Below are 72,089 nucleotides of genomic sequence, written 5' to 3'. Positions count from 1 at the left end.
ACTACTACTACTGTTCAAACAACGTTAAATGCATTAAACCCTTGTCCGATGAAAATAATAGAAAATGAACTGCTGTTGCATCGCCTCCTTTTCCTGTGGAAGAGTGAGTGTGAGAAAAAAATAAAGGTCATTACTTTTTTCTTTACGTAAGAGAAGAAAATGCATAGTTATATATGATTTCTCTTATGTGAATTATTGTGAATATCTTTGCGTGAAACCAACGTGTGAAACCAACGTTTAGGACGGTGTTGATATCATTTAGCTGCATAATAAACAAACACTTTCAAAGTCTGCACAATCAACTAAATCGAGATAAAAATAATGTTGCTAATATTTATACTTTGAATTATTATCGAAATAATAATAATAATAATAATAATAATAATAATAATAATAATAATAATAGTAAAAATGTCGTGATGCAATACCAGGCAGTGGTTCTTATGTTTCTCACCTTAACTGATTTGAAGTGTTATCATGTACATTGTTTTGTCTTGGTATAAAAAAATGGGCTACAGCAGATATTCTGCTTAATACCACAAATTTCCTTGTCAGTTGCTTGACCTTAACCAGTTGAGCATCTCCCTTAGTGGCTGACGATATGTCCATCTCTGATCATGAGCAGAAGTTGTGAGGGAGCATCATAGCCATGTGTTGAGAGGTTTCCTTTGGAGTTTAGATAATTCACCTCTGGAAACATGGGTGTTTCGTTCAACATCCTTAAACGACCCTTATTCAGGGACCTTTTGAGCGGTATGGGCTACTGGACCTGAAGAAAATTCTAACTGGGCCTCACCTGCAAGGTCATGCGTTGTTTATCTTGATATGAGATCACCATGTCGCGCACATATGATTGTAATGCATGTGTCTGGTGTACTCTTATCAGACAGGCAGTGATGATGGGTATACTGGGCTTTGTATATTTTACCCCAGTGTCACTTTGATGGCATGCACTGCTCTCTCACTCAAATATAATAATAATAATAATAATAATAATAATAATAATAATAATAATAATAATAATAATAATAATCTGAATAACAACATGGATGTGCTACACCGGGCTCCCTATACAAAAACATATCTAATCCAATAACATCGATGGAATTAGGCAACAGAACCGGTGGAAGATTTGAAGGAAGCGGTATTTTAACGAAGATAATTTTTTTAAAAATATTTTTTATTCTTAAAAAATGAAATTTCACTGCAATACAAAGCACAGGTCTTCCTATGCACGATGTCTCAATGAAACACGTGCGATCACACACGCAAAACCAACACCGGAAAGTTTACAAACTATATAAAAAAGAAATGGAACAAAATAGTAAGTACATATATTGAATAATTACGCATACACTCGAACGTGTACACAATGATATATACGTTTTGATACCCATAGAACTACACATGCATCTTAATGTTTACACAACTACGTGAAAATCACAGGACACACTCACGCATACGAAAACACATATCACAAACGAAGCAAAACCAAAACTTTTTTTTTTCTTCTTTATTTATTTTCATTTTGTGAACAAACACAGACAGTGAACCATTCATAAGTTTAAAACGCCACACACACACACACACACACACACACACACACACACACACAAATACACTATGCCCGGAGATAAATCTATCAACAAAAAAAATACAGACGAATACCGATCTGCTAGCCTTAAAAAACTACGCTACGAGCAATGTTTACATGCTGAGAACTCGGTGACGGTGTTGTCTCAAAAAACTGACCCTAAACAGACAAATCCGTCCCCTAATGTCAACGCTAAAGCTCGTCATGCCTCAATGATAACAAGGCAGATCATAAACCAGATTGGTCATCGACCGAATCACGAAGGGCCACTTACTCGAAATAGATCTGCTAGCCTTAAGAAGCTACGTCACGAGAGCTCGGAGACGGTGTTGTCTCAAAAAATGTACCCTAAACAGACAGACCCGTCCCCTAGCGTCAACGTCGAAGATTGTTATGCCTCACTGTTAATAAAACAAAATATAAACCGGAATGGTCATAGGCCGTATTATAAAGGACCACTTACTCGGATAATGAACCAGATCCGAGACGAGAAATCTGCTACTGGTTCAGATCTTCCCGACACACAGGAGCTGCAAGTACCCCACAACGGGAATATTCCAACAGATGGTCATCCATGCTCGTCATCAAATAACCAAAAGAAAAAGAATGAAAAATGGTCTAGGGAAGATAATAAAGAAGTTCTTACAGCCTTCTACCATGCCATATATTTCCCTACAGATAAATCTAATACTGTACAAACCTACTTAAACTGGAGACAGAAACACCTTGAAGTAAGACCCTACATAGACAGTAACAAACTTGCCAACGTCAGAAGAAACATTATGAAAAAAAAATTACTAACTGAAGTAGAGATTGACCAAATTAAGCAAGCAGTAAAGGATAAAAAGAATGAAACTGCAGCTAAAGAAGATAGTACAGAGGAAATAATTATAAACCAGCCCAAGGCTGATGAAAATACAGTAATGATTGAAAGAGTTAAGGTAACTGATAGGCAAAGTGAAATACTCTCTGAACCAACCATAAACACTAATGCAGGTGAAAATCAAATAGATGAAGGAAGTCATACAGAAATCGACGCAACAGAACTACATGATCTAAAAAATCAAATCATGATCGAATGGCTGAAAATTAAAGAAACTAGTATGAATGAACGCGACACTCTCCCCAAAATTCGCAATTCTAACCAAAACCTGAAAATAATTGGTAAAATCCGCCTTGCACTTAAGGATATAATTTCAGCTAATGATGTTGATATTACAGATCTCAACCACCTGTACTATGCATCCACAAAAATCTCAACGATTCTATGTGGTGAAAAGATTAGAAAAAGACAACACTCCCACAAAAAGCCTTCTTGGCAAGAACGCATTCAACACCAAATTAAGCTGCTTAGATCTGACATAGAATGTTTGAAAAACCTTAAATTTGACAAGAGTATCAAATCTACAAAGACCCAAAAACTAAAGAAAAAATATAATATGAAAACCATAGTTGACATTGATGCCACCATCAAGCAAAAGGTATGTGCTAAAGCTGCCCGCATAGCAAGGTATGAAAAGCGTGTTAGATTCTTCCGAGATAATAACATGTTCAAAAATAACCCCAAAAATTTCTACAGGAAGATAGGGAAAACACCAGTAACAATAAAGTCTGTCCCATCAAAAGAAGAAGTGCAAGAATTTTGGAATAAAATCTGGGCAGAAGAAAAAACACACAATGAAAAGGCCCCTTTGATTGATAGAATATCTACAGACCTAGACTCCTTAGAGGAGCAAAAGTGGGAGGGGGTCAAGGTAGAAGATATAAGATCTGCTCTCAAGAGGTCAAGCAAATGGAAGTCTCCAGGAAAGGATAAAATTCCTAACTTCTGGTTGAATGCCTTCCCAGAAAGCCATGAACTGCTAACAAAACTTTACAACGATGTTTTGCAAAATCCTAGTTTGATGCCCTCTTGGCTAGTTAATGGTTTAACATTCCTGCTTCCAAAAAATGAGGAAACAAACGAACCAAAAAATTATCGCCCCATAACCTGCTTAACAACAATGTATAAGACGCTAACATCTGTCCTAACCGAGTACACCTATAGTTTTTTAATAGAAAGTAGCATATTCCCTAATGAGCAAAAGGGATGTAAACGTGGATCTTATGGTTGTAAAGATCAGCTACTCATCAATAAGATGATCTTAGAAGATTGTCACAAGCGACACAAAAACTGGATAGCCTGGATAGACTATAAAAAGCCTTTGATAGCCTACCACATAGCTGGATTAGGAAATGTCTGGAAATGTATAAAATAGTTCCTACTCTGCGAAACTTTTTATCTGTAAGTATGAGATCATGGAGAACCACACTGATGTTGAACAATGACAATGAATCTCTAAATGCTAGAGATGTAAGAATTTCATGTGGCATTTTCCAGGGTGACTCACTATCACCACTCCTCTTCTGTCTAGCCCTAATACCGCTCTCAAAATTGCTCAATGATGCACAGTATGGTTATAAAATATTTGATAAAAATATAAATCATCTCATTTACATGGATGATTTAAAGCTCTTTGCAAAAAATGACCAACAACTCAAAGGCCTACTAGCGATTGTTAAACAATTCAGTGATGACATCAGGATGCAATTTGGCCTTGATAAATGTGCAAAAGCTACCTTTATCAAAGGAAAAATGACAAATACATCTAATGTGAACCTTGACCAGCAAGATGTCATAAAAGAGTTAGAACCAGCGGAGAGCTACAAATACCTAGGGGTAATTGAAGGGGACAATATCAAGCACTCAGTGATGAGGGAAAGGATCAGAAGAGAATGTTATCGCAGAGTGAGAGCAATACTGAAGACAGAGCTGAACGCGAGAAACAGGATCGAAGCGATCAATGCTCTAGCCATACCAGTCGTGACTAACAGTTTCAACATCGTTAACTGGTCAATTACTGAAATATGTAATGTTGACAGAAAAATACGAAAACTGTTGACAATGCATAGAATGCACCACCCTAAGGCAGATATAGAACGTCTTTATCTGCCAAGAAAAGAAGGAGGCCGAGGACTTCTACAGCTGGCATTATCAATGAAGGTAGCCACAATTGGCCTAGCCACCTATCTGAAAAACTCTGAGGACTGGATGCTAAAACTTGTCTTAAAATATGAAAGTAAGAAAGCATCTTACTCAGTAACAAAACAGGCAAAGGAATATCTAAGTGAATTCCAATTGCAACAAATTCAAGAATTAGACGAACTAGAAACACCTGCAGAAAAAGCTAAGCGCTTGAAAACCCGTGCTAAAATTGCTGCCTTAGCTATTATGACTGAAAAATAGCATGGAAAAGCCCTCAATGGCAAATACCCAAAGAGAGCGAATAATGCAGATATTGACAAAGCCCTTACCCACCAATGGTTAATGGCCTCTGGCTTGAAATCAGAAACAGAGGGGTTTATCATAGCAGCCCAAGATCAATGCCTACCTACAAAGAACTACCAGGCCAACATATTAAAGAACGGCAGCTCCCCATTATGTCGTATATGCCAACAACAAAATGAGACCATCGATCATGTTGTCTCCATGTGCAGTCTGCTTGCGCCTACAGAGTATCTCAACAGGCATGATAGAGCTGCACAATATATTCACTGGGTAATATGCAAAAACCTGGACTTGCCCCATGATAAAAACTGGTGGGAACACAAACCACCCCCAGTACTTGAAAATGATCACATTGCACTCCTCTGGAACTTCACCATTCAAACTGACAGAAAGATAGACGCAAATAGGCCAGACATCATACTGAAAGACTTCAGACAAAAATCATGCCTCCTCATTGATATGACTGTCCCAATCGATATAAACGTATCTGTCAAGACCTACCAAAAACTGAGCAAATATAAAGATCTTGAAATAGAAATTAGCAAAATGTGGAATCTGAAGACGAAAACAATACCTATTGTCATAGGTGCCCTGGGAATGACAGCGAAACGGGCTGATTACTACCTAGATCAGATTCCAGGAAACCCCAAAATGGCTGAAGTTCAAAAGATAGTGCTCATGGGGACTGCCCATATCCTACGTAAAATACTGTCTATGTGATCTCAAATTTTAAAGCAAACACATAATTTTCTTATGGTTTCTTAAACATTCACTTGAACAAAACTGTACAAATCCAAATATATGGTACCCTAGGCATAACACCTACATGAACTTCTAACTTGTTGTCTCTTGAGGTCTCTGGGTGAGACTTGGATCCAACTTGTATAAATGCAAAACAAAAGTCAAACATAAAATAATAATAATAATAATAATAGTAATAATAGTAATAATAATAATAATAATAATAATAATAATAATAATAATAATAATAATAATAATAATAATAACAATAATAATAATACCAAAAGGCTTTCGACAGTGTTCCCCACACGTGGATTCTGGAAACACTAGCCATAAACAAGGTGGCACCAATTATCATAAAATACATAGAGCACTCAATGAACAAATGGCAGACAGTGCTACAGCTCCAAACAAAAGAGGGACTTGTGAAAACGAAAGCCATCCCCATTAGAAGAGGAATATTCCAGGGAGACACGCTCTCTCCACTCCTGTTCTGCCTGGCACTCACACCTTTAACAGAATTGCTAAATAGAACTGGATGCGGTTACAAATGCTATGGAAAAACAGTCAGCCACCTTCTATATATGGATGACCTAAAATTATATGCAAAAAACGACAAAGAGCTAGAAACACTACTACAGACAGTACACGGCTTTACCAAGGAAATAGAAATGAAGTTCGGATTAGAAAAATGTGCCAAAGCAACCCTGAAAAGATGAAAATTAGTTAAAAGTAGCAATATAACACTAGATAAAGCCAATGAAATAAGAGAACTTGACGAAAGCCAACCATATAAGTATTTAGGAGTCAATGAACTAGATAGGATACAACATACACAAATGAAAGAAAAAAAGAAAGAAAGAGTACTATAGACGAGTTAGATCAATACTAAAAACAGAGCTCAATGCTAAAAACAAGATAGTGGGTATCAACACTTTAGCTGTCCCAGTTATAAGCTACAGCTACAACATCCTTAACTGGACACTAAACGAACTATGTAAAATAGACAGGAAAACAAGAAAAATAATGACAGGATATAGGATGCACCACCCAAAATATGACATAGAAAGGCTATATATACAACGCACAGAAGGTGGCAGGGGTCTTATACAGCTAGAAAACTATTATAAAATAACCACCATAGGACTGCAAAAATACCTACTCCAGAAGCAAGGTAAACTAATACAAATAGCGACAAAACACGAGCAAAACAAAAAACTGTTTTCAGTATTTAAGGAAGCTGACAAATACAAACAAGAAATCAATCTACCTAACAAATACGAAGAAGAAGAAGAAGAAGAAGAAGAAGAAGAAGAAGAAGAAGAAGAAGAAGAAGAAGAAGAAGAAGAAGAAGAAGAAGAAGAAGAAGAAGAAGAAGAAGAAGAAACAACAAAAGCTATAAAACAAATGAAATCCAAACTAAAACTAGAACAGCAACGGACCATGATAAAACGATGGCAAGAAAAGCCCCTACATGGTAAATACTGGGCTAAACTAAATGCGAAAGAAATAGACAGAGAAAAATCCCAGCAATGGCTGAGAAGCTCAGGACTCAAAGCAGAGACTGAAGGATTTTAATTGCTGCACAAGACCAGAGCCTCCCCACCAGAAATGACCAAAAACACATAATGAAAAGAAACATAACAAGTAACTGTAGAATATGTGGAGATCGACAAGAAACAATAAATCATATTATCTCTGGCTGCCCAGTCCTGGCTAAGAAGGAATATATTCACAGACACGACAGAGCTGGGACCTATATACACTGGAAGCTATGCCAACACTATGGAATAACAACAGAAAAAAGATGGTATAAACACACGCCAGAAAAGGTCACAGAAAACGAGAAAGTAACCATACTCTGGGATATGCCAATACACACAGATAGAGAAATTAAGGCAAATAGACCAGATATAGTTGTCAAAGATCATGAAGAAAAAAAATGCCTTCTAATTGATGTATCAATACCAGCATATGACAACGTTTCTCTAAAAGAAATGGAAAAACTTTCAAAATACAAAGACCTGGAAATAGAGATAACTCGAATGTGGAATCTAAAAACAGAAACAATTCCTATCATAGTAGGTGCCTTAGGTATAATGAAAAAAATATTCAGACAAATACATAACAAAAACACCAGGACTTACAAATATATATAACATACAGAAAATTGCACTACTGGGTACTGCACACATTCTACGCAAAACACTTTCAATACAGTAAACATAAGAGCACCACAGCAAACCATGAGCAACTGGAAAGCCCCGGGACAAGATGGAGTTCAAGGCTACTGGATCAAAAGATTTGGTGAATTTTGTCTAATGCCTCTCTCAAAATTGCTCGATGATGTATAATACGGCCATAAAATGTTTGATAAAAATATAAATCATCTTATTTACATGGATGACTTAAAGCTATTTGCAAAAAATCACCAACAACTACAGAGTTTACTAGTGATTGTTAAACAATTCAGTGATTACATCAGGAAGCATTTTGGCCTCGATAAATGTGCAAAAACTACCTTTATCAAAGGAAAAATGACAGAAACATCCAACGTTAATCCAGACCAGCAGAATGTCATAAAGGAGTTAAAACCAGCGGAGAGCTACAAATACCTAGGGGTATTTGAAGGGGACGGAATCAAACATTCAGTGATGAAGGAAAGGGTCAGAAGAGAATGTTATCGCAGGATAAGGGCAATACTCAAGACAGAGCTGAATGCAAGAAACAGGATCGAAGCGATCAATACTTTAGCCATACCAGTCGTGACTTACAGTTTCAATATCATTAACTGGTCAATTACTGAAATATGTAATCTTGACTGAAAAATACGAAGAGTTTTGACAATACATAGAATGCACCACCCTAAGGCAGATATAGAACGACTTTACCTGCCAAGAAAAGAGGGTGGCCGTGGACTTTTACAACTGGAATTAACAATGAAGATTGCCACAATTGGCCTAGACCTGAAAAACTCTGATGTCTCAAAGCATGAAAACAAGAAAGCATCATACTCAGTTACAAAACAGGCAAAGAAATTTCTAAGTGAATTCCAAATACAATAAATTCCAGAATTTGACGGACTAGAAACAAGCACAGAAAAAGTTAAGCGTATGAAAACCGAGTGCTAAAACTGCTGCCTTAGATATTCTTACTGATAAATGGCACGAAGAACTTCTCGATAGCAAATACCCAAAAGAGAGCTAATTGTCCCGATGCTGAAAAAGCCCTTGCCCATCAATGGCTAGTGTCTTCTGGCTTAAAATCAGAAACAGAAGGGTTTATCACAGCAGCCTACCTACAAGGAACTATCAGGCCAAAATGTTAAAGAACGACAGTAGCCCAACATGTGTATACTCCTTTACTCTTTTACTTGTTTCAGTCATTTGACTGTGGCCATGCTGGAGCACCGTCTTTAGTCGAAGAAATTGACCCCAGGACTTATTCATTGTAAGCCTAGTACTTATTCTATCGGTCTATTTTGCCAAACCGCTAAGTTACGGGAACGTAAACACACCAGCATCGATTGTCAAGCGATGTTGGGGGAGAAACACAGACACACAAACATATACACACACATACATATATATATATATATACATATATATATACGACGGAATTCTTTCAGTTTCCGTCTACCAAATCCACTCACAAGGCTTTAGTAGAAGACACTTGCCCAAGGTGCCACGCAGTGGGACTGAACCCAGAACCATGTAGTTGGTAAGCAAGCTACTTACCACACAGCCATTCCTGTGCCTACGAAACCATTGATCATGTTGTCTCCATGTGCAGTCTTGCACCTACAGATTATCTAAACAGGCATGATAGAGCAGCACAATATATTCACTGCGTAATTCGGAAAAACCTGGACCTGTCCCATAATAAAAATTGGTGGGAATACAAACCACCTCCACTGCTTGAAAATGATCACATCTCACTCCTCTGGAACTTCACCATTCAAACTGACAGAAAGATAGATGCGAACAGGCCAGACAGTATATTAAAAGAGTCAGACAAAAATCATACCTCCTTATTGATGTGACAGTCCCTATCGACATAAATATATCTGTTAAGACCTACCAAAAACTGATCAAGTATAAAGATCTTGAATAGAAATTGGCAAAATGTGGAACCTCAAGACTAAAACAATACCTGTTTTCATAGGTGCCCTAGGAATGATAGCAAAAGGGGCTGATTCCTACCAAACTCAGATACCAGTAAAGACCAAAACGGTAGAAATTCAAAAGATGGTTCTCATGGGAACTGCCCATATCCTACGTAAAATACTGTCTCAAAATTTAAATGTAATCTCAAATTTTAAAACAAACTCATAATTTTCTAATGTTTTCTTAAACATTGTCTAGAACAATACTATATGCAAAACCAAATATATGACACTCTAGGCACAACACCAACATGAACTTCTAGCTTGTTGTCTCTTGAGGTCTCTGGGTGAGACTTGGAGTCAACTTATACAAATACAATGCAATGATAATAGCAATTATTATTTATTATTAAGGCACCGAGCTAGCAGAATCGTTAGCACACTGGACGAAATGCCGAGCGGTATTTCGCCTGTCGCTAAGTTCTGAGTTCAAATTTCAGGCCTTGTGTTTATAATAGAAAGTATTATTATTATTATTATTATTATTATTTGAAAAACGCACAGTTTATTTTACTGAGTATGATGGAAAGTATCAGCTGTCCACAGCCACTACACTTTTTACTGGTCATGCTTCAAGAACCCTGCGAAGAATTCTTGCAGTTCCAAGCAAAGCTGATTTTTGTAGGTGTTCTACCTTCTCACTTGCACCAATCTTTTTTAGTAATGTTGGTAGATGATGAGTGCTGATACTTCGAAGTGCACCAGTTACTATCGGTATCACGCCTTCTTTCTTCGTTGACCACAACCTTCGTATTTCCTACTTCAAATCGTCATAGTTGTTCATTTTACCTTGTTCTTTCACATTGATCCTGTTGTCACCGGAACATGCTATGCCGATTATCATACACGTTCTTTCTTTTTTATTCACCACAACAATGTTCGGTTACTAATGTCTGGTCGGGTGATCGCACTGTTAGGGGAAGTATTTGAGACTTTGCTTTCGATGGGAGTCTCCCACCGTCTGGTCATACCTGCCAGTTTTTTTGTTGATGTCGGTATTACTTTGCCTTTCTTTTGTTTGAACTATGAACCTTTTGTCAGTTAGGGTCTTCTTGCTTCCCCATCACTGCAGGACATATCTGTTTGCTCCGAACACGGGAGGGGCAAATCTTGCGGAGTTTTTGTTGTTTTTCTGCTGATGAAGTAACTTTTGGGGCATTTTGACGCTGTTGTTTTTGCTGCTGCAGATGTTGGTGAGTTTTCCTTTGCGGTTGTTGTTGTTGCTCCTGTTGTTCCTGTTGTTACTGCTAATGCTGTCGGTGCTGATGTGATTGCAGTAGCTGCTACTACTATTGCTGTTGTTTTTGCAGCTGCAGTGGTCACCTGCATTTGTTGGTGCTGTTGCTGTTCTTGTTATAGTAGTGGTGTCAGAAAAATAGGGTGTCTTAATTTTTCTCGTTTGTTGTAAGCAGAACTCTTTGAGATGGTATGTGTCCTCGCACAGGTGATATCTTGGCTTTCTGCCCTCAAAACCCACGGTAAGTTTGTACCATCTAGTAGGCTCGATACTTTTTTGGTCTGCCTGAATTAATAGCTACACTCTCTTGTTCTAACCAGTTCTACTTCTACTTTCTCTGTATTCGCAGGATTGTAGTTGTCTCTTCTATGTTGAGGAGAATAGCAATTACCGACCAGCAGATGTTTATTTTTGATGGATTGTTGAATATTCTAACTTAGGATGCTCTTCGACCAAGGTAGATGAGGATGTGTTCGTTACTTGTTAGGGTGGCTGTTGAGTGATTTTTGACCTACTCTTCCTAGGCGAATCTCACTTCGAAAGCCTGATATTTCTTCCCCCTGGATACATTGTTTTGCTCTATCAAACTGGTCTTAAGCATTTTTCAATTTTCTGATGTGTTGCCTGCTCTACTTTTCAAGCTTGCCTCGAACCGGCAGAACTTCCCGTTAGTAGTGCTAAGCCAGAGATTTCTGGAAATTCTTCATTGACCCCGGCCAGGAAATTCTTCGGAAAAGACCAGCTAATTGATCCCTCCCAACGTTCAGAGTTCACAAAGGGTGTCGTCACTCTTGCCTGTGTCTAATCATCAATTGAACTCAAGTGTGGAACTTCACTAACTGCATTGCAGTAGAGCGCTGTGAGCACTTGCCGACACTCAGGGTGTCAGTCGGCCTTTCTCGGTCTACGCTTGATCAAGGACTGTAGCTCAATCAATGACACGAGTGGCGGAAAATCCTGTCTGACAAATGGCGACCACACCTGCTCACCGTCAAGGAATCCCTGGAGATGTTTCAGCCTCAGTGCATGTCTGCGCATCATTAACTACGGCATGTCCAATCCTTCGCTCAGCAGCTGCTGACAGCAGATGGCCCGTCTAACGAGCGGAACACCTCCCTTCCACAGAAAGTGGAAGAGAAAGTACGCCAGCTTGATCAGTCACGAAGCTAAACAAAGGACGATGGCCATGCGGTGGTTGATGACGGAAGCCCTGTATGCATTCATCATCTTCGCTCGACCCTTCAGGGACAGATTTCTCTCTGCCCATTTCTGAGTGAGACTAGCCAACCCAATTGTCATCTCCCCGCCAATTCTTGTCCACCTGGAGGTCCAGACCAAACCAGTCCCTCCGTTTAGCGCCCTACAAGGCTGTCGGTCGGCATGCACCTACTTTTGCACGGTTAACCATTGAGCACGCGCCCTAGCTTTCAAGACGCCCCCAAGCCACGTACAATTTATACAACCTACTCTAATAATCGTCACGTTGCACGAAAAGAATTTAGAGAAAAGAGTAGGGCACTCTCTCACCCGGTGCTGCTGGTGGCCGTGTAGCCCCCACCTCCGAATCCTGTTGGAGTTTTTCTGGGAACCGTTTTAAAAGTTTACTGGTGGTATTTATATTAGGGTTTCCCACGTCGTAAGGGATACATCCCTTATGTTTTTTGTATATCGTTAGTGGCATAGGCACTAACATTAAATCTTCTGACACGTTAAAAGTGCTGGTGTCATAACTTGCTCTCCCCCGTTTCTTTATATCTTTATTTCGAGCTATGAGGGCCATCAATTCGTTGACTCTTTTCACTAGCACGAAATTCAGTGTCTATGCAGTTGGCTTTGTGTAAGCTTTCTTTATGGGGAAGGTGAAGTTGTGATAGTCTTGATAGTGTTGGTGGTGGTTGTACTGACGGTTGTGGAGTTGGTGGAGCTGGTGTTGTCGATGTGTTTGTGCTTGTTGTGAGAGTTTTCTGTGTTTTGCGGTGCGTGTTGGTATGAAGCAGTGTGATTTCTCTTGTATTGCCTTTTTTTGTTTTTTGTTTTAGATTTTTGGTGGGGTTCCTCCTCGTTTTCACTTTGAGATGTGGAGAAACCAGTGTTCGTGGAAACTGTTTCGGTTATGGGTGGGGTTATGGTTGTGTTTGTGTTTGTGTGTGTGTTTGAGAGAGGGGGAGAGGGAGAGCCGGGGCGGGGACACTCTGAGTGGTCCTTTCTGTTGTTATTCTTGTTGCTGGTGGTGACGGTGATGGTAGTGACCACGGTGGTGGTAATGGTGGTGGTGGTACTGCTGCTGCTGTTGGAGCTATTGCTGCAGTTACTGTTGCTGTTTCTTCTATTGCCGCTTTTGCTGCTGCTGCCGGTCCAGCCGTCACAGATAAATCCACCGCTGTAAACGCCAATACCGCCTCCGATATTGGAGTTTTTCTTGTGATGCACTAGCCGCTATTGCTGTTGCCTCTGCACTTTTCTTGTAAGAGCTGTGGCTATGATGGCAGTGGAGGGGGAATCCTTTATCACCTTTTGTTTTTGAAGTATGGACAGAATGCTTTTATAGATCCATCATTCCACAGATATGGCATCTCGGTCTTCTCTCTACACTCACTCATAACTCTGTTCCATTCGGCAGGGAGACCAGGTCTAGGATCCTCTCCAGTTAGTTAGGTTTTCCATGTAGAAACACCTCCACTGTCATCCATGTCCAGTTCTCCCTCCATGTTCTCTTGACGTCCAGGAGAGTCACTCTTCTCCAATACTACACAAGCGAAAATCCATCACAAATCTAGATCTGGTGGTTCCCCTTGTATTGTAACTTTCACCGCTCAACTTCCCAAATACGTAGGGAAGAGGACGAAGTCTTCATGGCGGTGGGTAGCCACTGCCTATGAAGTAAGTGTAGGTCAATTGTGCAGATCACAAATTTGTGGTCTGTGTAGCCGACGATTTTAAAAAGTAGACAGCTTATACTATCCTTATCTACCGGCCTTCAGAATACTCTGTCTTGATACGACCTCGATGCGATGACCCGATGCGGTTTGTTCATGTCCACAATGGTACATAAGAGGAAATCCAGCCGGTACCTGTCAGACAGTTGAAAACGTCTGAGCAGGTCTGCAAGGCTTTTGTACCCTTTCTTCTAACAGCTAGCTCTACACAATCTAAACACCCGTTCAAAATAGTATTCCAGTCACACATTAACACTAAAACTAGAGACGCTTCCAGAAAAGCCTTCAGACATCTGAAAAAATCTGGTTGCCCTGCCCTACCGGAGCATAAACAGCCACAATCTGAAGGCACTCCTGTCGCTGCTGTTCAAATCCTGGGCCACCAACTCACCTTCTGGATCTAGGGAGATAGTCCTTATCTTGAGATTCAGGCCTTCTCGGAACAACGCAGTTCTACCTCTCCATTCCTGGTTGTCATGGAGGTAAGTAAATGTCGTATCCACCAAAACTGGGTATGAAAGTTTGTCGGCCGGAGGGTTTGGTCTCATTGATAAGGCCGATATCTGTTCTTAGTGATCAAGACGACCTCAGGCAATATGCATTTGTACTGTCTATTCTGATTAAGACCATAGACAATGAAATAGAAGAAAGAGCTACTTACAGTGATTTTGTAAGGAAAATGGGGATAGATGTTCCAATCCTCTATCTTGATGTGGATTTTTCCACGAGCATTTCTTTAAATAGTCTTTTGTTTGTTTCTCCTGAAAACCCCTACACACCCGGGATATTTATTTTTATGGTGTTATATGTGTTTTGCGTTATTTGTATGATTTTTATGCGTGTTATGTTAGTTGTTGGTGTGATGAAATTTCTCTAGCTGATGTTTGTATGGTTGAATATGTATTCCATTAGTGCTTTTTTGGTCGTGTTTATGGCAGTATAGGTGATGATGTCTAACGTGATATAACTGTTTTGCGTGTCAATTAGTTTCTGCATGTAGTGATGTTGTCTTTGATAGTGATATTGGTTGTGTTAATGGCAGGGATGATGCTAACAATGTTAGTGTAGCTGTTGTTGGGGGTGACGTTTGAGCATTGTTGCTCAAAGCATCTTCTCCATTTGTTTGTATCGTCCAGATTTTGCCTTGGTGTTGATGTGTCTTTGTTACTTTTTTTCTTTTCTTGGCCTTGGTGATCGTTTGATATTTAGGGTCCTCACCGACTCTTTCATTACAGGACATGATAAGAGATTCGAAGAGTGGAGAGGTATGTTTCTGGTGCTGTTTTATTGAAATAGTTGTCAAGGTTTTGGGGTTTCTGGCACTGTTGTTCCTGGCTGTCTGTGATGTGGCAGCCTTTGATGTTACTGTTTTCTGTTGTAATATCTTCCATTGTTGTTGTTGCTGTTGTTGCTGCAGCCGTGGATGTTGCTGTGGTTGCTGCAGTAATTGTTGCTACTGCTTTTGCAGCTGTTAATTTCATTCCTGTCGTTGGTGGTGTGGCCATCTGCTTGAGATGGTGCTGTTGCTGCTATTTCTGTTGTTGTTGTCGTTGTCATGGTGTTGGTAGGGTGGTGGTGTTAGCAGGAGTGTTAGTCTCCCGTCTTTCCTTTGCTGTGCGTAAAAGGCCTTGAGGTGATTTGTGAAACTGCACATGTGACACTTCGACTTTCTGCTCTCAAAGGTCACGTGAAGTTTTGTGCCAACTAGTAGGGTTATTAAGACTGGGATTGTTACTTTTACTGTTGTGGATGTTGGTGAGTTATCTGTTGTGTTTGATACTGTTGCTTCCATTGTTGTTGTTCTTGTTGCTACTGCTACTGCCGTCCCTGCTACTGTGATTGAAGTTGTTGCTACTACTGTTACTGCTGTTTTTGCAGCTGCAATGATTACTTGGTTTAGCTGGTGCTGCTGTTGTTGTGGTGGTGGTGGTGATGTCGCAAAAATGAAGGGTGTCAATTCTCTCTTTTGTTGTAGGCTGAACGCGTTGAGATGATTTGTGTCCTTGTACAAGTCACATCTTGACTTTCTGCCAAAAGCAATGTGACACTTTGGTCTGTCTGTATTAGTAGCTGCATCCTCTGTCCTAACCAGTTCTGCTTCTGTACTTTCTGTATTCGCAGAATTGTGGCTGTTTTTTCTATGTCGAGCAGAATCGCAGCCACCAACCAGATGTTTATTTCTGGTGGGATGTTGAGTATTCTAATTTTGACTAGTCTTTGACCAAGGTTGATGAGGATGAGGATGAGTTCGTTATTCGTTAGGCTGACTGTTGACTTCTTCTTTCTCTGAGGCGAATTTCAGTTCAACAGTTCCGAATTTTTTCCCCTAGTTATATATGTTTTGCTCCTCCAAGCATTTTCCAATTTGCTGGTATATTGCCTGCCCTACTTTCCTACTTTTGGCTCTAATTGTTTTATATAGAACTGTCTTCGAACGAATTTCTTGGTGATAGTTCTAGGAATATTTAGTACTACATTTCTCCCACATATATTTAGCACTTTTGAATTCAGTTTCGTATATAAAAATGTCTTCGCTTACTTGTTTTGTGAATTGCGCAAAATCGAACTCACTAGGTGTGGATTTGTGTGGTTCGTTTCCTTTGTCCTTTTCGTTAATGATGTGGTTGGTGGTGGACCTAGTTATGGTACTAGTGGTGGTATTGGAGGTGGCAGTATTCTTGTTTGTGTTGTTGCTTTTTGTTGTCATTGATGTCTGTTGATCCTGCAATAGTGAAGGTGATGGGAAAAGCGAATTGGAGGTGGAAGAGATTACAAGAGAACTGGAAAAAAAACACCAAGCAGTAGAAAAGACAAACAACAACAGAAGAAATACAGTTCAAGCCAAAGAAGGACCCAAAGGAAAAGATAATAATAGCACTACTAATCAGGAAGGGACAACTGGCCGTATCAGAACAATTACTCCTAAGGACAATTACCCCCATAGGACAATTCCACTCCACCGACAACTACCTCTAGGACAATTACCCCACTTGGTTAATTACCCCTCTCTAATATATTAAGAAGTTTTAAATCATCATCTGCTGTCCTCAGGGGTAATTGTCCTTGGGGGGGTTATTGTGCATGGCGGTGTGAATGTCCTAGACTCCAAGTAGCCTCAGCGATTTAAGCGATTTAAGTGATGAAGATCAGATTTTAGATGGGTTACGGGAAGCAATGAGTAAAAAAGAAAGAAAAAGATTGCCAGCATTAAAAGGTACCAACAGAAGGAAGCTGCTAGATATGACTAAGAAAGTAGATTCAGTTACCAGTAGGATAGATATAAAAATGCAGGTAGCACTAACTCATTGATCTATGCAAGAGGGGTAGTAGTTACTAGAATATTAAATATTCCACAAGGAAAAAATTAGAAATGAGCAAATGGGGAAAAGGAGACTTCAAAATAAAGTGAAGATTTTAAGACAAGATCTGAGTAGAATAGAAGCCTGGAAACTGAACAAGTTAGGAAACAAGATTGAAATATTCTCTTGAGAAAAGATACTTAGTCAAAGAGAAAGGATTTGGGACAGTCATGGAAGAGTTGAAGCAGCGTATAATAGCAGTAGCAGCTATGTTTTTCAGATATCAGAAAAGAGTAGATCAGTATCAACAGAGTAGATTGTTTGAGACACACCAGAGGAGATTTTATAACCAAATAAATCGTGGAGAAGAAAGTCCTGAAGATGAGAAACCCAATGCAGAAGAAGCTAGAAAGTTCTGGAGTAATATTTGGGACATGCCAGTCAATCGTATTGGAGATGCAGTATGGTTAAAGAAAGTGGGGGAAGAAATAGTGAGTGAGAAGCAGCCAGATCTAAGACTAACTAGTGCATTAATGAGTAAAGTGTTAGGAAAATTGCCGAATTTGAAGGACCCAGGATCAGATTTAGTTCAAGGGTACTGGTTAAAGAAATTTAGTAGCTTACATGGGCGGCTGCGGGAACAACTTTAGAATTGCCTTAATGGAGGAATAATATCAGAATAGATAACTAGAGGGAGAACAATACTCGTTACGAAAGTTAAAAGCAAGGGTAAAACAACTACACCAATCATTTGCTTAGTGTGGAAGCTGTTAACAGGAATGCTTTCAGAAAGCATTTACGAGCACCTTGACAGTCAGAATTTGTTTCCAGAACAGAAAGTTTGCAGGGTGAAGGATAGAGGAACGACAGACAGTGCTACAACTGCAGACAAAAGAGGGACTCATAAAAACCAAAGCCATCCCCATTAGAAGAGGAATATTCCAGGGAGACATACTCTCTCCACCCCGTTTCTACTTGGCACTGACACATTTATCCGACATGCTAAACAGAACTGGATGTGGATACCACTGTTACGACAAAACAATCAGCCATTTCCAATATATGGATGATCTAAAACTGTACGTTACAAATGATAAACAGCTGCACTACAGGCAGTACATGGATTTACCAAAGAAATAAATCTGAAGCTTGGCTTAGAAAAATGTGCCAATGCAACCTTGAAAAGAAGAAAGCTTGTTATGAGTAACAACATCACACTAGATAAAACAAATGAAACAAGACGATTAGACCAAAACTAGACATACAAATACTTAGGAATCAAAGAACTAGATACAATACAACACACACAAATGAAGGAGAAGATAAGAAAAGAATACTACAAACGAGTTAGATTAAGACTGAAAACATAGCTCAATACAAAAACAAGATAATAGGTATCAAAACTTCAGTCATGCCAGTTATAAGATACAGCTACAATATTCTTAAATAGACTCAAAATAGATAGGAAAACAAGAAAAATAACGACAGGATTTAGGATGCACCACCCAAAACCTGACATAGAAAGGTTATATATACAACGTATCGAAAGTGGTACATGCCTTATACAGCTAGAAAATTATTACAAAATAACCACCACCATAAGACTACAGAAATACCTACTTCAGAAGAAAGGTAAAGTAATAGAAATAGCCCAGCTTTAAGGAAGCTGACAAATACAAAAATAAAGTCACAGTACCTAACAACAATGAAGAAAAAGAAGAAGCAACAAAAGATGTAAAACAACTGAAATCCAAACTAAAACTGGAACAGCAACGGATCATGATAAAACGATGGTAAGAAAAGCCCCTTCCTGGCAAATATTGGGTTAAACTAAACAGAAAAAAGTACACAATGCACAACCCCCAAAATGGTTGAGAAGCTCAGAATTCAAAGCAGAGCCTGAAGGATTTTAATTGCAGCACAAGATCAAAGCCTTCCCACCAGAAATTACCAAAAGCATGTAATGAAAAGAAATACAAGTAACTTCAGAATATGTAGATATGGACAAGAAGCAATAAATCATATTGTCTCTGGCTGCCCAGTCCTGGCTAAGAAGGAATATATTTACAGACACATGGGACCTATATACACTGGACGCTATGCCAACACTATGGAATAACAACAGAAAAAAGATGGTATGACACACCGCCAGAAAAGGTCACAGAAAATGAGAAAGCAACCATATTTTGGGATATGCCAATACAGAGAGAGAGAGAGAGAGAGAGAGAGAGAGAGAGAGAGAGAGAGAGAGAGAGAGAGAGAAATTAAGGTCAATAGGCCGGATATAGTTGTCAGAGATTACCAAGAAGAAAAAAGCTTTCTAATCGATATATCAATACTAACAGATGACAATGTATCTCTAAAAGAAACGGAAGGGCTTTCAAAATACAAAGATTTGAGGTAACGCGAATGTGGAGCCTAAAAATAGAAACAATTCCTATCATAGTAGGTGGATCAGGTATGATAAAAAAGTATTCAGACAAATACATAACAAAGACACCAGGACTAACAAGTATATATAACATACAAAAAATAGCACTACTAGGCACCGCACACATCCTACGTAAAACCCTTTCAATACAATGAAAATATGTGATGTACCAAACTACATCATATACAACAAACTACAGCATATATCCAAGGTACACAAAGCTGCACACGATAGTGCAGTAAAAGCACGTTATAAAAATAAGACCACTGAATAATAATAATAATAATAATAATAATAATAATAATAATAATAATAATAATAATAATAATAATAATAATAATAATAATAATAATAAAAACTGAGCAAATATAAAGATCTTGAAATAGAAATTAGCAAAATGTGGAATCTGAAGACGAAAACAATACCTATTGTCATAGGTGCCCTGGGAATGACAGCGAAACGGGCTGATTACTACCTAGATCAGATTCCAGGAAACCCCAAAATGGCTGAAGTTCAAAAGATAGTGCTCATGGGAACTGCCCATATCTTACGTAAAATACTGTCTATGTGATCTCAAATTTTAAAGCAAACACATAATTTTCTTATGGTTTCTTAAACATTCACTTGAACAAAACTGTACAAATCCAAATATATGGTACCCTAGGCATAACACCTACATGAACTTCTAACTTGTTGTCTCTTGAGGTCTCTGGGTGAGACTTGGATCCAACTTGTACAAATGCAAAACAAAAGTCAAACATAAAATAATAATAATAATAATAATAAAAAGAAGAAGAAGAAGAAGAAGAAGAAGAAGAAGAAGAAGAAGAAGAAGAAGAAGAAGAAGAAGAAGAAGAAGAAGAAGAAGAAGAAGAAGAAGAAGAAGAAGAAGAAGAAGAAGAAGAAGAAGAAGAAATAATAATTATGTAAGAAATCGCAGTATCGCAATATTGACCAGACATCAGCTACATGCTTCAACTGCTGCAGAAGTAAATGCAAGGAGAATAGTTTCAAATATTAAAGTTAAGTCTATTTCATTTCGTGATGCCCCTCGCTCAAATATCGCTTTTGAGTTTACCGAATTTAAACGACTGTGCATTGTCGCAAACATCTCTATTTGCACAACTTAATAGGAATATTAGACGTTGGAAGCAAACTGATCCCAACTATACTTACAAATGTTGGGTTTTCCATTCCAAGTGAATACTCCTACCTTGACAATGATGAAAAGTTTTTACAGTATGATAGCGGAATGAAAGATTCAAAACGAATATTAATATTTGCAAGTAACGAAGCACTTCGACAGTTAAAACAGCACAAGAACTAGGCCGCAGATGGAACATTTAAGTGATGCTCTAGTATAGTTTTTCATTTATATATATTTCACATTCAAATTGATAATTTTAATGCCCAACGATTGTTCACACTGCCCTCTGACAAAAGTCAAGATACTTATAGTAGACATTTTGCCAAAATAAATTAATTACTGCAGAATGAAGGACCTGATAATATAATTATGCACTTCGAAAAAGCAGCCCGTAACAGATTTCTGGAATCCTTTCCTGGGTCGAATTTGGCATACTGCTTGTTTCATTTAGGACAAAATGTGTACAAGCATGTTGTGCAAGAAGGACTAAAATGCAGATATCACGAAGATGAGTTTTAGTACAAAACTGTGGTGTTTTGTTGCCCTTGCCTTCCTGCCAGTTGATGATGTTGTAGATGGATATGAACAACTTGTAGATGATGATGATATTTCACAATCAGTTGTATCCTATTTTGAAAATAATTATATAGAACGACCTAGAGGAAGAGGACAGAGGAGGCGACGCCTTGAACCTCCATTTCCATTACCTATATGGAATGTTTGGGCTCTTTGTATGATGGGGATTGTTTGTACTACAAATAGTTTAGAAGCCTATTACAGGGCGCTGAAAAACACAGTGAATATTAGCCATCCAAATATTTGGAAACTTATTGATGTGATTAAATGTAAGGAATTGCAGAAGTTTATGCAAGGAGAAGAACCAAGCCAAAATAATAAAAAAAAGAGATATGAACCTGTGTATAAAAAATATCATGGAAAAATGTGATCTAAGCCAAAAAATTATTTTTCTAAATGTAATTGCACGCAATCTTAAATTTTAATAAAAAAATAAATATGTAATACAGCAAGTCTTAAAATAAACGTTTTTCTTTAAATTCAGATATTCGTTCTTGCATTTATCATATGATCTCGACGAATTGACTGACGACAAATTGACCTGAGGACGAATTGACCAACGACGAATTGACTGAGGAAAAATTAAACAATGACAAATTGCCGTCGACGAATTGACCGGACACTGTTAAAATACCTGAAATTCATGAACAGACGAGATAACTCACCTCTAATCCAATCCAGGAGTGATGGACACCGATGTTTTACTCATTTTGTGGCTTATCAATATCACGTACCCGAAAATGCACGAATGCACAAAGCATATATGTTAAGAATATCTGGTTGATAAAGTTTATTACATTAGCGCTGCTTCAATTTCATATTTGAATTTATTCTTATGTATGCATTGTCCAGGCATACCAGCACATAGTTTGCACGCTATTTACACGCTAGTCGTAGATTAGTGACATGACTTATCTCCGATCTTGTTCGGGTACATGATATTAACAATCCACAAAAAATGGCGAAACATCGATGTCCATCACTCCTGGATGGGATTGGAGGTGAGTTATCTTGCCTGTACATGAATTTCAGGTGTTTTAACACCGCCACTTTGAGAGTATTCTTCACCACACCAAATCGCAGCCTACTGGCAAATGCACGATGAATGTACGTTAAGTATATGTGGTTGGTAATACTTATTATATTTAGTGTTGCTTCTATTTCGTATATAACATTTTTGCTTTAACCCTTTCCTCTCTGATTCTCTGTAACACCATCATACTATTTATACATTAGTATTTTTCATATTGGAAAAATGTGTAGCTACCTGTAATAATGAAATGAAAGCATCATTATTTTCAAAATTGTACACTTGCTATTAAAATTACTAGCACAAATGATTCAATACTTCAAGTTGTATCCTTCCAGAAAGAGGCGAGACAAAATAAATTAACCTATAAAATACAGAAATAATCCATTGCTTAGTTATTGAAGATGAAACTAAGGCTCAGAGTGGGATTCAGTCGATATACCTTAATTTCATGTAGGGTTCTGACATTTATATCTACAATAAGCCATGGAAGTAAAAACCTAGTTGGTCCCCTGAGTAAAGTAATATTCATTTGTTGAATTCGGGCGTGAGTACAAGTGCATAAGCATTACAAATCAAGCTTCTAATGAAGAAAGAAATGTACTGATTTTACAAAACAAGAAATGATACGGAAATATATTGCATTGCTATTATTAAGAACATATATTAGACATTTCTCGAAACATCGAAGTCATTAACCTTAGCAGTGTGTGTAATCAGAAGGACAGACTTTATCATTCTCCCATTTCTGTTGACTCACCGCCTCAAGATAACTTTCCGTAAAGTGACAGTTCGTAGGAATTCAAGCGATCTAGACTTACACACTTAAAAGAAATGAAGACAGCTAAATTGTACCACAAAGTGATATACTGCTAAATGTACGATAAGCTTGTAACATTATATTCTTAAACTAGATTGGTATTTTACTTACTGGGTATGTGACGAAATACATGACTAGCAGTTTTGCATTTCTGGATCTCTGAATGGAATGCATCAATTGATTTGCGTGCTGTGAGTTCAGTTAGATTTGTTTACTAGAATTACTTTATGATCTAGAAATATTTTCTTTTTAAATGATACAGCATTATCTGAGATTACGCATACACATGATGTATAAATAGCATTGCTCTTCGACTATAGATTTTACACTTATACTAATCACCATTAATGCATTGGTCAGTGTAAAAAATCATTTCATAGAAATCTGGAAATTTTGGGATACTTCACAAAACAAAACGAAAAAATTGATTTGCATCCTAATGAAGCATTCAACAAAATCAACAATAAAGATTCATTAAGCATTAAAAAAATTCTCCATTTGAGTTTGCATGAATACCATATACACAACGATATAAAGTACTGACAAACATACTACTGTATGTTTGTCAGTACTAAAAATAAAGAACAACTGGTATTTGTCTCATTCTTGTAAAATATGAAAGAATGGCAAAAGAATAACCTATTGGTGTTGAAATGCGGTTTATTTTGCCAGACAAGAGGATTGGAACTAAAAATAAAATAGTTATATATCTTTCGTTTTTCTTTACATATAACTCTATCCTAATCTTTTGTCTCTACTTCATCACACAATACACCATAGGTTCTCAAAGTGGGCGCTACCGCCCCCTGGTGGACGTTGAGACGGTCCAGATGGGCGCTGGTGCCTAAGGGGACGATAGAGAAAAAGGAGGCGTTGGGAGGAAGGCAGTGAATTTATTATAATATTATTATAGTATTGTATACAAATTATATAATATTATATTAAATATCAAATGATTCATGATATATATAATTTAGTAAAATATAAAATATTTATTTATACATAAAATTAGGGGTGGGGCGCTGAGGGTATTATGTGGCAAAGAGAGGAGGCGGTGGCTCAAAAAGTTTTTAGAACCTCTACAATACACCAACAAGCACTTTATGACAAGCCAACAAAGAAAGTTGTTAAGCGTTTAGTGATAGCTGTCAAATTATCCTCAAATCACACTTTACCACTTTAAATAAAGAAGAGTATCTAGGAAAAGGTTGTCCTATACGCCTGAAAATGAAGATGGTTACAGCTGGAAAATGTTCGATCATAAGTTTGTTCAATTAGATGTATTTTGAGTTAGACTATCATTTCTGCTTTTATACTGTCACCTGTTCTATTTCCCTAATTACAGCAGGTTGAAATGTTATATATGATATGCACTTATGTTGAATTTCCTTGAAAAACAAATAGACGGCTGCAACACAAAAATGTTAAGAATGACTCTGAATGTTACATGGAAAGTTCATTTAACAGAAGAGTATTTCTATCAAAATATACCCAAAGTGACCGAGAAGAAGGAGAATTTCTGGTCATCGCGTTAGGCACCTAAAAGAACCTGTGCGTTAACTGGTCTTATGATAGTCAGTCGAAGGAAGAATTAACAGGGGAAAAAAACGTCTAACCTATGTTGATAAATTGCTTCAGGACAGGGGAATGGCAAATGTTGATAATTAATAACATGCATGGGGGGGGGGGGGGCATGATGGACGGCGTGCCCCTGTGAAATCACTGAAGCGCCCGGGCTGACAGCCAAACTTTACATAGACATGTTTTCAAATATTGCACATAATTAAGTAAAGTCTGAGATTCCATATGCTTCATTAGATATTCTATTTTTCAGTATAACGTTTATAGCGTTTCAATTTAAGTTTAACCTTTATCACGTTGTCATTCACAATTGTTTTCTTCTTAAGAATTCGTATTAAGAACATTTTTAATAATTGTCGATTTTGTATTTTTGTCAGTAAAGAAAACAATATGTTAAACTCCTCGTAAATACAGATTACTTTTGTTGCTACTGTATTTTTCCGTATTTTATTCCAAACCATCGGGGTATAGTTGAATGACAGTATTCAGAAATGTATGATCTTTACATGAAAAGTTGAAGCAAGTTAATAACAAAAACAATAGTTATTACATTACATTGGTATATTTTTATTCAATTATAGAATTTTATGCTCTTAGTTGTTATAACTGTTAGAAGTTTATGCTTAAAAGTCTAAAACTTAACATTAAGTTTAAAATGAAGCGCTGAGATGTATTGTAAGATACAGAAATAAATTTATTTCTCAAACGCGTGATAATGCTATAAATAGCGTGATCAGGATAAATTATCCATATAATGCAGAAAAATACGTATTTTTCTGCATTATATGGATAATTAAGTTTAAAGTATTAAGATAATTCAACATCTCTAGCTTTAACGCAAAAATATTCGGCGAATTTATGATAAAACTTCGAAAGTAAAACTTCATATGACGGTATGAAGATAATATGGCTTGAAGGAACAGCTTCGATGTCCTTAAAATTCATCTTTGTTCCAATTGCCACAATGTAAATTTCCATGTTTTTGCGAGCTAACTCAGCTAGCAACTTAAGGTTATCTAAAGGCATGGATTCATCAACAAATACGAGATTTACTCTTCGATTCAAGGACTTTGAATATTCAAAATTGTTTAATTTTTCGAATATTGTATAAAGTGGTTTATTTTTATATTTCATGATTTGTTGCTGGACTTTCTGATTACTATCTTCGTACTTAAATGAAATATCCTGTAAATATGGGCACCTATCAAAAACCATTCCGAATCTGAATTTTTCACGGATTGACTTTCTTCCAGTAATATCATCAAGAGCTTTGAGAATGTATGTTGTTTTTCTATGTCCCAAATAGTTGTTGCTTAGAGCAAATACAAAATCGCTAATTTTGGTTGATTTGCAATCTGTAAAAGTAAAAAAAAAAAGAAGTTTAAATAGATACTGAAATACTGTAATACAGGAAATACAGTGCAATTTCTATACATATATTTTAGTAGACTACTAACATTATTCAATTCTGACACAAAGCTAGGTGATATTAATCGTTTTCCTATATCGATTGGATATCAAAAAATATTTTATAGATTGGTCAGTTCAAAGTCAACTAACTGAACATTTCTTTTCATTTACTTCTTTTAGACATTAACTGGAAAAGGGAATTTCTTCCATTGTTCTGACTTTTACGTTGCATTTCATGAACATAATGCTACGTGTTACGGACACATCCTTTTCTAAATAACCAATCGTAATTGATATCTGAATTCCGATTCCTTTATAATATGTTTTTATATTTCACAGAATATATCGAATCCATGGGTACAGTATTTGCTGCGAAATACATATATGCACAGTATACTTTTGATTCGCCTATTTTAAGTCGTTAATTCTACTGAAACAGACATGAATTGCCACATACTTTTCAGTTTAATATATTTGTAAGAGGCCCATATGTTTTGCCAGACAACTTCACTAGTACATATTTTACCAACCACAATAAATGAAAACCATTTTTGCATGAAGCAGTTCAATAGTACATATTTCATTGTCTTCAGAAGTATGAGAGGCAATATTGAGCTCGGCTAGAAATATTACGTTTCATTCCTTCCCGAAGAAGACGAGAAACAGCACCACTTTATTCTACTGAAAGACACTATGATAGTGTCCAATGTAACATGATAAATGTAAATTTCTACACAATGGTTAAGTGATTCACACTTTCTTAGCGACTATAAATGTTTTTGATTTTTAAAATCTAGTTTCAAGTTAATTCATATAATCTCAACTCTAGATGTTAAACTTCAATACAATATAATCATATAATATAACCAACTATGATACAATCTAATGTAATCCATTGAAAAGCTAGTTATCATATGTAGATAAAAATGATTTACTGACACTCTTGATCCCTTGGTATATTTTCAGCAATTTTTGTGCATGTTTTATTGCTTAGAAATTTCACTTTATTCGACAGCTGGTCCATGTTCACAAATTTCAAAACAAATTCTTCCGAAGGATTACTGGATATTGCATTCAATTCGTCTTGATCAACAAACGGCCCGACTCCAACAGCAAAAATAACTACACCATTTTCTTTGAGTTTTTGAGCCTCTGTTATTGTGAAGGTTTTTTGAAGTGATTGTCCATCAGTAAATATAATCAAAAAACGGTTTCTACTAGATTTTTCATTATATGTTTCAGTTCTAACTTTGTTCAAAGCAACGCCAGTATTCGTTCCGCCTCTTAGGTACTGAACACTTCTGATTTTATTAATAATAGTTGACTTTTCATCTCCATTTTTCAAATCTATGACTGGTTTGTAAGTGTTGCTAAATAATGATAACCCGACACGCACTTTATCAGAGCCAATGCTATAGGTATCTATGATATCTTCCACAGCATTCAGCTGCTTTTTAAAATCAACTTCAAGGATACTAGACGACGAATCAAGAAGAAAAAACACATCAGCAGATATATTTTTGCACCCTAGAAATAAAATAAAATTTATAGATTAATATTAAGAATGATTTCCTTTTAAGAATATCAAATAATATTAATTAAATATTTTGTTTTTTCTTTCTTGCTTTATATCCTAACCATTTTAATTAGCAAGAGGGTCGATTTGCGTATGAAGATGTATTTATAAACGAAATAAAATTCATTGATACACCAATTCTATGACACTAATCCATCATTCCATCATAACAGGTACTGACATATGCTTCTTATCTGTAAATTGGTGTGTTTAAGTGAAGAGAAAAAAAGGATCCCAGCGCGAGAACTTTCGATCTTAGAAATATGTGAACCAAGAAAAATACTTAACATTAAGAGTGACACCAAATAATTACATCACCGTATATTTATGTAGACCCAATATAGACCCAAATACTATATGTCTAAACAAATGACAGATGGTCACAGTTGGAACATTGGGTCAAATGCACATTTGATTTGAGATAAGGTAGGATAAAATAACAATAACTAATTGTAAAAAACTACTGAACGGATTTAGATACATTAGAGTTGACTGAGGAGTACTGTACATTAACCCTAGTGCTTGTCTGATACTTAATCTATGTCGACCCCGAATGGAGGAAAAGTAAAGTTGATCTTGCCCGGATTTGAACGCTGAACACCGAAAATCAGCACACTTAGACAGCGCTCTAACAACTGTCAATTTACCGCATTATGTATTCAGCTATAATGAATGGAAAAATTTCAAACAGAATCTCTACAACTCAGCCGATTCCTATTCGATTTATTAAGGTATCCTTTCTCTCATTTATAATCAAGTTGTTATCGATCAAAGGATATGAATAAATATATTTCTATGGTAAATATTTTATACTTTACTTTATAGAGAGCATTTCCTATCTCCGAGTCTCCTTCATATTTTTTAACTAATTTTCTTTTTACATCAATTACTAGCTTTAAACAGTGACTGTGATTGTTGCATGTCTATTCATTCACACTCTCTTACCAGTCTCTAGAATTTTACAATAATATACATGTGACATACCATCATAGGTAGTGTAACATTTAATATTGGTTGCAAATTTTGGCATAAGGCTATCGGCAGGTTCGGGGGAGGGGTAAGTTGATTACATCAACCCCAATACTCAACCTGTACTCATTTTATCGACCCCGAGAGGATGAAAGGTAAAGTCGATCTCGGGGGAATTTGAACACGCTAAGCATTTTTCCCGGCGTAATAACGATTCTGCTAGTTTGTTGCCTTATGTAACATCTAATATCAATATAGATATATATACACGCATGTTCACACATGCACGTGCACATATGCATAAATACATACACTCTTCCAAGCAGAATAATAAAAAAGAAGAAAAAATATTTTTACATGGTAAATAGCTTTAAATTTATTCTCAGTTGATACTTAATTGATTCCGGTTTTGTAAAATGTAACATCGGAATTTAAACTTGAAATATGGGTGACCAAGCTAAATATTTTAATCGTATTTATTTATTACTGTACTCTACAAACATTTTATGTACTATACATACTACTACAACTAATTTCTTATTCAAGAACTAGGCTCAGATGGATGAAAGGTAAAGCCACACTCAGTGGGATAAAGAAATAAAACAAATGCCCTTGTCCGGCGTTCTAACGATTTTGCCAGTTCAGCAGTCAAATAATTCTAGATGAAGAATTACGTAACACAGAAATCAAAGCAGGGCCAAAACATAAGAGAAATAAAGGTATTTTTGAGAAGAATTAACAATGAACAGATCGCTGCGGATGACACTGCTCAAAACAAAATGTGCACCACATGGACAATCATAGACAGAAATAGAAATATAAGTATCTCAGACGGCAAAATAATAAATAAATAAATAAATAAGTAAATAGATAAATAAAAATGAACAAATGGAAAACTGAAAGGGAGAAGTTTCGAGCGAGACAGCTACACACAAAGTGCTGGCAAAAAATATGCAATGATTTATTGAAAGAAACAAAAGGAAAACCTGAATCCCCGCTGGGAATAAATCATTCCCCCCCCCCCAAATAAATAGAGAACAAAATCCAAAACTAAAGATCCATTAAGATCCTTACAGAGGATACATGTTTAACTGAAAATAAGCAATTTCCAGAAGAACAAAGAAAAGATGCTGCATAAGGCTTATCATAACTGTAAAGAGATTTGTTGAAAAAAAAATAACCACAAATGAAAAGTGTGGAAAAAGAAGGATCTGATCGTGGCATGGACTGATTACCAGAATGCTTTCGACAGTGTCCCTGACCGTGGGTTCAAGAAACATCAGGCATGAGTAGCATCACTAAAAGGCAAAGTATATCAAACATGTCATGAAAACATTTCTATTACAAGAGGAAATTTCTTTTCTCTCTCCCCACCATTTTTCTACCCAATGTTAACAGCTTTAACCAACATTCCGGACCAGACCGGACTCAGATACATATACTTTAGGCAAGCAATCAACCAACTTTTGTATATAGGCAACCTCGATTTGTACGCCGCAGGTGATAAACAGTTGGACATAATGTTGCAGAAAGTACAGGAATTAATAGAGAAATACATTTGAAATTTGGTTTAGGAAAATGTGGCAACTGAACCTTAAAGAGGAATTTATTTTATAATAAGCACTAATATTTTAAGACATGCTTTAAAAGACATATTTTAAGACACTTTATATTTCCGTCTCGTTGGCTTGCTGCAATGCTTTCTGTACTGAAGCGACACGTTCAACTTCCTGCAACTGTTTCCTTGGTTAGATGTCCTACCTAAGTTATCCTTACAAAATATTGATAAAAGCAGCGATATAAATATGCTTCACCTTGTAAGTAATATATCTAAGTACGATCAAGATGTTGTTTCGATTTGTCCAAAGTCCATATTGGTGGATTTGGAAACTCCATTCGATATCTTTCAGATACTTGATGTCACTAGAATGTTGGCCATTTTTCAGGAGGATAGAAATTCCATGGATACTTCTTGAGTGTTATGTTAAGAGCAGATGCTATCCTAATCCCCAAAGATCGTCAATAATAAAGCTTTTCCAAAACATAGGTGCCACAGTATTCAATACAGCCACTCGAACTAATGCAGCACGCACAGAGCTGTCATGTTGCACTTTGCAAACCTTAGTTTTACCGAAGAATATCATACTTAAAACATGCCCCAGTCCACACACTTTTACATGCACACCAGGGAGCAATGAAATGAGTTGTGAAAGAGAAAATAATAACTGATTGTTCTAGGGGATTTTTTTTTCTTACAAAAATTTCCCCGTTTAAGTCAGGACGTTACTTCTGCAAAAAAAAAAAAAAAAGAAACAAGACAAAAACATATACCCAATCTGCAGGAAAAATCTATATTCCGGTGTTTACATTTGATAGAATTTTAATTTGAATTATGTAAAGTTACTTAATTTCCTTTTCCATGAAAAATTACTTCAATTTTTCTCTTTGCAAGGCGGCGAGCTGGCAGAAACGTTAGCACGTCGGGCGAAATGCTTAGCACTATTTCGTCTGTCTTTACGTTGTAAGTTCAAATTCCGCCGAGGTCGACTTTACCTTTCATCTTTTCGGAGTCGGTAAATTAAGTACCAGTTGCGTACTGGTCCGATCTAATCGACTGGCCCCTCCCCCCAAATTTCAGGCTTTGTACCTAGAGTAGAAAAGAATTTTCTCTCTTTGTATAAATTATTCATCGCCTCAAGGTTGCTTTTTCGAACAATTACGAAAGTATGAATGAACAGACGAAAAGATGTGTTACTGCTTTGTTGCAAGTGTTGTTTTGTAGCTTGTTTTCGCCACCGGCCATAAGCTCTGTATTCTCCATAGCGTTGCATAGCGGGTATTGGAGTTCAAGCTTACTGACTTTGTGCTATAGAGGGAGTTTCTGTTAAAAAAATAACATTATAAAATTGAAGGACTCAAAAGAAAAGCAGAGAAGCAAATATTCCATGAACTGTACCTTTCTCATTATTGAGCACAATTTCAGAATCTGAAATAGATAAAATAGTACCGTTAAGATATATAAAGGTAACTCATATTCTCGATACATGTAAAGATGATTCATACTTTTGACACTTGCAATTTAAATATGTATAATTCTCTATTATTCTCTATTATTGAACAATAAAGGCACCAGCAGAAATCATGTCAGCCTTATCGGTTTTATCGATAATAAAATAATGAAAATAATCGTGGTGATTATTGTTGAACCTAATATAAACTGCTAATTTGAAAACTTAAAACCGTATTTGTGAAATTATGCAATAAAACAGCTTTTAAATGGTAAATATCAAATGTAATACGATCCAAACCGAAATTAACGAAGTGAAAAACCCCATATTTTTTATTTGTTGTCTTAGAAGAAGGATAATGCCCAATACCCCTTTCAGGATCATTGACATTGAAAAGGAAGAGCATATTCTTAGAACTTTCTCAAATGACTGTAGCAGTATTGACATCGTTTTAGATGACTCAAGTCTTCGATATAAAGCAGAGTGTACGGTGAGCTCAATGCCGGGAGAGGCAAGCCTATGCCGTTCGGTAGCATGGGGTCGATGGACCCACGGATAAACCGCTTAAATTGCGAGTGTCTGGCTTGGTCTAGGTCTGTAGGTTTAGCAACAACTGAGACGTGGTGGTAAGCAGAGTAGCCAGTATTACCCGGAAAAGAGCCGAGAAGAAGCTATCCTTGAAGGGTCAGGCAAAGGTGGTGAACACATATTTCCTTCGTCACTAATTGTCACCAAACCGTCAAACATTACACCAGTTCGCATCTGATGAAACTGGAGTCTCTGCTCTTTCACTTTTTTGTGGAAGAATCGCATTCCACTAGTGAAGCGGTTCATTTGTAGCCAACACCCGTGCATGCGGGTCTGAGTGTGCCGTGGCTAGTGATTTGTAGACAGGTGCTCAGGTTATGACATCTCCGGCAATGTCTGATACGTTTTCCCAGTTTGTCTCTTTGACAAAGCCGCAGTTTAGGACTAAGCAAAGACCAAAGAGGGGGTTTGGCATTTGAAATGCTATCAATCGCTCACAGCCCTATACCAATTAGGCAATGTGTTCGGCAGAAATTTCTAACTGGCGTTCTATAGGTAATTAGTGGCAGGCAAAAGCGATGTCGCTTTCGGGGAAAGTTTGGGGGTCGACGAAAATAAACTGGTTGCTTTGTTCTGCAGGACTTTCAGTTCTAGGCTTATGCATAATTTCCAGAAGTATTATGCTTAATAGTGCTACTGGTAGTATTCCCAGTTCGAAGTAAACACTACAGGCACGGTAGTGCCGTCAACCAAATCTGTCTGCGATGCGCATAGAGTGACCAAACCATTCTGCACGTATTTCTATAGTGTCCGAGCATTGCTGACTTGTGGAGTTAATGCCAAACAGCTGCTGTTCGGTTATCAGCTGAGTCCTGCTTGGCCTTCATTTGTCTGCGAAAAGCAAGCAGTTTTTATCTCAGGTGGCCTTGGCGAAAATGATTGTGTAGTGGAAAAGTTAAAAGGGCTGAAGATAGACACCTTTCTCTAAGCGAAACTCAAATTTTTCAAACTTCAATTATAAAGCGAAATGAATTGGCAAGTACTGCGTTCCAGAAAATTAATTGAAAAGTGAATAAGAGCGGAGAGCAGGGTTCGAGTTAACACAACTGCTCAGAGCGTCGCTTTTAAAATTAGTGAACAGCTTGGAAAGAATGGTTGCTTTATTGGTGGAGGCGCCCATGCTTTTTTGTCTGATTTCCATGGGCAGCTCTTGAAAGTCTCTTTCAGTTTGGGAATTTTCCTTGTCTAAAATTTTATGTTTTTTTGTTTCATTTACTTGCAACCCCTACCTCTATTTTGCAGCAATGTCTTTGTAATGTCCACGTTTTGGTGTGAGCCCTAGTGGTTAATGAAGATAATAATAATAATAATAATAATAATAATAATAATAATAATAATAATAATAATAATAATAATAATAATAATGATAATAATAATGTTAGTACCTAACAACTATGAAGGAAAAGAAGAAACAACAAAAGCCGTAAAACAACTAAAATCCAAACTAAAACTGGAGGGCAAATACTGGGTTAAACTAAACAGAAAAGAAATAGACAAAGCAAAATCCCAACAGTGGCTGAGAAGCTTAGGACTCAAAGCAGAGACTGAAGGATTTTTAATTGCAACACAAAATCAAAGCCTTCCCACCAGAATTCATCAAAAGTATGTAATGAAAAAAAAAATACAAGTAAATTCAGAATATGTGGAGATGGACAAGAAACAATAAACCGTATTGTCTCTGGCTGCCCAGTCCTGGCTAAGAAGGAATATATTCCTTAAGGGGGCTTTGTCTATGTCTTATTTGTTGAGTTTAATCCAGTATTTGCCATGAAGGGGCTTTTCTTACCATCGTTTTATCATGATCCGTTGCTGTTCTAGTTTTAGTCTGGATTTCATTTATTTTACAGATTTTGTTGTTTGTTATTTTTCTTCATAATCTTTTGCTTTGTTCGTGTTTTGTGGCTATTTGTATTAATTTTCCTCGCTTCTGAAATAGGTATTTCTGTAATCCTATGGTAGTTATTTTGTAATAGTTTCGTAGCTGTATAAGGACTGTACCACCTTCGATGCGTTGTATATATAACCTTCCTATGTCAGATTTTGGGCGGTGCATCCTAAATCCTGTCATTATTTTTCTTGTTTTCCTGTCTATTTTGATTAGTTCACTTATAGTCCATTTAAGAATATTGTAGCTGTAACTATTACTATTATTTCTCTTTATCACATGTCTTGTTAGAGCTTCCTGGAGTCTTACATGCGTAGCTGGCTTGCTACCTGCAGCCTACAGTACTATGCTATCCATTCTTTTCAGCTATCTAATACTTTCCTGATTATTCTGGCCGTGCCAAGGAGGCAAACCTTTTGTAACAGTTCTACTGGGTACTCTATTCCAATTTGCTTTATATTCCTCTTGATGCCTTCTGATAATGTTTCCAAGGATCCAACAATAATTAGCACTATCTTCATCTTCTTCATTTTCCATAGTCGGATTATTTCATTCTTAACAGGGTTGTATTTATCTATCTTTTCGCCTTCCTTCTCGACAAATCGTGGGTCTATTATTATTATCATTATTATTATTATTATTATTATTATTATTATTATTATTATTATTATTATTATTATTATTTATGTGATGGGAAACATATTTCACCTATTTGCATGTATCTATTACATAAATAGTTAACTTTTAATACTTACTATTCGTGCATGAAACTTTGAATATGTCTCTTTTTTCATCGATTAAAGCGCTAAAATTGGATACATGAAAGTAATGGCTTGCTTTGGGTTGACTGGCAATTCCTTTCAATTCTTCGTCGTTGGTTTCGTTTCCAATTCCAATAGCAAACAATTCTATATTAGCATCTCGGCATTGTTTAGCAGCTAATTGGGTTTTCTTCACCTCTTGTGAAATTCCATCAGTTAGAATGAATGCGATATGTCTGACATTTTTTCTGGCACCCCTTTCAGTTGTAAACATGGTACTGGTTAGTAAATTCAAAGCCGAAGCGATTCTAGTATTTTTATGTTCTTGGGAAACTTGTAATACTCTCTCTTTCAATTTAAGTTTGTCATCAAACTCCGATAGATAGATACTAGGTTCTGCATTTTTACTGAAGTTTACAACACCAATTCTCACCTGAAATATATCAGTAAGAAATATCACATATATCACATAAATACTGAAGCATTATCTAGATGGTCAATCTGCTTGCATATTATACACACACACACACACACACACACACACACACACACACACACACACACACACACACACGCACACACACACACACACACACACACACACACACACACACACACACACACACACACACACACACACACACACACACACACTCACACAGTCTCTCTTATTCCTTTCTGTTGAAGAGCATAAGATTGAAACGTGAAAGACTTTCATTTTCCTGAGCGTCAAACTAATACACTTGCTTGTTGATACACCTATCTTTGCCTTTTGTTGTTTTTTTTAATTTCAACTATATATATATATATATATATATATATATATATATAAAGAATATGAGGGGTTTAGCTCACTAGTGATCTAAACGAATAGGTATGCTGGGTAAGTTAGTCGACCATTAGGTTCCAACATCACAGTTATGGCTGGATCTAGGGATCCTTGTCAGGGTTCCGTTATTTCATGTATATATATTAGAGGAAATCAAAATCAAGGCAGAAGGAGTATCTGAAGTCATTTAGAATAATTTAATTAAGGTAAGGTGAATTTGATGTCTTACAACTGTTTCTGGGATGCCCCAAGAGGTTCGTTAGCGTATCCGTGTACTGGGTATTCTGTCATCAGAGACATGGTATGAATATTTTCGACGGGGAAAATTTACAGTTTACAAGGAATAACATTCACAGTTTATAAGGAATAAAACAGAAGAATGAAGTAGTTAAAGAATAAAGAGTAAAAGTAGGTAAAAGAATATAGGCAGGAGAATAATGTTCACAACTCATCTTTTTCCAGAGGATATGGATGTTGGTCGGTACTTCCATGAAGGTAAAGATTTTTAGTTAAGTTCCCAGATAAATCTAAGCAATATTTTGGCAGTGTACACACACACACATATATATATATATGGTGGTTGTCTACTCCTCATGCAGAGTATGACCACCTCCTGTACCTACACCTTAGATCCATCACGGTGTCTGATGTGGCTTTTTAAACCAGGCAATGGTTTAGAGAGAGAGGGGGGGGAGAAAGGAAGAAAGAGAGAGAGAGAGAAAGAGGGAGAAATATTATTGAGTTAGAAAACAGAGAAGTCTAGTGGATACAAACTAATCTATTGATTAATTAACATAATTACCTACAACTGTTTCATTTCACAAACAAAATTAGTTACAAATCACGTATAAATATATAATTTTGCATTTCATATACATTGTAACGAAAATCATCAGGGTGTACAAATGACAATACAAAAATTACATTATAATCCGTTTGAAATACTCAGAGTATATAGTCATGTTTATTATGTGTGTATGAATGTGTGTGCATGTATGCGTTAAAATTATTAGTTTTATTTTTGATTCAATAATAATAATAATAATAATAATAATCATAATAATAATAATAATCATAATAATCATAATAATAATAATAATCTTTTACTCTTTTACTTGTTTCAGTCATTTGACTGCGGTCATGCTGGAGCACCACCTTTAGTCGAGCAAATCGACCCCAGGACTTATTCTTTGTAAGCCTAGTACTTATTCTATCGGTCTCTTTTTGCCGAACCGCTAAGTTACGAGGACGTAAATACACCAGCATCGGTTGTCAAGCGATGTTGGGGTGGGGTGGGGGTGGAACAAATACAGACACACAAACATATATACACACACACACACACACACACACATATATATATATATATATATATATATATATATATATATATATATATATATATATATATATATTTATATATATACATATATACGACGGGCTTCTTTCAGTTGCCGTCTACCAAATCCACTCACAAGGTTTTGGTCGGCCCGAGGCTATAGTAGAAGACACTTGCCCAAGGTACCACGCAGTGGGACTGAACCCGGAACCATGTGGTTGGTAAACAAGCTACTTACTACACAACCACTCCTGCGCCTATGTAATAATAATAATTCTTTCTTTAATTCTTTTATTTGTTTCAGTCATTGACTGCGGCCATGCTGGAGCACCGCCTTTAGTCGAACAAATCGACACCAGGACTTATTCTTTGTAAGAATAAGTCCTGCGCCTATAATAATAATAATAATAATAATAATAATAATAATAATAATAATGGTAATAATAAATAATGGGTTATAGTATATAAAAGTAAAGTAACATAATGAATAAAAGAAAGTAAAAGTGAAATAAAGTTTATGTTCATGGAATAAAAAAATTGAAGTGAAACAAAATTTATACTCATGTTTGTATACGTGTGTGCGTATATATGCTTACGTACACACACACACACACACACACACACACACACACACATATATATATATATATATATACACATAACAAGTATGAATGTTAATAATTTAAACATCAATATGCATGTGTATTGGTATATATGTTCATTTCTAAGTTACTTCTTTAGGTATATAAATGAATGTATATATGAGGAAAAATAAAATGAAGATAAAATAAAAATAATAAATAAAAATAAAACGAATATATAATAAAATAAAGTAGAAATAAAATGAAATAAAGTAAATAAAATAGAATGTACGAAAGTGAAATAAATTGAGATAAAATTTCATCTCTGTTTTCTAACTCGATGATAATATTTGATATTTTACGATATTTCATATGATATATTCAATGAAGAAATATCTCTTCAAAATATATTAAATCAGTGTATCTTGGATAAAAAATAACCCTATACGAGGTTTAAATATCCTCGTTGTGACTATATACACACACACATATATATATATATGTGTGTGTGTGTGTGTGTGTGTGTGTGTGTGTACATATATCAATGAAGCTACACAAAGAAGATAGCCTCTATGCAGCATAAAAGCTATTGGGAAAGACTCAAGAGATGAAGACTCTATTCCTTAGAGCGTAGACGAGAAAGATATGCCATAATATACATCTGGAAGATCCTCGAAGGTATTGTCCCAGACTTTGGCATCGAAAGTTACACAAATAAAAGAACTGGACGCCATTGCATAGTGCCAAGGACTCCAAATTTGCCATCAAGATGTAGGACAAGATACTGCAATAGCCTGGGCTTCAAAGGTCCACAGCTCTTCAATATCCTCCCGAAGGACCTGAGAGACCTGCATGCGGTGGATGTAGGTGTCTTCAAGAAAAGGCTGGACCTCTTCCTGTCAGGTGTCCCAGATGAACCAACTTCACGGCAGGAGGCGCAGATGAGAGCAGCTGCATCAAACTCTCTCATGCACCAAATGTCAATTCCTGAAGTAAAATTCGTGAAGTAAAATTGTGTAGCAACACAAAATGGCGGTGCCCCAGCATGGCCACAGCTCATGAGCTGAAACTGGATAAAAAAAAAAAATGTGCATGTATATATGCATGCATGCATGTATGTATGCATGTGTGTATGTGTATGTGTGTGTGTGCGTATGCATGTTTATTTCGAACAAACAACACCCAATTACTTTATTCCTATAGAGTTTATTTATTCCTATTTATTCCTATGTGTTCCGTTCTTTCTGTTGATTGCAGGAGTTTCCACAGTCGAGTAGCACGCAGTTGTCTCGTTCCATCAAAGATTGTGGTTACGTTGCCACTCAGACTCTTCAAATAGCTTTTATTTTTGGCCACGAGTTCCAACAAACAATGCAGTCTTCGTGTTTCGCGTTGAAGAAATGGTCGAAAGCTAGTCTCGCCGCTAAGATATCGGTTGCAATGCTTTTAATAATCGCCTCTACTAGATTGATAGCTAACTCCTCTTCCAGTCTATTCCTCTCTATCGTTAGCTCCTTGCTGAATGTTATCGATTCTGGTTTAATTTTTCTCTTCAGGTTTCCTCATCACCGGTTATTGATGATTTTCATCATCAAATGCCGCTTAAGTAATACGCTAGTCCGATGTAGGTAGTCATTGTTCACCGGCATAGATATACTCGACATCTAATAACCTTTCTGTGATTCCTTTGTAAGTTGCCATACAGATAATATTTTTGTGGATTTTAAAATCTGTATACGTTCCACACTATCTTTATTCGATATAGATACGATCTGCATGACCAGCTGTGGTTGATCCTTGCCCAGACTGGCACATCTGTGAAATGCTGTCAGTGTCCCTGAGACAGTTGGAAACCTTTAATCAAGTTTTGGAGGGCTTCTTCTATGTGCTAGAAACACACAAACCGCCGTCTTTGTAAAATACATTAGTACTAGATACACCTTTGACCTGAAGATAACTTAGATTCTCTCCTGATCTTCTTGGATCAGGGGTTCCATTCCTTTCCCACTCAGTTCTCTTTAGGTTGCTTGTGCATGTCTAATAGTTGAGTCTCCTTTTCAATGTCGGACAATATGCTATTTACAAGCAGCAGATTTTATTTCTGGCAGCACGGCTACAAACTTCACTTTTGCTATGCGTTCATCAAGATACAAAGATATCAGGATTCGTTTTTGAGAAAGACTTTGAAGTGGTTTCTGGTCTCATCTCCGAGGAGAGTCTCACGTTGATTGTAACGTAGTGCCTGACATGAATGATGGGAGTTCTTTGATTCAGAAAAAATTTGAAGTACCGGTACACTTGGTCTTGGATTCATCTTTCCACCCTTTTACTTTTAAGCTCATGCAATAGTATTTTACCGTTTTCCTCTAAGTTTGTTCTATAATATATTCTGTTATCTTGAGAGCCACTCTTCACTCTACTTTTGTTACAAAGTTTCCCAATTTAAAATTTTTTCTGATACCTTTGAAGCATTTGCAAAAGACCCAGTTTTGTACACACTAAGGCTTGGCACACTGATGATGTGAATGAGTATGGTGGTAGTGATGTCTTTGGTAGTACGAGAGCTGAATTTTTCTGAGACTGGTGTTGATATTTCTGTTGTTACTGTTGATTGCAATAGTTGTGTTTGTTGTTGATGCTACTTTTGTCATTCTTATCAGGAGTGGTGCATGTGGAAGTGGCGACGACAGGAAAGATATCATCGTCCATTCTTTTGTTTTGTTGTTGTTGTTGTTATTGTTTCCACCTTTCGCATTGGCGTTGCAGGTGGCGCCCTGGCTTCAACCACCATTAAGATGGGGAAAAGTCGTTAAGAATGCTATTTTAAACACTATTTTCTTCCCTCCAGTGTTCTGTCGAGAATTTCGATGCCATGTTTTGATTTTAAAAAAAATAACAAATTCTATCATGAAGAACGAAAATAAAACGGAACTGGTCAGTTCCTCAGCATTGTGATCAGTTTGGCAACATTACAGAACGAAGGCGTTAGAAGGTAGACTTTTTAAACAGTTAACACAAGCAAAACCTACAAACAGTTTTGAAGGAGTGTCACACCGATAGAAATTAAAATAAAACAATAGCAACAACAACAACAACAACAACATGAACAACAACGACAACAACAACAACAATAGCAACAACAACAATAATAATAACTTCAAACTTTGGCACAAGGCCAGCAATTTTAGAGAGGTTAAGTCGATTACATCGGTCCCAGTGCTTGACTGGTACTTATTTCATCGACCTCGGATGGATGAAAGATAAAGTCGACATGTCATCAGGACGTAAAAACAGAAGAAATGCTACTAAGCATTTCGTACAGTGTGCTAGCGATTCCGCCAGCTCGTTGCCTTAATAATGTTAATTCTAATAATTCTAATGATGATGATCCTTTCTGCTGCCAACTCAAGACCTGGAATTTTGGGGGGAGGGGGCTTGACTGGTACTTAATTTATCTCCCCCTCGCCCGAAATGATGAAAGGCAAAGTCAACCACGATGGAACTCACACCATAAAAACGGAAGTGATGCCGCTAATAATTTCTCCCGGTATGGTGACGGCTCTGTCAGCTCACCGCCTTACTACTACTACTACTACTACTACTACTACTACTACTACTACTACTACTTCTTCTTCTTCTTCTTCTTCTTCTTCTTCTTCTTCTTCTTCTTCTTCTTCTTCTTCTTCTGTCCGTTGGTGCCTTTGAGCGGCACATCGGGCAGTCAGTAATCGTCAATTGTCTCCGTCTCTGGCTAACCGTCATGTTTCTTCCCAAGTTCAGTCAGTATAGGTCTTCTTTCAAGGCACTATTCTATGTCTTCCTTGGTCGGCCTCTTTTTCTCTTACTTTCCAGTGGCATCCAGCTCATGGCTGTTTTGACATTTTGACAAGCCTCTCCACTGCAACAGACCGGAGATTTGAATGAACAATGGAATATGTTCAAAAGTGCTTTAACCAAAATCACAAGAACCACAATCGGACAGAGAAGAGGGACAGACCGGGAAAGATGGATCACACCATATACATGGCAATTGACTGACTACTACTACTACTACTACTACTACTACTACTACTACTACTACTACTACTACTACTACTACTACAACAAATAATAATAATAATGATAATAAATGCCCGGATGCAGTACCAGGCAGTGGCTCTCATGGCTTCTGATCTTAATTGATTGGAAATGTTATCATGTACATTTTGTCTTGGTATAAAAGATGGGCTACAGCAAATATTCTGCTCAATACCACAGATTTGCTTGTCAGTTGTTTCATCTTGACCAGTTGAGCATGTCCCTTGGTGGCTGACGATACGTGCGTCTCTGATCATGAGCAGAAGTAGTGGGGGAGCATCATAGCCATGTGTTGAGAGGAATTCTTTGGGGTCTGAATAATTCACCTTTGAAAACATGGGTGTTTTGCTCAACATCCTTAAACAAACTTTATTCAGGGACCTTTTGAGCGGGATGGGCTACTCGATCTGAAGAAAATTCTAACTGGGCCCCACCTGCGAGGTCATGCGCTGTTTATCTTGATATGAGATCACCATGTCGCGCACATATGTTTGTGATGCATGTGCCTGGTGTACTCTTATCAGACGGGTAGTCATGATTGGTATACTGGTCTTCGTATATTTTACCCCAGTGTCACTTCGATGGCATGCACTGCTCTCTCACTCAATAATGATAATAATGATAATAATAATAATGATAATAATAATAATAATAATAATAATAATAATAATAATAATAATAATAATAATAATAATAATAATAATGCCCTGATGCAGTATCCGGCAGTGGCTCTCATGGTTTCTGATCTGAACTGATTGGAAATGTTCTCATGTACATTGTTTTGTCTTGGTATAAAAGATGGGCTACAGCAAATATTCTGCTCAATACCACAGATTTGCTTGTCAGTTGTTTCACCTTAAACAGTTGAGCATGTCCCTTGGTGGCTGACGACATGTGCATCTCTGATCATGAGCAGAAGTAGTGGGGAGCATCATAGCCATGTATTGAAAGGAATTCTTTGGGGCTTGAATAATTCACCTTTGGAAGCATGGGTGTTTCGTTCAACATCCTTAAACAATCTTTGTTTGGGGACCTTGTGAGCAGGATGGGCTACTGAACCTGAAGAAAATTCTAACTGGGCCCCACCCTTGAGTGTCATTTTGGGAAAGGGTATAGTCGATCACATCGACCTAAGTGCGTAACTGATACTTATTTCATCGACCCCGAAAGGATGAAAGGCAAAATCGACCTCGGCGGAATTTGAACTCAGTACGTAAAGACAGACGAAATACCGCTAAGCATTTCGCCCGGCGTGCTAACGTTTCTTCCAGCTCACCACATTAATAATAATAATAATAATAATAATAATAATAATAATAATAATAATAATAATAATAATAATAATAATAATAATAATAATAATAATAATAATAATAATTACCTCATTTTCTCCAATATCAATTTGATCTATGAAATAATTAACAAACTCTAATTGTTTCCTGAAATCAGGTGGCCAAATGCTACTTGAACCGTCGAGTACGAATACAATATCTGCTTTCTCTTCAAAGCATTTAAAATCAGGGATATCTGGAAAAACATTATTATATTTAGTTATCTCTGTAGATAAATTTAAAATTATATCAGCTTTTTTAAAATAGGTAATATACTAATGACATTCAGCTAACTCTTTTACATGTGCAAATGTACAGGTACTTCAATAGCTTCATACAGGTAGAGCAGTCCTATCAAATATAATATTCTACAATAAAAATTATAGCTCAGGCTTATAATTGCATGGAAGCTGTAAGATCTTTTAATATAAATTATATATCGTTGAAAACTGAAATACTTAATATGAGGGGAATTTTCCGACAGGTGATATTTCAGGATCTCAGGGACAAATAAAGGGATTCCAGTGGAAATTGTTTCTAGATTAAACATTTTTTTATCCATATGCATATTTTTTATTGGATATATTTTTTATAATATTAATTTTGATAATGTTAACGCTACGTTTGTATAAAGGCTATTAACGCTATGCAATAAATTGTGTTATAAACAATATTTATTTACCCTTATCCTAAAGTGAGGGTAAAAAGGGATGATGAACAAGAAAGGGGTAGGAATCAATACAAAAAAATGGTTAAGAAATTCTAATCAAAAGCTAAATCGAAAAGAAATAGTATGTGCAGAGAATATTCTTATCGTGTTTTTTATTTTTATTCTCTTCAGTTCAGACCTGTCAGTTAGTTCAACTGACATATCTGACAGTAACTGCGTTGAACGTGCAAGCATTTTTGCCTTGCCTAATGGCATAAAACAAACGAAATGGCTACCATTGTGGGATTAAACCCTTGAGTGTCATTTTATGCAGAACTTATCTTCTGCACCATCATAATAACCTAACAATTGAATAAAAAAAATCATATTACCAATCGAACAGTGAGCCTGCATACTAATCATCTGAAATAAACAAACAAATAAACAATATATATATATATGTATATATATTCAATTAGAGGTTAAATTAACCTCGTTAAGGGATGGTATCATCCAATGAATTACTGGTTCAATACCTAATATTTATTAGGAATAATAATATTCGTAAAATAATAGGTTTATATATAAACAATAGTTTTTCATCATTCAAATGAAAAATAAGAAAATGCAGATATAACATATAATAAAGATTTACTATCAGTTTTTCTAATCTTGTATTATAGAATCATCACAGCAGACAGAAAAATGTTATTTATGGCTAATAGTGGTATATGCTTGAGTTAGGGGATTACAGTTTGTTTTAGTGGGTAAGAAATAATATGTAAAAATAATTCGGGCAATAATGGGTAAATAACTAGAGATTAAATAGTAAATTATAATGAAAAAGAGTATTATATGAATGAGGTGATGAATGAAATATTTTAGTAGGTTGTTCATAAAATTGAGAAAAACCTATATAAGATTAATATACTAACATATATTAACACCGGTCTGACATTCATCTTTTACTTCAATGTATATGTATATATATATATATATATATATATATATATATGTGTGTGTGTGTGTGTGTGTGTGTGTGTGTGTGTGTGTGTGTGTGTGTGTGTGTGTGTGTGTGGATGTATAAATACATATACCCATATATATATATATATATATATGTATATATATATATATATATATATATATATATATATATATATATATATATATATATATATATATATATATATATATATATATATATATATATATATATATATATATATATATACATATATATATATATACATATATATACATACAAAGTATAAGGGTTTAGTTCACAGGTGATCTAAACGATAAGGTACGCTAAGTAAGTACTGTAACGGATTACTAGGGTTCCAAAGTTATAACCGAGATGGCAGTTGTGGAGCCATTGCAGATTTCCGATGCAGCGAATACATAATTGTTAAAGAGGATAAAATTTAGGCAAGAGAAACACCTCAAGTCGTATACAATATTACTATTGTAAAAAATTCAAAGTCTTACGGCTGTTTCTGAGATATCCCCGAGTATGGGATATTCTGTCATCAGAGACAAATAGGGGAAAAATAGGGTAAATGAGAATGGTATATATTAATGATATGACGACATAGAGGAAGGAAGTAAAAAAATAAGGAGATGGAACGAAAGAGGGAAAAGAAGCATAAAAGTTCATAGTTCAACTTTTCAAACTTTATATATATATATATATATATATGTATATATATATATATATATATATATATATATATATATATATATATATATATATATATATATATATATATATATATATATATATATATATATATATATATATATATATGTATATATATATATATATATATATTATATATATATATATATATAAGGAGAATAACAGAAAATTACAAGGATTTAAAAATATATTTCATAGACATTTTAAACTAGAATGTGGTAGGAGGTATAGAAAGTAACAATGACTATACAGTTCGATCTATTTCTACTATGTTTATACAGCCCACACATGTTTATTTTCATAATCATATCTCTCTTTACTCTCTCTTTTACTTATTTCAGTCATTTGACTGCGGCCATGCTGGAGCACCGCCTTTTAGTCGAGCAAATCGACTCCAGGGCTTATTCTTTGGAAGCCTAGTACTTATTCTATCGGTCTCTTTTGCCGAACCGCTAAGTTACGGGGGTCGTAAATACACCAGCATCGGTTGTCAAGCGATGTTGGTGGGGGGGAGGGGCGCAAACACAGACACATAAGCATATACACACACATACATATATATATATATACATATATACGACGGGCTTCTTTCAGTTTCCGTCTATCAAATCCACTCACAAGGCTTTGGTCGGCTCGAGGCTATAGTAGAAGACACTTACCCAAGGTGCCACGCAGTGGGACTGAACCCGGAACCATGTGGTTGGCAAGCAATCTACTTACCACACAACTACTCCTTAATCACATAAATACATCTAAAAACATTAACTTATTTATCAACATGTAACTTTTTCTTTGTTTAAGACTCTATTAAGACACCATTGAATCTCATTGAATCTTTCGAACTGTCAAGTATTATAATTGAGGAAATGGGGTTTGTATGGGATTTGCGTAGGATATTAGATATTCTTTTTTAAGGAGCTCATTATTCATTTTGATATCTTGGGATGTATATTATGTGTCGGTGCTCCTTGAGTTTGTAATTACCCTTTACCGAGAAATTTGTTCGTGTGTTTGCAGCAAAATGAATTCCGCTAAAAGTACCCATGTGCTATAAACTACTAAACTCACAAACTATCCCATGAAGTTACACTCTACAACGCTTTAACATTTTCAGTTTCATCAGTTGGTAGGCTTCAGTTCTCTCAACACCTGGTTTTTCCCCTCAATTTACTACCTGCCAATGATTCCCACAACCATTTATATTTCAAAAGTGAAAGTAAAACCACTTTTGCAAAATTCAAAAATGGTCAGTGGGATGCGTTCCATCAAGAAACTGAATCAAAGTTTCCATAATTCAAGAATCGTGTATAAACAATTCAAAAGATCTATTTTGGACTATGCCAGTCGTATATGGTATCTAATCTCCCCATTGCAAAGCACACGAAAATTTGCACTACGCATCATTGCAAGTTATACATAGATAAATAATGATAAACAAAACTAAGGTACTAAAAGTGAAACACAACTGGGACATAACGATATAAGTTTCAAGACCACAATCCCTGTCGTTACGTAAAAACCTCATCGAAACCCCCATATGTATCGCTAAAAACTAATGCAACAGTACTTTAAAGACACCGTTTCTCCTGCTCAGTCCGGACGGAAAAAAACCATATAGACACACAGAAGAAGCTGCAGCAGTGGTAGGATGAACACCACCAAAGAACAATCGCAGACGAACATCAAGATGACTCTAACCGTCTGTGCTGTTGTCTTCACCAGAATCGAATGGCGTAAGGGAATTGATTGACAATGAAAACAAGTCAACATATCTAGCTGTTACATTGCACCGTGGTGATGAATCACCACAGTGCAAAATTATACAATACGTTCTTCAGTTAGGTGGAGACATGGTATAAAATGAGATGGATATCTGGACTGTGCCTCGTCGTTAGATACAGTCAGAGCTAATTTGGTCAGAGCTAATTTGGTCAGAGCTAATTTGGTCAGAGCTAACTTGAAGCTACACAAAACAACTAACAAACTAGTTCTATTACTCAAAATTTTCATTTATATTTTGAAAATAAGGATATTAAGTTCAAAGTCATTGCAGAAACTTGCAAGGAAGATGTAGAATTGACAGCAGTTAGTATTAAAAAAATATATACTCACCAAGATTAGTGTCAGTACAAAAACTCTGTACATATTGCGTCTTTTGTTACTGAGATCTTGCTGGCTCTTGTTTGCATACACATGTATGTGAATACTTGAATCATGCAGCGTGTTTATATATATATATATATGGGTTGAGTGCGCGAACACTCCACTTCCATCACGGACATACTAGTCGGAAACTTATTTTAATACTATTCGAAACTCCTAAATCCGTTTATAATGGCACATTAATACAAAGTATGCCTTCATGCGAGTAGAACGGATCTTAAGTACTCTACTTATGGGCCACTATAATGTAAACGGATTTAGGAACAATGTATATTATTGAAGTTGAATTTTCCGATTAGAATTTTGTGCTTATCAAACTAGATGGGAAGCACTAAAACAATATTAATTGCGGAAACATTTCAAGTAAACTGTTTACAATGATACAAGGTGTTCGGGCTAAATTTCAGTTTGCTTACAAGAGAGAGAGAAAACGCAGTATCCCATCCAAAAACAAAAGTAGTTTTAAAAATCTAAAATTATCAACTAGATTATGGACGGGAGATAACACCTTCCACCACAGCTTCAAACCACACCAGAACCTGGCGTATATGTTCCTCGTGTACCTGGGAAGATTTTCGAACACCTGATCGTGATCTTGGCCTCTAGTTTGACCTTGGTATTGCAGGAAGTGCAGCTGATGTCTTTCTCAACCGCGCCCCACACATACTAATCCATAGGATTACAATCGGGGGTATTAGGTAACTAGAAATTGGGGCTGGTGAAGTCGTAGAAATTCTCCCACAGCCACTCCTTTTGGGAGCCGAATCCTCCTATCACATATATGACCTTTAGCAATAATCCTCACCAGTCAAGATTTGACCAGTCCCCAGTAGTTTCATATAGTCATCTACAAAGTCCCTGTTCAAAGATGTGGGGATAGGACGTGCAGATTCATTCAGAATGCTTGCAGTGTCTCTTCTTGCTGGTCACGGCCTCGTAGTCTCCGTTGCAGCTGTCCATGTCACGTCTTTACAGTGTACACAGAACATTGAGCCATGATGTCGATACTCTGATACCCGGCGCGAATCATCATGACTGATAACTCTTTTCCAATTCATATAGCTTTTAGTCCTCTATGTCTGCTAACTTTTTCTTAACCACAACTTTAATCTTTATGCTCTCCAACGCTGTTGACAGTTCCTGAAAAATTGAGACATAAAATGTAATATCGTGTGTCTTTGTGCTTCTGTTTGTCCCGCAAAGCCGCTTGACAACCGGTGTTGGTTTGTTTACATCCCTGTATCTCAGCGGTTCAGCAAAAGAAACCGATAGAACAATAACTAGGCTTAAAACAGAAGTACTGGTGCAGATTCATTCGATTAAAAATTCTTTAAGAAGGTACTCTAGCGAGGATGCAATTTAATGAATGAAACAAGTAAAAGATAGACGATACATATAAATATACATATGCAAAAAGATGAGATACGTATGTGTGTGTGTGTGTGTGTGAGTACATAGAATAATATAAAACTGTCCAGAGGGAGATGCTTCTGCTGGTTAGAATAATGCAGATGGGAATGCGTTTGGTTTTTTAAAGCTAGATGATGAAAGCTATGAGCTTGGTTTTATAAGACCTCATTCCGGTGATCGTATTTATTCTGCTACTTGTTCCGGCCATTGGATTGCGGTTATACTGCGGCACCGCCATGAAGTGTTTAGTTGAATGAATCGGCTTCTGTACTTACTGTAAGTCTGGTGCTTAATTTATTGCACTTTGTTTTGCCGAACTGCTAAATTACAGGGATACAAATGAACCTACATCGGTTATCAACTGGTTGATGGTGGCACAAGTACAGAGACGCTCATACGCAGACAAACACATGCACACACGCACGCACACACACACACACACACACACAAGCTCACATACACACGCACAAACACACGCACAAACACACACACCTACGCACGACGGGCTCCACACAATTTCCATCTATCATATTTACTCAAAAAGCGCGGCTGTGAGGTAAGAAGCTTGCTTTTCAACCACGTAGTTCACATGTCTGGCACGCCGTTGCTGCTTCATACAAATATCTTAGACCGCATCCAAAAAAAGGACAACCCAACACTTTTCAAATTCTAGCCTACAGATGCGCCACTTTTCGGCTGCTAATCTGTGGTCCTCAGTTCTGAGAAATAGCTGGTCTCCTGCCCCGTCCACTAAGCACTCCAGTGTTGCTCATCTCTTCTTTTATCCCCCATATAAGGACTACTCTCCAATTCTTGCGTTTACCATGCATATCTTTCCTTTCTTCCTAGAATGTCGGCCTACTAGAACTCTCTCTCAGTCTATATTTTTAATCCAGCTTTCAACATACAATAATTGAAGAGGAACATGAAACGCATGAAATTCACCCGGTTTGGAGAATCTACCAAAGTCACAAAAACTGTCCCTGCTATTTCTCTGTAATTTTCTCGTGGGATATATTTAGGTTTAATGAGACAATTATTGTTATTTATATTGTGTGTAATGTTTTGAGCAAATAGTAGAGACATCCGCTTAGGATAGTGTGATAATAAATTTACATGTTGCATCTGGATGTTAAAAGTTGATTAAACATGATCCATGCTTCGAACATTAAACCTATAACTACTAAATTATCTATTCCCAGTAAAATATTTATAGATATTTTCAGTTCACGTAAGAGAAAGCAATATGATTACTCAATTAAATTTGGTAACGAAAATTAGTGTTTAAAAAAAATCATGATAACGAGCGTTCTTTCATCAATTTGGCGACAAATATAATAAATGATGTCATAGAAAGACTTCCATAGAAAATTAGTAAATTAAAAATTGAAATAGACAGATACCATAAAGAAAACATGTCCATCATTCTTATTCACAGTTTTTGTACAGCAAAACGAATTTACATCATCGTCCTGATTTGTTATTTTATTAGAAGCAAAACCAATAGAATTTCTACAAGGGGACATTTAAATTTACTTTTTTTACCAAGAATATTCATTATGCCGATAATAAAGCGCAAAGCCAATACAAACGGATATTACTTTGAAAATGAAGAAAGTAGCATTAGTTTAAGTGATCTTAATGATGAGCATGGATTGGCCAAATTTACTATCTGTTTGATTAAGAAAAGCAATGAGCATTGGTAGCCAAAGGTATATATGGGTATCATAATATTCGTGTCATGCATGCAAATGAGATGGAAGATCACTGTGAATTCAGTGAGTGTTGCATTTCATTGAGAAATCTAAGTATCTTTATAAATAACTTAAGGAAGATGCCCCTTGGACTGAAACTGATAAGGATGCAAAGCAAGTAAGATATAAAACGTGCAAGCTTTGGTTCAAGTCTTTTAAAGCATGCTTGGCGTATTCAAAGTGCTGTGAAGCATGCTGAGACTGCCAGTTCAAAGTTGCTGTAGAAAAATACCGTGTTGAATTTTGTGAGATTTTATAGGAGAGTAATTTTTGGTTTTAGCACTTTTAATTTCAATAGGGCTGTAGCCATACATTTTTGCATCAATGCCTCAGGGATTTGAACACGACGTCACATCTGTTGTAATTTTCAGGCTTTCAAAAACATAAACAATAACAGGCTTAATTTTCAATGGGCTTTTAACTAGAAGTTCTAGGTTGCCTGGAACATATTTACTGCTTGGTTGATTGATGTATTTTTCCCCACAGTAGATGGCTAACTTAAAGACAACCTTCTCGTTATAGACAATGCTTCAGCAAATCATTTAGCAACTGGGACGAAATGTCATAGGAGTCTGATGTGATCACAGTTCATTTCCTGCCTTTTCAATACCACTTCTTTGCTATAATTTATTATCAGCAATATATTGTAAATTTTGAAAGAAAAAAAGTGTATACAAAGCATCTTCCCTCTAGGGGCGTTACATTAAAAGAGTTTCGGAAGAATAATTTCACAATTACAGAGGCTGCGCATTTCATAGTCAAATCATGAGGAAAACTGTCTTATAAGCGTTTGAACTCTTCTTCGGGAGCGCTGGGGCCTGATGCTATCTCTTTAAGGGCCCTTGAGACATTTGGGACACAGCCTGTAGTTCAGGAAATTGTATGTTTTGAAGGAGGTGAAGGAAGAGGATATGAAGCATAAAAAAAACTAAACAAAGAAAAAGCAGAATTCTTGCAACAACAAGACTCTGAAAATGAAGACCATACCATAAAACTCCATATAAGGAGAAAAGCTGAAGAAAGTTCATTTGTTTCAAGTGTGAGCTCATATTCATTGGGCGTACGTATTATCTTTTCTCGGTGAATGCTGAGTGATTGTTTATTATTTCTCTGGTAAAACTGTTGCAATACTTCTGAACGCTCCAGAAAAATGGCCTGCGGAAATTCACCCTTTGAAAATACGACCCAAGAACTTTCTACTTCTGCTGTTTCTTCTTTAGTAATAGTCGGCCCCGAAAATCCTCTTGTTGGAGAAAGAAGTTGTCGTAAGACACGTAGAAAAAGAAATACTTTTCGTTTTTTCCAAAAGTATTTTCCTCATTTGCATTCATTTTGGTTGAATTACCATATTCAGGTAAGAAATGTTAACTTATACATTTTTATTCTTTAAATTCTTAGTTTTCATTAAAAAAAACTAATTAATCATACTTTCATTTAACAGTCTATTTAATACATTTTATGTCTTATTTTACTTCGTTGCCACACGCACGCACGGGCACCCGCACACACACACACACACACACACATACATACATACGTATACACACACATATATATTCATACTGTTATATGTATATATATATATATATATAAATTGGGTGGATCATCCCATAAATAATGCAGTTTTTTCAATTGTATGAATTAAAAGTCGGAAGGAGACGGGATAAACTACCTACATGAAATTGCTATAAAAGCAGATAGTAATTTTATCTTGTTCTTATTCTAAATGCAAGTTTTGAAAATGCAGTTCGATTTTAACAGTTATTTTTTCAAAGCTATAGTGGAAGTGACAAAGGAGTATATTCGGCATATTTTGCTTTATGAGTTCAATAAAGGCAACAATACAACGGAAAGTGTGAACAATATTAATGCAGTATATGGGCATCAGACAATAAGCGTAAGCTAGTGTCAACGGTGGTTCCAGAAATTCCGAGCCGGAAACTACAGCCTAGATGATGAGCCTCGTCCTGGAAGACTTGTAGAGCTCGAAGTGGACGTCATGCAAACCCTTGTGGGTTCCTGTTGAGGAACTAGCAGAGAAGCTTAGATTTGGTCATTCAACTGTTCATCGACACCTGCGTGCCATCGGAAAAGTAAGAAAATTGGGTCAATGGGTTCCTCACAAACTTTCCGAGTCTAATCGCGTGCAGAGAGTGAATATGTGCTCTTCTTTGCTGTCAAGTCTCACGAATGAAACATTTTAATAGAGAACTGGTGATGAGAAATGGGTTCTCTATTAAAATGTCGAGCGCCGAAGACAGTGGGTAGAGAAATGAGAAGCACCTGTATCTCAGGCTAAAGGAAGTCTTCACCCACGTAAGGTGTTGTTATCTGTTTGGTGGGATATGAAAGGTTTAGTTCACTTTGAACTTTTAAACCAAAACCAAACGATAACAAAGGACATCTGCGAGTAGCTTGAGCGGCTTAAGTCAGCGCTAGAAGGAAAATGACTATCTTTGATTTCAAGACGAAAGGCGTTCTTCCATCAGGATAATGCTCCACCACATATAGCGAGGATGTCATTCTAAAGGCTGGAGCAATTTGAATGGGAAACGATGCTCCACCCGGACATTGCCCCATCTGATTATTATTTATTCCGCAGTCTTCAAAATTATTCGGATGGAAAAAATATGAACTCTGCAGACGAGGTCAGAACAATACTCGAGGAGTAATTTTCGTCATGTACAAGTGAATTTTGGAAGAGGGGCCTTGTAAGTCTACCAGATAGATGGAAGAGCATTGTAGAAAATGAAGGAGAGTATATTTTAGATTAAAAAAGAACTTTATTTCTCTTAATTTATTTCTCGCATTATGGGATGACCCCACACACACATACAAACACATATATACATACACACACACACACACACACACACACACGCATATATATGCATATATATTTTTTCATATGTATACATATATACATATATAGACATACACACCATATATATATATTAAATATACACTTATGAATGTATGGATACACACACATACATACACACATACATACTTAAAAACATATATATATATATATATATATATATATATATATATATATATATATATATATATATATATATATATATAATAATAATAATAATATTAGGGACAAAATCCAAAATTACAGGTAAAAAACTCAATTAAAATCAATTTATAAAAAATTAAAATTAAATTGAGCCTTATAGATAAAGTATATATAAAATATATAGTTTTAGGGAAAATAACCAATTTTCAAGAACTCATCGATGAAAATCCACTATCACATATAGAAAAATTAATAATTAAAAGCACAATAAATGAGTATAATATAAAGTAAAGTAAATATCATAAGATAAATATAATAAAAAGATTACACGTGTTTCATAACCAATTTTCAAATAGAAAAGAAATTTAAATCGATTAAAATCAATTGAAATTATCGAAAATAAGTTCTATTCAAAAATATAGCTACTCGTCAGATCGTAAGTAGAACATAATTAGATATATATCTCAACCAACAATAAGTACCAAATGAATTAATATGAAATACTTATTATATAAAGATAGAAAAATTATTTTAAAAATATCATAATATCAAAATAATAACCATTCAATAATCATCCCTTCATCCATTATAATAACATGTATATTATATACAAAAAACATCTTACATAAATTATCATTGTTTTAAATTATCATTGTTTTAAATACAAGTTGAACGAAGTTTAAGTTTAAAATAATAATCAAGATAAAATTAGTACATATTTAACCGGTGTAATATTTAAAGGTTTACTATTTAAAGCTAAAGACGTTTATTTAATTATAATTAAAGATCAATTGAATAATAGAAAAATACAAGATTATTTATTTCTACAAACGTAATAATAAAAAATATGAATGAAAAAATTATGAATGGAAAAAATTATGAATGAAAAAATTAGGAAAGAATATAAAACCTTAAACTTACTAAAATATTAACCTACCAATAAAAACAAAATATAGCTACTAGAATAATTAAATAGATACCCCAACACACACCCTAATACATACATACATATATACATACATACATACACATATACATATATATATATATATATATATATATATATATATATATATATATATATATATATATATACATATATATACATATATATATATATATATATACACATACATACATACACACACATATACATACATACACACATATATATATACACTTACATGCATATACAAATATACATACTTATATATAAAAAACATATAAACATATATACATACGAATATACAAAATAATATACGTATATACACACAACAAGAATACATATTATACATACATATAATACATACAAGAATACATACATGTGTGTATATACGTATATTATTTTGTATATTCGTATGTATATATGTTTATATGTTTTTTATATATAAGTATTTATATTTGTATATGCATGTAAGTGTATATATATATATGTGTGTATGTATGTATATGTGTGTGTATGTATGTACGTGTATATATATATATGTATATATATGTATATATATATATATATATATATATATATATATATATATATATATATATATATATATATATATATATATATATGTATATGTGTATGTATGTATGTATATATGTATGTATGCATTAGGGTGTGTGTTGGGGTATCTATTTAATTATTCTAGTAGCTATATTTTGTTTTTATTGGTAGGTTAATATTTTAGTGAGTTTAAGGTTTAATATTACAATGACACTACGATTTTGTTTTCACTTTGCTAAAGATTTTCTACTATTTGAAAATAATATGTATTCTTGTTTTTATACGATTCATTTGGTTCTTTATAGATTATTTTAATAGATAACTTATTTAACACTAAATTATTTAGAACTTATAGTTTCATTTCAACATAATATTAGAACTTCGATTTTAATAGTGTTGATATATTTTCGATTATTTTTGATTAATATTATTTGATTAATTATTAATCTTTATAGTTTATAATATCGTTAAAGTTTTTTTTAAAATCAAAACTTTGTATATATATATATAAAGTTTAACCTTTTATTCTTAATAATTTTTTCTTTCCTAATTTTTTCATTCATAATTTTTTCCATTCATAATTTTTTCATTCATATTTTTTATTATTACGTTTGTAGAAATAAATAATCTTGTATTTTTCTATTATTCAATTGATCTTTAATTATAATTAAATAAACGTCTTTAGCTTTAAATAGTATAGCTTTAAATATTACACCGGTTAAATATGTACTAATTTTATCTTCATTATTATTTTAAACTTAAACTTCGTTCAACTTGTATTTAAAACAATGATAATTTATGTAAGATGTTTTTTGTATATAATATACATGTTATTATAATGGATGAAGGGATGATCATTGAATGGTTATTATTTTGATATTATGATATTTTTAAAATAATTTTTCTATCTTTATATAATAAGTATTTCATATTAATTCATTTGGTACTTATTGTTGGTTGAGATATATATCTAATTATGTTCTACTTACGATCTGACGAGTAGCTATATTTTTGAATAGAACTTATTTTCGATAATTTCAATTGATTTTAATCGATTTAAATTTCTTTTCTATTTGAAAATTGGTTATGAAACACGTGTAATCTTTTTATTATATTTATCTTATGATATTTACTTTACTTTATATTATACTCATTTATTGTGCTTTTAATTATTAATTTTTCTATATGTGATAGTGGATTTTCATCGATGAGTTCTTGAAAATTGGTTATTTTCCCTAAAACTATATATATATATATATATATATATATATATATATATATATATATGCCGTAGTCTCCTTTAGAGAGACTTAGAAATATTAATAACTCTATTTCTGAAAACCAGTGGATAGATTCCACTGAAATTAGATAAATAACCTTCGAACAGACAGTCAGTAGCGCCGCCTGGCTGGAGCTTGGCTGCTCTGCATTGACAAGGGGCAACACCCTGAAACTAGTCTGCAGATGCCAAACCAGCAGGGGGAAGCTGCTGACCTCCCCTGTTCGAAGGTTATAAAGGACACAGGTTTCGTGTGTCACATAGCTAGCTAGAGGCGATGGCTTCTTGGAGCTAATTCACGGCAGCTTTCGTCCTAATTTTGGGATTGCCATGTTGGCTTGGCGATAACTATTAATTTCCAGTACCGCTGCCGTAGTCTCCTTTAGAGAGACTTAGAAATATTAATAACTCTCTCTCTATATATATATACACACACACACACACATATATATATATATATATTTATATATATATATATATATATATATATATATATATATATATATATATATGTATGTATATATACACACACACATATACACACATTCGCATATCTGTATCTTCTCTTCTGTTTTTAATTATTTGAAGTCATCCTGTAAAGAGGGGAGCTGGTTACTAACCATAATGCAATGCCCCATTGACGGAATATAGATAAGAAAAGCAATGTTATATTTTGAACTCGAGAGAAGTCTTTCATACTTTTACTGTTCTACTTACAGATGGTATCTGTAATGTGCGAGTTAGTTGATTGATTTCTTTTTCTGAATCTCCTAACTTTTCCATATTGTCACTTAGACATTTACTCACAAAGCAAGTGGACTAATTATTATTGGTATATACGTGACTTTATAATCTGAAGAATTCGAAGCAGGTGTCCATAATTATTCTCTTTCTCTTTCATTTTCGAAGAGGTATTAATATCACCTGGACGGTTGAACTTAATGACGGCACATTCTAAACAACAATATCTGATTGTTTTGTTTGCATTTGGTAAAAGTTTTGATGTGAATGGTAAATCATTGTATATTGTTTTACCAACAGTCCAGCATTGAGAGGTAGTATCTTAGGGACATTTTGGGGCAGCTGCTGATCACATGTAAAACGTTTTCCACCGATATGTGACAACATCGACATTTTCGGTTGTAAATTGAACTTCAAAAGCTCCACAATCTCTTTTGTTTATGAAGTACTTTGTAATAATCTTTTGTTTTTGGATTGAAAATGAATAGCTTTCGAAGTGTGATGTGAGATACTGGTCATAGACCCAAGAAAGACTGCACTATGTATGTATGTATGTATGTATGTATGTATGTATGTATGTATGTATGTATGTATGTATATACGTATGTATGTATGTGTAGTTGAGTGCATATGTGTATGTATTTAGAGTCAGTGTATGTGCAGACGTATTTATGTATGTATACTCATATATACAATTGCACACTTAGTCATGTGCATACGTACTTATATGCCAAACCTTTGAAAAGTTTTACATATTTTCACCGCTCCGTTGATGACTTGCATCTGTAATATTATTATTAGCTTTCACCTTTCTAGCTTTGAGAATCCTAATAATTACGGGTATAAATCGGAACTTGCAGTTGCTCTATGTTGATATCTGCTGAGCAACTGATTTCCACTGCAATACATAGTTACTCTTCTCTGTCCCAAATCACTATGCTTAGCCTATTATGTTTGCATTTTATTGAGGTTTTCAGAGGGACATTCCACACACACACACACACACACACACACACACACACACACACACACACACACACACACATATATATATATATATATATATATATATATATATATATATATATATATATATATATTTGTATGTGTAAGGTAACAGTTTTAGAGAAATACCATTGGTTTCATATCTAGCGTGAACTAGACATATCTTCAGTTTTTCTAAACGATAAGTACTCTCTGCAAATAATGTCTTTTTTAAAACACAGGAACACCGGTGATAGTTGAAGAAATATTCATCTTAAAAATTATGGCCGGGCGAGTTGTCTTCCATCTCTTGATAGCTAAGTTTTCCAATTTTGAAGTGAGAATTTCCGAAAATGTGGACAACACCCCACGGCTTCTGTCTTGGAGTTCAGGTAGCCTCCTGGCACATGTAAGTTCATAAGGATTATATATTTTTCTGCCATATACAATTTCATAGCCTTGCTCCATTGCGATAGGGTTCACAAGTTTCTAGTAATTTCCACCTGATTTTAAAGAGCGTATGATCGTCCTTTAGGCGCTTTACGTATGCTGCGAGTGTCGTTGTGTTGCGTTTCGCTGACACCCTGAAAGATCTTTGTATATATATGAATGTATGTACTTACTAAATATATATTACACACACGCACATACAGACACATAAAATAAGATACTATAATATATAAAATATATTATAACACAGGTGACCTGTTAGTAATTAGAATCTAAAGGCACGTTAATAAACAAGGGTACAAATTAGTACCAGCAATTGCTAGAAATAGGAGTGAAAAACGACTCGAATAGCCACACGAATTTACGAAAAGCGAGGGAGCGAGCTAAAGCACCAGTCATTTGACTGCAGTTATGCCGGAGCATCGCCTTGAATGGTTTTAGTCGAAGAAATCGACCCCAAGATTTAATTTTTGTAAGTCTAGTACTTATTCTCTCGGTCTTTTTTGCCGAACCGCTAAGTTACAGGGATCTAGATACAGCAGCATCGGTTGTCAAGTGATGGAGGTAGACAAACACAAACAAACACACGAATACATACATACATACATACATACATACATACATACATACATACATACATACATATATATATATATATATATATATATATATATATATATATATATAAAAGATAATAAGAGTGAAAAAACTACAGAAGGCTTGTGTTACATGGTTAAAGTATATATTTAAATTATGTTAGAAAAATGTATGAAAAATGTTATAAAAATGTTATAAAATCTTTTTGGTATATAAACATTGTATTTTGAGAAATAACCGGTTTCGTGTTGTCTTTTCAAATTTCTCTACTTCATTGAACGAACACGACACAATGAAGTAGAGAAATTTGAAAAGACAACACGAAACCGGCTATTTCTCAAAATACAATGTTTATATACCAAAAAGATTTTATAACATTTTTATAACATTTTTCTTACATTTTTCTGACATAATTTAAATATATACTTTAACCATGTAACACAAGCCTTCTGTAGTTTTTTCACTCTTATTATCTTTTATACATCCAACCACGTGCTTTCACATACCAACTTTCTCACACACACACACACACACACACACACACACACACACACACACACACACACATATATATATATATATATATATATATATATATATATATACGACAAGCTTCTTTTAGTTACCGCCTACTAAATGCACTCACAAGGCTTTGGTCGGCCCGAGGCTATAGTAGAAGGTGCCACGCAGAGGGACTGAACACAAAAACATCTGGTTGGGAAGTAAGCTATTATCACACATTCTGAAACAGATCTGCAATCTCTTGTATCTGCATTTGACTCGGCTTGTGATGATTTTGGCTTGACCATCAACTTGAAAAACAGTTGTAATGCATCAACCTGCATGTGGTGCTGTGTGTAACCCCACTAAAAGTTTTGTTAAGGGAAAGTTATTTGAGGTTGTCGATTCGTTCGTCTACATTGGAATCTCTGTTCAAAATCATGGAGATCTTGATACAGAAATACAGCTGCGAATTCAAAGGGCAGCAAAAGCATTTCGTGGCTTGAAGTTACGTGTTTTGTGCCAGCGACATATAAATAAGAATACAAAGCTGGCTCTTTACAAATCATTTGTCTTACCATCCCTGTTGTATTCATGTGAAACTTGGACTTGTTATGAAAGGCATTTTAAATTGTTAGAACAATTCCATCAAAAATGCCTTCATCGCATTTTAAAAATTAAATGGAGTTCTTGCATCCGCAAGCACCACCCACAATTAAAGCTGTGATTTTCAGGAACCAATTGAGATTGTGTGGCCATATTGTTCGAATGGCAGATGAACACATGCCGAAACAATAGTTAAATGGTGAGCTTGCAGAGGGGAAACGCCATCGGTTTAAACCTAAAAAAAGGTTTAAGGACGTCATAAGGACTACCATGAAGTCACTGGGAATTGTTCCAGGAGATATAGAAACTCTTGCTTCGGATCGAGTTGGATGGCGAACAAAGGTGTGGAGTGGAGTGAAATCATTTGAAGAGGCCAGGATAACACAAGTAAGACTCAAAAGAGATCTAAGGAAGAATGTTACGATTGAGAAGGTGAATCAGAATGATCTTTTTGTGTGCACAGTTTGTGTAAAACAATGGCTTTCTTTTGCTGGGCTCAAATTTCAACTGCGAACGCAAGGAATACAAATCTCCACCAACTATTCTGCTTATATGTCTGTGCACACCATTGAATGCAGTGTATGCTAGAAGGTTTGCAAATCTAACGTAGGCCTCAAGAAACATTTTAAGATCCACAAAGAGCAGAATTTATCTGCAGCTCTTGGTGGTCCAAATCGAAGGTGTAATCTATGTGGGTGTCTTTTCAGAACATTGTCTGGTTTCTAAAGCCACATCAGGTGCCATGATGGTGCTAAGGCGTTGGTTCATCTACATTCAATACTTTCTTTCATGGTGCTATCCATTTTTATTTTATTTTATTTTATATTATATATTGTATATTCCATATTCTATACCCCACATTAGTTCTGCAGGAATATAAATAAAACATAAAAAACAGACAGTGTCGGAACTCTTTTAAACAAAATAATATATTCCTCTATACACAATCATACAAAAAATCACCTTTTTTGTATTTATTTTTACTCGCATATATATATATATATATATATATATATATATATATATATATATATATATATATATATATATATATACAGATAGTAGTAATCTACTAGTACAGCGAGTTGAAATTAGCATGCCATCAGAACAGAACGAAAGGACCACGTGCGCATGCAAGAAATAACAGTAAACTATGAATGTCATTCTTAATTTTAATTTCAATTTTATTTTATTAATAGCCCTCTTCTCTTCTCACATATTTTATATTCATTTTTGATAAGGTTTTTCAAAAAAACCGAAACATGTAATGTAAATTAATTAAAGCACCCAATTTTTTTTAAAAAGTGGCATTTTCATTTTTATTTATCTTTAATATATATATATATAGATATATATGTGTGTGTGTACATATATATACACATATATATATGTACATATATATATATACATATATATATATATATACATATATATATATATATATACATGTACATACAAATGCATTTATATAGAATATATATGCATATACATATACACACACATATGCTTGTAGAATTTGTTACATTAGAATTTTCTTATTGTCAAGTAAAATTTCATGTAACTATTTCTGTGTCATTTATGGCTTTATACACTCCTTATCGTCTTCTTTTATATTGTACTATATGCTTTGCAGAATGATATACTAAGTAGCTTTTTTATGAATACTATCGGATTACTTGAATCCATATAGTGACTTTACATATATATATATATATATATATATATATATATATATATATATATATATATATATATATATATATATATATATATAAAAGGCAGACTGTATGACGCATGTGTACGAACAGCCATGCTACATGGCAGTGAAACATGGGCTGTGACTGCTGAGGACATGCGTAAGCTCGCAAGGAATGAAGCCAGTATGCTCCGCTGGATGTGTAACGTAAATGTGCATACCCGTCAGAGTGTAAGTATCTTGAGAGAAAAGCTGAACATAAGAAGCGTCAGTAGTGGTGTGCAAGAGAGACGATTGCACTGGTTTGGACATGTGGTGAGAATGAATGAGGATAGCTGCGTGAAAAATTGCCACTCCCTAACAGTTGAGGGAACCCGTGGAAGAGGTAGGCCCAGGAAGACCTGGGCTGAGGTGGTGAGGCAAGACCTTCGAACATTGGGCCTCACCAAGACCTTTGGAAATGTGCTGTGCGTGAGAAGACCCGGCAAGCCAAGTGAGATCGTTGCCAGTGCCCCTGGACTGGCTCTTGTGCGGGTGGCACATAAGATGTACCATCCTGAGCGTGACCTTGCAGGGTTTTCGAGCGAGATCGTTGCCAGTGCCCCTGGACTGGCTTGTGCGGGTGGCACATAAAAGACACCATTTCGAGCGTGGCCGTTTTCGTGCGGGTGACACGTAAAAGCACCCACTACACTCTCTGAGTGGTTGGCGTTAGGAAGGGCATCCAGCTGTAGAAACTCTGCCAAATTAGATTAGAGCCCGGTTGTACCAGTCCTCAGTCAAATCGTCCAACCCATGTTAGCATGGAAAGCGGACGTTAAACGATGATGATGATGATATATATATATATATATATATATATATATATATTCCGCCAGATATCATAATGGCTGTCATATGCTAAAGTTTTTCTATCATAAAGAAGTGATAAAGCTCCTGCATGCTTCAAATTTTGTCGTTTCTAAGTGCATTAAGAAATAATAATAATGAGTGTTATTGGGTTAAAATTCTCCCATACTTGCTGGAACAAAGAAAATAACATTAAGCCTTGACTAATATTGATTTTCCTCATCGTATAATTATTTCTAATTAGCTTTATTACATGTAAAATACACGAACTTAATTATATTTGCTGAATTACGTATAATTTACACTGCTTTATTATTTTTTCGTGTGAACACTGCCCTGATAATTCCTCTGAGCAATTAGTTCTCTAAAATATTGTAATTTTGTACGCCACCAAGTGCATTGCATATTTACACAGTACCGCTCCATCACTGCTCCAGCATTACAGTGAATACTATTAAGATTATCTAAAATATGTCTGATGTTGTCTTCTGTACTTGTCGAAATAAAATACATTAATCACTCACATTATATTTATTTCTTGCATTGCTATTTCAAATTTGCTTTTAAATACTCACTGCATTATATTTGTTTGTTCTCAACTAATTTCTGTTTTTCATTCAGACAGCATCATTGACTAATTTCTCTCTTAAATTTATTCTCTAAAATGTTCTAATATTCTATGCCAACTTGTTTATGTCTATTTAGGAATTTGGTCACCATTGTTTCGACACACTGTGATGTCAATGCTTCGCTGATGATGTGTAATCAGTTCAACCATCTGCTTGGAATAGTCTCCCATACTTACCAGAATAATTAAAGCATCATTAGTCATTCAGCAGTTCATTTTTCTCACCGCGTAATTGTTTCTGATATGCTTTTTTTATGAATACTACATTAAATACGCTGCCACTAAGTTAACTATGTAGTGAGGGAAAGATATTGAAGAATTACATTTGCATTAACCTTAAGAATTAATAGGAAGAATCAGTTAAAGTTAAATTTGAATCTTGTAGAGTTGCTTATAATATTTGATCTGTGTTATTTTGTTGTGCAACAGACACAATGAATATGAGGAACAGCCTGCCATGTTTCGAAAGACAACCAAATCTGATTTATTAAAGATAAAAACATACGAGTAAGTTTTAATGAAATGAGAATCAACTTTGGAATACCTGGACATTTCATCATGTAGGCAATCGGCAGATTTTCTTACTTTCCAGTAGCTACAATTCCTGGTTTATCTACGTACTATTTGGTCAGTGAGCAAAAGAAAATATTGATTGCTGCTTTGTGTCAACAATACATGCTCTCAGAAATTTGCGTATTTGGAAAGCAAACAGAAATATGATGCTCATTTCTGTTTGGTTAATATCTAGAATAACATACGACTGAATCGATTGAATAACTTCGCAAGATTTCTGATCGTGTGATAATTCAATAAATTTTAGCTTTAAAGTAAAATTTAGTTTGTTATGTTTCACTTATTGATGATTTTCTTGAGACAATGGATACAAAATCGCATTTAGTAAGTAGCATTTAGCAAATTTCACGTTTTATGCTGAGCTATTACACTTACAAAATTATGGGAGATATATAAACACTAAGCAAGAAAAAGAAATAACAGAAAACAAGTAACTTTGCCAATTACAAAAGAATCACGGAATAACGATATCTTCGATTAAGTTGTTGTGGGAATAAATACAAATATTAAGTCCCATTTGTGCCGCAGAATGGTTAACGACTGCGGTATAGGACATTCATTTGATTAATTTGATAACAGAACTGTCCGTTAACTTGGTGGAGAATATGTTCTGTGATGTAGTCAGTCACCTTGGATTTTAGAAAATATATATTTAGTTGATAAAGTGTATTAAGTCAACAGCAAGTAAAACTGATCTTTATTGCATTCATAAAAAGAACAATAAGTGTTTCTGACTCTCTTTAACATCCGTTTCATATATATATATACAAATATGTATGCATACGCATATGTAAGTATGTTTATATGTATGTGTGTGTATATATATGCACATTCATACATCTACATACACGCATATACCCATATATGTATGTATATGTGTATAGGTGTGTGTAAGCATATCTGTGGGAGTGTGAATATGTTTGTATATGTGTGTATTTTTTATATATTCGAGAAAGTGAGAGAAAATAAAAAAGCGAAAATGTATAAATATGCGTATTCGTGTTACTGCGTGATAATCCAATGAACACCAAGATAACTTGGCATGTGTCATACCTAACGTATATTAGTTAATGTATGAATGTGTAAAAATGTTTTCATGAATTATAATTTCAGATGATTATTTGAAGAAATTCAATTTTTCCTGCATTTTTGTAAATCCAAAGCATATCAGATATTGTTGTTGTTACAAATAACTCTGTTGACATTATGACTTAAGGAAGACGTAAGAACTTCAATATGTGGGACATTGATGATATTCTCGTCTTTAATAAAATATCGTAATCCAGACACTTCTTTAATATCCCCAATCATGACGGCAAAGATTCCAGTAGTATCTTTTAATAAGTTTCTAGTTATGTTTTGGAGAATCGGTGATCCGAAATCCATGCCTCTCTCGACAAAGAAAATACCAATACGACAATTCTTAAATTTGTGATTTCGATTTCTTGGATTATAAATATCAAACGTGTCTTCAAATGTTGAACAATCTTCAAATATTGTTCTAAAGTGCGAAACACAAGTGTGGTGGATTTTTCTCTCTGCATGAGTTATTGCGTGTAAAATCTTTTCAGTTCTTCTCTGTCCAAAATGAACGTTGTTTACAAGGAATACTATTTCGATTGGCAACGTTGTATCACAAACTCCTGAAATATTACATAAGAGAAATAAAAAAATAATCTAAATGGTTTATAATATATATATATATATATATATATATATATATATATCTATATCTGTGTGTGTGTGCGTGTGTGTGTGTGTGTGTGTGTGTATGTATGTATACATACAGGCATATAAATGTGTGGGTGAGAGAGAGCAACCACTCACGTTATCCATCTGTCTGTATCTTATTCACATTGTTCCATGTGTATCCATTTCACTTTATATATATATATATATATATATATATATATATATATATATATATATATATATATACACATATATACATACATCTATTCGCATATATATACATATGCATATGTAGGCACAGGACGTCACGAAACGTGTACAACAAAAAAGTAAGAATCACGAGTACGTGGAACATGGACTATTCTTTCGAACAACCAAAGGCACAAATGGAAAACAAAACAAACAACATAAAGAACGACCCTTCATCAGTTGTCGGCTGTTTTTCTAGTCTCGTATTTCGAGCATTTAACAACAATATACGCTTTCGATAAAACAGTTGTCCCCGCAAAGCAAATTAAATAAAATTTGGGATTTTGCGGAGGGTCAAATTGGTAACACAAACAAGATAGTGAAAACAAATAGGAAGGGCTGCTAAGCTTAAACAAGATTGTGGTGGTGAGCACGTAAATCAAGCTAGGATAGGAGACGAACAAGAATACGACTTCCTTGTTCCAGCTACCACGGAGAGAAAGAAAGAAATATGGCCGATGGTCATGTGGGAGCCACGTTAGCAAGGGAGGAGGAGTGAGAGAGAGAATGTGACAGAGTAATAGGATAGAATAGTGGGAGAAGAGGAGGTAAAAGAATAAGAGAGAAAAAAAGAGAAAAAAACGAATGAGCAAAAAGATCGTATAGATTGCGCATTAGAATTATTAAAACTTACTTGGAAGAGGATTCCTGCCGTTCAATCCTATAATAATATAAATAATATATGTATGTATTTATATATACATATATGTATGTGTGTGTGTGTGTGTGTGTGTGTGTGTGTGTGTGTGTGTGTGTATGTATTCACATACTTTTTCACATCTACAGTTTTGTTTACTTTGTGGCATAAAAACGTAAAAGGAGACAATAACATATTATGATAATTTATATTGGATAAAGAACGGACCACAAATTCTTTCGAATATTTAATCTCACCATATCGCAACAAGAGGCAGAAATAATTATCTTTGTATAAAGAAATATATTTTTTTATTTACCAATTATTAGTATTTTCCTTTTACAACTTCCCACATCTTTTCTACGTTTGACGTAACACTAGAGTTATCCTGATTTCTTAAGGAAAAATAATGATTGTAAAGTCTCTACTTAAAGTTACATGCGTTTGAGCCTAAGTAAATAAAAGTATTCATGTCAGTTGTTACGTCACATTGATATAAAATATTATTGTTTTTTCAGAGTAGTTTGAGAATTGGAAGATAAAACATTCAATCCTACATTGCCTGGAGCATTATAAGAAAAGTATCATCATACTCAAATGAGAAGCAATGGATGCGCGCTTTACTGTGCCGAATTTTGGGAAATCCTTGTATATCCAAGGAATGTTCTCAATAAATCGAAAGAGCTAAGATTAGTGTACTTGCATAATATTAGACGTACATTCGCATACTTTAAACCCGTTACGTAGTCAGCCTCTAGCAGCACCCTGATGTAGTTGCATATCCCCTGACGTGATGTAAAGCTGTATGTATTAATTGAGAAATAATGTGAACCTATATAATGCGCCTTCTAATTAGGTATCCTTTATATCTTCATCTCATAAATGGTATAGTTGGTAATCCAGCATGTGATTCCTAAGTTATATGTCGATTTTTTTTATCTGTTGTTTATTATTTATTTGTTATATTTTGTTTATTCTAATGTCGCTTGTTGCTAGATTTAATTTTATATTTTACTTTCTATAGTTTATATCTACGGCGGTCCGTTGAAAAGTTCATAGGCTGACGAAGATACTCTCATGGAATATGACCAAATGAGGTTTATTTTTCAACATAGCCTCCAAGCGGTCCAAATGCTCTGACACGTCTATTTTAAATGTGATTCTCGTGTAAAATCAATGTTACAGAGTGTGATAAAGCTGGACTTTTGAATTACTGACTTCTACAGTTTCCATTACAAGGAAAAATGTTCTTATAAACAGTTTCAATAACAGGTGACGGAGCGTCCTAAGGTTTTTAAAAATGACACTTGCATAAGCTGTTACATAGTAGAATCGAAACTGGGAACTTCAAGCCCACGGAGTGATTACTAAACTAACCAGTCATGCTGTGCCCATTCATGCATACATGTTAGAAGCTTGTGGAAGAGTTAGATCACTTCCTAAATTCAGTAAACCCGTGCAAAACATATATTAACATAATACTTACACGTAGTACGTGTGTGTGTGTGTGTGTGTGTGTGTGTGTGTGTGTGTGTGTGTGTGTGCGCGTGTGTATAAAGGCACATGGTCAAGCCGTTAGGTTGTTGTATTAACGACCGCAAGATCGTAGTTTCGATTCCAAAACCGCAGTGCATTGGGTTCTTAAGCAATTCATTCAATCCACCCTGTTTCCGTTCACTTAGCTGTAAATGGGAAATCCTGCAAAGGACTGGCATTTCGTTCAGGGAATACTGGCTATGCGGGCACGCCAGCATTCCCTGAAATGCCCGCAAAGTCAGCATTCATTCGAAAGTTAAAACAATGTGAAGTACTTCAGAATCAATGGTGTATAAAGACATCTGATAGTCTGGTCAGTGCCTATATATATATATATATATATATATATATATATATATATATATATATATATATATATATATATTGCTTTAACCACAACATTTATCTGGTTTTTTAAGCGAAAATCAGACAAAAGTTTTAAACAAAGTAATTTCAATCAATAGTATAATTATCATAAGATACAAATAAGATAATTTATTTTCGGATGCAGAGATGCCGTTAGAGCAACAGAAATATTGGATAAATTACCCTTACGAAGCGGAAAATTTGTCAACAAACAGCCATGGGACACATCTATTTCAAATGTGATTCTCAGGTAAAATCAGCGTCACGTGGCTGTTTGTTGACAGATTTTCCCACTTTGTAAGGATAATTTACCCTATATTTCTGTTATTCTAACGGTGTCTCTGCGTACGAAAATAAATTATCATCTTATTTATATCTTACAATACATATTTCGGCGCTTATAAAAAGCAAATGTTAATTTGTTTATATTTATATGCACGTAGGTATAATTATCGTTTCGTTCCAGTGTCTTCTGTCATCTTGTGGACAGATTTATTATTCCCTCCTCAAAGAATTTACTGTCTTTACTGGCGAAGAAGTCTTCCAGGTGAATCTTTACGTCCTCTTCAGAATCAAAGGTCTGTCCATTCAATGAATTTTGAAGAGACTGGAACCGATCGAAATCTGAAGGCACAATGTCAGGCGAGTATGAAAAGTGCGGCAAAAATTCTCAGCAAGACCCCACTAACTTTTGCTGCGTCTGCAAAAAAGTGTGATGTCGCGATGAAAGGCAATGCCCGAAAGATTAGCAAGTGCTGCATTTCTGGTTGATTGCTGAATTTAATTTGTCCAGCTGGTCACAGTACACATCCGAATGGATGGTTCTATCTGTGGGAATAAGTTCATAAAAGGCAACACCTTTCCACTCTCACGATACTGAAAGTATAACTTTCTTCGGATGAAGTTCTGCTTTGAAGGGTGTTTGTGGTGGTTTGCCGCGCTTTTCCTGTGACGAACCACAGATGGAATTCCATTAGATGAGATTAGCCTCATTCAAATGATGTGAGATACAAACATCGAGCCTGCTGACGTAACTAAGTTGTAGATGGTTTTCAACACTTGATTTGGCTATTTGTCGGGGGATGGTGTCGGAGAAAAAACTTTCCTGATCGAAATCTTGAAAAATCACTTCTGGTACACTCATTTGTAATAACAACCTCTCCTTACCCAGCGTACTCTTCTGTGTAGAGTACGACTACTACTGTATGAGTTAGAGCTGTATGTAGATTATCATCAGCCAGTCAGTTTCAGTATAGTGGTTAGTCTACCACAGCACTTAGAAGCGTTACTTGGAGTGCTCTGCAAGACACAAAGTAGCGGAAATGGTTAGTAATATACCAGTAACTTTTTTTGAAGACTGGTAGAATGCCATGAAGATTGTTCTTGTAAACAGTTTCAATAATATCAGCTGTACCTTATCGATGCCTATGATTCGTGACAAAATTTATATAGATTGTCTTTTCTACATCTAGGAAATCCAAAACAACTCCATAATGAAATGCAACAAGTTGATAGAATAGACTGAGTCAACTGATGCATCAGTGTTGAAGCTACTAAAGCAAAAGTTTCAGAGCATTTCCAATGTATTTTTTCGTTTCTGCAGTTAATAAAAGTTTACTTAATTGTTGTTATAATATCTCAAGTTATTTGCTGAAACTATTTATATCTGACATCATTATTTTCAAAACAACTAATTCGATTAATAAATCAGTGTTTATATATATATGTATATATATATATATATATATATATATATATATATATATATATATAATTCAATGTTGCACTATTTTGGGCCTTCATCATTTGTCAAGTAATGCTTTTGCTATATGAGATAATGGTTCTCTTACTGCTTTTACCTCAGTGTATTTACAAGAGTTCCTTGTTACACTTTGCAGCATTCTCTTACATTACAATTTTATTATTTCACCTTCAATTTTGTCATGTTTCACTTCCTGAATACATTTAGGATTAACTCAGAGTGAACGCTTCCTTCAATAGAATGTATTGCATAAGATTAAAATTTTCTATAGTGATGAATTTGAAGTGTATTACAACTTGTTCAACGATAATGGTATAACTTCAACACTAAAATCTTCTCAATCGTGATATCGATGTTTATGTTTTGGACAATAAGTGAGGTCTACTGCATATTACACTTGCTTTTCAGTTTTACTCCTAGCAAAACAATACGTGTAGTAAAGATGTAACAATTCTAATACGTTACCACAGTTAATAACAGCACATTTGTCTGCTAAACTTCTATGGATTATGTGTTTTTTGGTAGAGAACAATAAGGTGTGGATGATCATTTTCAAGTTCTCTCGGTTCCGCGCCACTGTTATTTTGTGCTTTGCATTCACTCAATAGTCTATCCACATCACCATAGCCTATTGCTGGCAACTAACATTTTCGAAGGCTTTGGGAACCGGTTTATTTTTTAGTTATTTAAAGTAAATGTGTTACTCTCCATGAACTTTTTACAATGGTAACAGGAGGCTTGGCATTTGACAGGATTAAATCTTAATTCACTCGTCGAATCTCAGATTAGACTGCCCAAATTTCGATATGGTCAACACTGGTGACTTTGGTCCATTTTCATTGTAAATATCCTGTGGATAAAACGGAGCCATTGTAGATTCATGGACCACATTTACTGCATTGTCATTTTCATCATTTGAGTATCTATTTTTTGCAATAATCCAATCGTGGTAGTTAATAAAGCTGTTCTGGCGATAGTTTGCATGGGTTATTACTTAAGCATTTAGTAATTTTCACAATTAGCACTTAGCGTCTGTTGGGATTCTTCATGCAAAGTCCTTATATATTTTTCTTTGTGGTAAACAATTGTGTCGTTAGTTACAAACTTTTCAAGTATTCAGTTAAGCAATTACTGGTTAATTAAAATTCTGATGGCAAGAATGGCTAGTAACTGTCTGCATTTCAACAATAGACACTCACACGCACGCGACAATTCCTTCTGCCCAATTTTCGTTTATCAAGTTCCACTCATGTTATTAATTAACTCGAGACTGTATTAAAAGGAACGGTTCCCCTATTTGGATTGAACATGCATCCACATGGTGGAAAAGGAAATTTTTTCACTTGACTGTTCAATTGTCAGAGAATTACGGGTAGTTGATCGACTAAAGTTTTTACTGACACTTGGAAATCTGACCTGAAAATGTGTTTCTGCCTCTTTGTAATAATAATGTGAACGGTTTTACTCTTACTTTCCCGATATAAGACCTTGCTTTGCCAG

At 35.3% G+C, this 72,089-nt stretch overlaps 2 protein-coding genes across 2 annotated transcripts in view; both read right to left on the bottom strand.

Annotated features, from left to right (window-relative positions):
* Positions 1-25,431: 25,431 nt before the first annotated feature.
* Positions 25,432-47,799, bottom strand: LOC106869758 (collagen alpha-6(VI) chain). Its single transcript, XM_014915623.3, has 7 exons — positions 47,703-47,799; positions 44,281-44,311; positions 43,290-43,435; positions 35,077-35,515; positions 31,797-31,826; positions 27,235-27,822; positions 25,432-26,240 (listed from the first exon to the last, which is right to left on the bottom strand). Exons 1-7 carry the CDS (start codon positions 47,733-47,735, stop codon positions 25,693-25,695), a joined length of 1,815 nt encoding a protein of 604 aa, XP_014771109.1. The 5' UTR covers positions 47,736-47,799; the 3' UTR covers positions 25,432-25,692.
* A 17,228-nt stretch (positions 47,800-65,027) lies between these two features.
* Positions 65,028-72,089, bottom strand: part of LOC106879865 (collagen alpha-4(VI) chain) — a 90,437-nt gene continuing 83,375 nt past the window's right edge. The window contains exons 13-14 of the mRNA XM_089351006.1: positions 66,923-66,949; positions 65,028-65,990 (exon numbers count right to left, since the gene is read on the bottom strand). Coding sequence (XP_089207132.1) covers positions 65,515-65,990; positions 66,923-66,949 — 503 coding nt within the window. The 3' untranslated portion in view covers positions 65,028-65,514. The remainder of the gene's footprint in view (positions 65,991-66,922; positions 66,950-72,089) is intronic.

This window comes from Octopus bimaculoides, chromosome 4 (genome assembly GCF_046866305.1).
Source record: "Octopus bimaculoides isolate indiv1 chromosome 4, ASM4686630v1, whole genome shotgun sequence".
NCBI lineage: Eukaryota > Metazoa > Mollusca > Cephalopoda > Octopoda > Octopodidae > Octopus > Octopus bimaculoides.
Note: the sequence above shows the minus strand (reverse complement) of the source record. Positions and strands in the feature narration are given on the sequence as shown.

Excerpts from the sequence above, each read along its gene's own strand:
- LOC106869758 (XM_014915623.3), bottom strand. The coding sequence starts at position 47,735 with ATGTACAGAGTTTTTGTACTGACACTAATCTTG. Across the intron at positions 35,516-43,289 it reads TTGATATTGGAGAAAATGAG|GTGAGAATTGGTGTTGTAAA; the intron begins GTAATTATTATT and ends GATATATTTCAG. Across the intron at positions 26,241-27,234 it reads TATACCAAGGGATCAAGAGT|ATTGCAAATCAACCAAAATT; the intron begins GTCAGTAAATCA and ends TTACTTTTACAG.